The following is a 71,610-nucleotide window of genomic DNA, read 5'->3' as shown; positions in this document are numbered from 1 at the left end:
GGGTTGCCTTGATTTAATATAATCCCATCCCATCCCAGTCTCCTGATCCAGAAATGGATATTACATTCCCAACACAGTCTCATTCTCACCAAGTGGAGAGCCCTCACCTTGCCCCTTGGTTTTCTGGCCTCTCTTCTCCTGACTTTTAACAAGATAAAAAGAAAACACCCGGTTTTGCCGTCATTTTGGTGCCACGAGGCCTGTCCCAAATCTTTACCAAGAGCTGTAGGACTCCTTCCACTGATTTCACTGGACTGGGAACAAACAGTCTCAATTTTCCCAGCACTGCCACAAACCCAACAGCACTGCCAGCTGCACACAGAGCATGAAAAAAAATCCTCCCTGGATTTTGGTGTTTTCCCCTCCCTGGGCCAAAACCAGCAGTGTCACCCCACCACAACTCTGGTGACTCTCACCGCATTGCTTTCGAGCACAAGCACTTGGAGGAAAAAAAAAAAAACCAACAACAACAGTTTGTTTTCAATCCCTTTTTCCTCTGGCAGGTCCGGGTTTCCCTGGAGCTGTCCCACCCACGCCATTCCTCGGAGCCTCCCTTGTCAAGGAGTGCAGAGCAGAGAAGGAGCTGCAGAGCAGTTTCTCTGCGTGGGGGTGGCTGAGAAGGCCACCCCCAGTCGCAGAGCAGGAGAGGAAACACTTGGCAGAGGGTGTGTTGAGGCAAGCAATGGGATTTTCAGCCCCTGTGGTCACATGCGTGGGATTCCAGGACTTTACTCTTTTTTTTTTTTTTTTTTCCATCAACATCTTTATGTAAATCATGTCCAGAGATAGAAGCAGGTATTTTTCACTGGAAATGTGAATAATAGTGTGAGAAAATCAAGCTTTGCACTATTTCTGGAACTTTTCTCTCATGCTTGGGAATTTTTTCTCTCATGGCTGAAGAGCTTCTTGAATTAAACAGGGCTGCTCTGCTTGACCAGCAAAGTGAGAAAAGTGAATCTTGTCTTTCAACCTAACCAAAAATTGAAATTTTCCTTAAATATTTTCCAACTTGATCCTCTTATCTGTGTTAACCATGGGGCACATCCTCATCTGGGGCCACATGGAGCCTTTGCATGCTGTGCTCATCAGCTTTGCACCCAGAATATTTCCCCCAGGAAATGTGCAATGGGTGGCTGCCAAAAGTCTCCTTCCTGTAAAGTGTTCAAAGTGACCACAGGAAGGTTTGTGATGCACAAAAAACTTCTGATTCATGATTGCCCACCTCTCACATGTGCAGGATGGTGGGGAAAGAGAGTTGGTGGGAACTTGTGTGGAGATGTGATGCTGCCATGCAGCACCACAAAAAAGCCTCGAATGGCCTCCAAGCTGAGTGACCAGATTTGTTGGGATTTGTTGCAACACAAGGCTGTGACTAAGAGATCTTGAAAATCCTGGGCTTCCTTAGGAGCTTCCAGCTGGGAAAGAAGGGAGACAACCCCACAGAAGCAGAAAACCACAGTTTGTTCTCTTAGTCACAGTCAGAGAATGGCTTGGATTGGAAGGGGTCTTAAAAATTATCAAGTTCCACTGTCCCAGGTGCTCCCAGCCCTGTCCAGCCTGGCCTTGGGCACTGCCAGGGATCCAGGGGCAGCCCCAGCTGCTCTGGGCACCCTGTGCCAGGGCCTGCCCACCCTCACAGGGAACAATTCCTTCCTAATCTCCAATCTAGACCCACTCTCTTCCAGTTTGAACCCATTCCCCCTTGTCCTGGCACTCCAGGTTCTTGCAAATCTTCTCTCTCCATCTTTCCTGCCAGCCCCTCCAGGCCCTGCAAGGCCACACTGAGGTCCCCCCAAAGCTTCTCCTCTGCAGGTGAACAATCCCAGCTGTGCCAGCCTCTCCTCCCAGCAGAGCTGCTCCATCCCTCTGATCCCCCTGGAGCCTCCTCTGGCTCTCTGCAGCAGCTCCAGCTCCTCCCTGTGCTGGGCCAGGGCTGGGGCAGCTCTGCAGGTGGGCTCTCACCTGGGCACAGGGCACAGGGGCACAATCCCCCCTGCCCTGCTGCCCACGCTGGGCTCAGCCCAGGGCAGGGGCTCAGGGCTGGGGCAGCTCCAGCTCTCAGCACCCCCAGGTCCCTCTCCAGGGCTGCTCCAGCTGCTCATCCCAGCCTGGATGGGTCCCACAACCCCTGTGGGTCCAGCAGACACAGGGACAGCTCTGTGTGGCTCTGAGGGCACAGCTGGGCTCAGGGGTTTGTCCCCAGCTCCTCTGGCTGCTGGAGGAGCCTTCGTGCTCCTGTAGCTTGTCAAGGAGGGCTTGACACGGAACAGGGGAAGTATCAAAAGGTAAAACAATCCATCGACCCTGCTGGGTGAGATCTAACGTGTGCCAGGCCTAAGCCTGAGCTCAGACCCAAAGTTTGGTGTTTCTGCATTTAGTTACTCCCAGGCTCCCCCACAAAAAGTGAGGAAGGCCAGCTGAGAAGTGATGAGGATCGGAGGGTCCAGCGAGCTCCTTCTGGCAACCTCAAACATTTAGAATATGAGCTAATAATAGGAGCTGTGACAAACAGGGATTAAGATCCTTGGAGCAACAGCACAGCAGTGACTGTGCCGTTGGTTCATCCCACAAACACACTGCTGATTGCACCATTGCATCCTGAAACAGCTCAAAATCCTGCTTCTATTTTTTAGCACATCCTTTTTCCAAATGAACAAATAGATAAATAAAGACTCTGCGGAGGGAAAGATTGCAACAATTTTTTTCCGACAAGTGAAATCAGAATGAGGACAGCTCTGGACGTGTGGTTGTCTATATTCTGTGAAAATACTGTTTGTATCACTAAAAAATTGTACTTTTCTCACTGGAACTGTCTCACAGTGTGACAGCCACAGGTTTGATCTTGCCACTGCTAACCAGAGATGATACTTGAAATTTCCTTTCTCTGGGCTGTGTTCAGATGTTTCACTTTGTTTTTGTTCAGTACAGAATGAAAAGCTGAAAATCATTCCCTGAATATAATCCCTTGATTTGTCTAATATTTAACTGCAGCACAGTCATTATATGTGCTCTTTTAATTTTTACCAAAACAGAGAAAAGAGGGATTATTTTGAAATCAAGTGAAACTAATTTGAAACAGGACAATCAAATATCATTGAAATGAAAACTGTTGATGTTTGCTCTTGACAGCAACATTCCTCCAAGTTTTCATTTGATTCAAGCTAATTTTCTCTCCAGAGGAAAAATATTTTTATCAGAAAGATTCTGTTAACTCTGACATGGCTCAGTGGGAGGTGCCAAGGGATGGATGAACCTTGGGATTGAGGTTTTGCATCTCACCCTCTTTGCAAATTAAGTTCTGCTGCTCTCTTCTTCTCAGCCATTATTTTAAACAGCAGAACTTTTGTGTTATGCAATCTGGGAAGATTTTGAAAGTATTTTCATACTAGACCTGCCATCTTAAAGAGCAGAGACTGATCTAAACACTGATATTAAAGGTGAAACTATTATTAGCATTTAAGAAATATCTGCCATTGAAGAAATTTACTTAAGAACAATAACAATAATAACAATACCAGTAGTAATATTAGGAGTAGCAATATTAATGATAACAATTTCTGATTAAATCAAGTGCTTCACCAAGGTTGGGCTCAATGACCTTGGAAATCAATGGTTATGTGAAATGATAATGTGAAATAAGAAGCCCAGAATCCCAGCCTGCATTTTCCTATTGTAAATTCAAAGCCCAGAGAAGAAGAGCAACTGGCCAGTGCAGAACACACAATTCAAAGCCTTTTTTCAGGCACATTTTTAAGGTGATGATCAGTTCTGTATTCTTTTTGTCCTCTCAAAGACATTTCATGAAGTAAGTCTCAAAGAAGCCCTGCAATCATCTTTTAGCCAAGCACTTTGGGTGTTTGTGCCTTCCGCTGCTGCCTGCATTCCCCACGCCCTGAGTAATCCTCGCTGGGTTTTCCTGGGTTTCCTGCAATTGGACATGCTGCTACAGAGGCACCAGAGACAAACACACTTCTAACCTGAAAGGGGGGGAAATCAGCTTGCTTCAATATGCAGAAGGAATTGTTCCCTGTGAGGGTGGGCAGGCCCTGGCACAGGGTGCCCAGAGCAGCTGTGGCTGCCCCTGGATCCCTGGCAGTGCCCAAGGCCAGGCTGGAGCAGCCTGGGACAGTGGGAGGTGTCCCTGCCCACAGCAGGGGCAGTCTCCCATTCCTCTGGGAGAAGAGAAGGCTCTGGGGAGATCTTAGAGCACCTTCCAGTGCTTGACAGCACTTAGGAGAAGATTGGGAAGAGACTTTAATGAGGATGGGCAGTGATGAGACAAGGGGGACTGGCCTTAAGAGAAATGAGGGCAGGGGTAGATGGGGTACTGGGAATAAATCCTTCCCTGTGAGGGTGGGCAGGCCCTGGCACAGGGTGCCCAGAGCAGCTGGGGCTGCCCCTGGATCCCTGGCAGTGCCCAAGGCCAGGCTGGACAGGGCTGGGAGCAGCCTGGGACAGTGGGAGGTGTCCCTGGGATGGATTTAATGTCCCTTCCAACCCAAACCACTCTGGGATTCTGTGACAGCTCTTTATGTTGTTCATTACTGTCTCTGGCAGGGAATGTCAATAGAAATCCCTTGATGCCAAGCACAGCCCTGACACCCCCAGAGCTCTCCAGCCTTTCCCACAGACAAGGATCCCCTGAATGACCAGAGCCCAGCACAGAGGACACCAGGACACCCCCAGAGCACAGCCAGCACTGTCTGGCTGGGCACCCAGGGCCACCCCAGGCTGGCAGGGCAGTGTGGGCTCCAGCCTGGCTGCACAGCCACCCCCTGACACCGGAGCCAAAGGTGGCTGCTGGCACGGGCTGTGCGTGCCAGGCGTTGTGCAAGGGCTGCTGGTGATTTCCAGGTGACTTCCCTGCCAGGAGAGCAGCCACCACAGAGAGCTGCTCGCCCTGCTTGTGTTTGCTGCCTGCTGGCAGCTGCCAGGCACGGCTGCAGCCCTGGCCGAGGGGTGGCACCGCTGCCTTGGCACACAGGGAGGGCTCTGGCAGGGAGTGGAGGCAGAGCAGAGGTGCTGCAGCCTCCTGGGTCAGGCCCAGTTTGAGAAGGGTATGGGGAAAAATAAAAAATAATCTAGATCTAGATAAAACAGAAGCCTTTCTACCTGATTCCCTAGTTTTTCTCTTCCATTCCCTAGTTCTCTCCTCTCCTCTCTCCTCTCCTCTCCTCTCCTCTCCTCTCCTCTCCTCTCCTCTCCTCTCCTCTCCTCTCCTCTCCTCTCCTCTCCTCTCCTCTCCTCTCCTCTCCTCTCCTCTCCTCTCCTCTCCTCTCCTCTCCTCTCCCCTCTCCAGTCTCTTCCTTCTCTTCTCTTTTCTCTTCTTTCTTTTCATTCTGTACTGAAAGAAAACAAAGGGAAACATCTGAACATGGCCCAGAGAAAGGAAATTTCAAATATCTCTGGTTAGCTGTGGCAAGATCAAACCTGTGGCTGTCACACTGTGAGACAGTTCCAGTGAGAAAAGAACAATTTTTTAGTAATACAGTTCTCTTCCAGTCTTCTTGGAAGATTAAATTGTGCTTAATTAAATTGTGCTTAATTAAATTAAAATTAAATTGTGCTTAATTTCCACTAAACACAACGTTACTGATAGCACATGACCCCAAATGCCCTTCCATTACTCATTCCAAACAGCAGTCCTAGATGATTCAGTAAGGGAGATTTTCCCCATGAATGCCCAGGACTTGAGGAAGCACCCTCAAAATCCAGAGGGTTCAGTGGTGAGACATCCCACTGGGAATTTGGAATATTCATCGTTGTAAAAATGAGTTACTGGAATATGAATGACCCAGAGAACAAGAGGGGAGAGGAACTTGAGAAGAAGAGGGAAATTGTGTCTCAACAAATTGATGGAAAAACAAAACAGAGCAGTCTCTAAATTAATTAGGGAGGCAGGAACAGCTTTATGATTTGAGCTCCTTCTTTTCCTCCCATCAGGTGGGGAAGGTGCTCTGCTGAAGGCTCAGTGGAACAGGATAAAGGAAGCACAGGGGCATCTTTCATCCACTGTCTGCTCCAAATGAACACACACAGATGAATCATTTGTCTTTATTTATCAGGACTGCTTTGCTGAAAGCTGTAGAAGTCACTGTGATCATCCTCCTGTGGTTTTTCTACAGCTTCATTTTCTCAAGACCACTGCTTATTCAAGGAAATGAGATTATTTAGGATGCTTTCCCCTCTTGCCATTCCTCACAATTTCAGATAATAGGCAAAATTTCTGGGAATGGCATGACAGCCTCGGTGGCGTTTCTGCAAATGGCAGAGTTTTATTACACAGCGCAGACAGATGTTAAAGCTTTCCCCAATCACTCATCTTCCAGCAACGGGAGAGGAGAGTTTAATCAATACTAATTACAAAGAAACAGGCATTAGTCCTTCCGCTATAGCTGATACCATCTTGTACCTGACAAAGAGATGAGAACACAGGGCAGAATTATTCTGCAGATTTAGAAATCGTGCTGTTCTTGTTTGATCCACCTATGACAGCAGACAGGGTGTGCTTTGTGTCCCTGGGTGTGATTTGTGTCCCTTCTCTCATTGTTCAGTGACTCTTACACCACAGAGCCCTTCCCAGTACTCCAAATTGCCCCCCTAAGCTGTGTTGCTCAGACTCCCCAGGTGTTTCTGAACGTTCTGCTCCTCATTCTTCACCTTGGTGGTAATGACACTGAGAGACAGAAAAAAAGTGGATGAGGAAAAGAGGCTCAAAGCCTTCTGCATTTTGTTTCATTTACCATGGCAGCATTCCAGCACTTCCCTCCAACCTTCCCTGTCCCTGTCCCCTTCCCACCCGTGCAGCTGGGTGTGACAGGGAATGGGTTGTCGTGGGGAAGTCACTGAGTGCCTGGAGGAGCAGGACAGCTTTGGGGCTGGAGGGGCTCTGTAGGGCCACAGCACTGCCATAATCTTAGTTGGAAGTGTTGCTGTGTGAGCTACAGGACAGGTGTGTCTGGCGTGGGGGAATGAGGTAAGGAACATTCAGTATTTCTGTAGTGCTACTTCCCCAGAATATCCCCAGGATATTTGTTCTATTAGAGTTATTATCTCCCCCAGCCTACATTCTCACCTTCCTTCTGTTCTTAGACTACCAAGCCCAGATTTTTACTGATCAGTGTAAAACCAGAAGTGATTTGCATTAAATAATTGAATGGGGGAGAGTACAAGGGAACAACCTTTCTCCACAAGAGACCTCCAGTTATCCATGACATTTCTGCATTCTCTACTCTTAAATATTCAAAAAATATGAAGATTCTTCCAATTGTCAATGGCAGTGTGTTAATTTATAGGGTTCAAATCCCACCAGATCAGCTGCTAGAACATTCTGGAGGCAGAACATTTTGCCAAGCATTATGTCCTGACAGCTGTGTGTAAGTAACAATTAGTTTAGATGGCATTACAGAAACAAGCTGATGGTTAACCTGGGAAATGACAAGCACTTGCAGATAAAACCTGCAGGTGTAATTAGGTATAGGATTAGGTATAATTTTGTGATAAAGCACAGACTGAGCCATTAAGCTGAGCATCTGTTTCTCAGCATTTTCCCCATGTAACACCTTTTACTTCAAGCACTGTCCTTTTATAGTACCATACCAAAGAGGCTGCAAGTGGGAAAAAAATATAAAGCCTTTAGAGAATTTTGCTTTTCAATTAATTCTTTGATTCCAGTTAAAAAGAAAGAAAGAAAAAAGAAAGTTTTATTGCTTGATTTATCAATAGGTTAACTTATAACTTCTGTTCTGCCTACTACAGCCCAGAGTTCATCTCCACTAAAGTCATGCGCTTTAATTATCAGCATTCAGCCTTATCAGGCAGTCAAAACACATTTGGATGGAGGCAGAGTCACATCCTGTGTGAAGAGATCCTTCCACGAGCCACTGCTGTACTCTAGCAAGGCTCCATTATTTCACCCACCGGAAATCTCAGCCTCGATGCTTGGTACGGAACATTTCTGCTCTTCCCCAGAGTTCCCTGACTCACTGGCTTTGCCCAAACACCAGGGCTGGGAGCTGAGGGCTGTTACATCACACTTTTCCAGGCTTGTGGACATGGTGTCTCTGTTTCCTCGTTTGCATGTCCGTGCTGGCACGCCCCTGTCGTGTCCCGCGCTGTGGTCATGGGCTGGGTGAGGGCTCACCCACAAAGCCAGTGCGTAATGCTCAGGGCTGGCTCCTCACCCCACAGCTGACACCGTGCCAGGAGATCCCACGGGAGGAGATGAGGGAGCACAGCCCTGTTGAAAAGTTTCAGGAATTGACTAATTAACTTCCTCGGCGTGTGAGAAAGGCACAATTAAGAAGCGGCAAACTCCTGACCTCAGAAAGCAGCCAGGAAGAGGAGCCTGCACAGACTCCTACCCAGATCCTGCATCCCAGGCTGGGCTGTCCCAACAAGTCTCCTTCCTCCCCCACTCAGGATGTCACTGCCCCCATGGAGCTGACGGAGCAATAATGCCGGGCAGGATTGCCTCACAGCCACGCCCGCTCCTCTCAGCACCATCCTCACCCGGCTTCAAAGCTGCAAACCCATCCTCATTCCACCATGGCTTTTACCAAATCTTGGTGGTATCAGAGCAGGCTTCACCCAGGTGCATTCAAGCTGCTGCAAGCACTCTCCTTGGATGTCACAGTCCCATTTTCCCTCCTCAGCCCTTCCAAGTGTCAAACCAGTTCCAAACCTCCAGCAGATCCTTCTGCACAGGCTGACCATGATGTTTGGCCATCATTTCTTCCCCAGATCGGCTCTTGCCATGCTGCTCTCTCATCCTGCTGCCACATCCACCCCCAAAGCCAGATGTGTTCCTAGTTCAAGCCTGTCTCCTGCCTGTCATAGTTCAGACAATCACAATACAGAGCAGCACTCCATTTTCAGAAGGCTCCAAACTGTTTTTATTCTAGTCTGCATGCTTTTTATCCATTCTTATAAAACTCATCAGTTTGCACTTTACTCACTGGTCACAGAAACAAACAAAGGGCTCATAGGAACAGGCAGTTGCAGGTTTCTCTTATTTCTCCTTCTTTCTGTGTCAACGACCTTGGTAGGAAATTCTTCCAGGGGTGAATGTGGATCCTCTTATCAAACTTCTCTCTGGCTTTCAGAAGTCCCTGTAACTCTCCTTCCACACCTGCCCACCTTAGCCATGCTCCTCCAGGGATGGGAACCTCCCTGAGCAGCTGGGTCATGCAGCCCCTCTATACAACAACCCAGGGGTCAGGCACTTCCCTGCAGAGTCCCATCTTACTGCTGCTCATTTTGTGACCTGCACTGGTGTTTGCTGCAGTTATTTTCTCCCTGGTCAGTGTTTGGGGGGTGGACCTCTGCAAGTGCAGCTCTCTGTCATCCCAGGTCAGTAGTTAGGCAGAGTAAGATAAAGGCACATTCTTATATATTCACTTGATTAACCCTTCCACCCAATCCCAGCTCTTCAAACAGTTCCAATTATGAACCCCGAATCAAAATCAAATTACCAATTCCAAAGCAATTCCTTTGGAAGACATGAATGCAAACACATTTTGTCCTGGTTGGAGACCTCCTGCATCTCAAATGTCACCTCAAATAACCAGGAGGAGCTTCCCAGCTTTCCTCCTGTCCAAATGGTGCATCTCAGGAATGCACTGGTTTTTCCTTTGGGGAAGCTACAGTTTTCCTCAACTTCTTTTGGGCATCAGCTCAAGAAAAATAGGCCTGATCTGCCCAAGAAAAGCAGATGTCAGGAATTGTTCCTGTAATACCTGCATTTCACAGAACCATTGACTTTTTTGGGTTGGAAGGGACCTTGAAGCCCATCCAGCTCCACTCCCCTGCCATGGCAGGGACACCTTCCACCATCCCAGGCTGCTCCAAGCACATCCAACCTGGCCTTGGACACTTCCAGGGATCCAAGGGCAGCCACAACTTCTCTGGACAATAATTTCCCAGGTGTTGAGATAATTTTGAGCCAGCACTTCACAGGGAGAAGCCACACAAACAAAATAACTGCTGCCTAGAATTATTGAGATTCTTCTGAACTCCTGTAAAACCGAGAGGGTTCTGCACTTCTGTGCAGCTTCCACAGGTGTGAATCTGCTCAGTATTAAAAACCACAAAGCTTGAGGGAAGTGAAGGCTGGAATCTGTCCCTCTTCATTCACACTTATGTCACTTCTGCATTCAAAGGCACGACAACACACTGTGTGCAGGATGACAATAATTTCCTCTGCCCCTTTGTAATTTCCTTGCCCCCACCTCTCATGCCAGCATGCTGTGGTTTTCACAACCCAGGAGCTGTGGTTTTCTTTGCTCACCATGAGTAGAATTTGCCCACTCAACTCATGAGACCTCACAGAATGTTGACAGTGTCTCTTTTTTTAGTTTGAAGCACGGGCTGTGTTCTGGGCTGAAGCAGCCTCCCAAATCCCAGGGAACATAATCACACATTGACACACACATTGCAACTTCCAGGGACAAAACTCAAGGTCAGCACTTTGTGGATGGATGGATGGATGGATGGATGGATGGATGGATGGATGGATGGATGGATGGATGGATGGAAAAAGCCTAAATGCTGCCTAACAAAAGCTCTCAAGTCACACACCGGGTCATAGAGGCTCCATTTAAAGCTGGTTTGGCTAAAGGGAAGCATAATCCTTCATAATCTAAATATGTGGTAACAACCCTGCAAATACAAATGGACATACCAGCAAAAGGCTGGCCCTGAGAGGTCTCTGTCCCCCCAGAGCTGAGCATCTCCTGCAAGCCTGGTAACATTTCCAGTGGTTATCCACTGTTCTCCAGGAAAAACAGGGAGACACAGAAAGTCTTGAAGCACAAAGAAATTTATTGTGCTTTGTTGTTCACCCAACAGTCTGGTGTTTCCCATCTCTTCAAAGATTTGGGCTCCACTTCCAAGAAAGATTTGCTTTCATTATCAAATGAGGATACTTTGTACAGGAGGATGGCCAATAAACAATAAGCCATTATCCCACTGCAAGGTGAAATCTAGGAGCTCTACCCTGGCTGGGATTAGTGCCTGCTTCTTGTCAGGGTCAGAATAACAAACTGCAGTTGTTTATCTGTGCTTCACATTCCACAAAAAAGTACCTGTGGTGGGTTTATAATCTCAGTGTCAACAGAAGTAAAATCACCCTGAAATAATGAAAATAACCAAAATGACACTGCTTCATCCAGAGCCTCTGACAGAGACAGGCTGGAACAATAAGATCAGCCTGAGAAAAATTTCATGGACAAACCATATGCCTTTTCCAGCCTGCTTTGTTTCTGATATATAGATTTGCTTCAGAGATCTAGAAATTCCAGACTAGCCTTAGAGTACTTTCCTGTGACATTTCCACCTGGATCACTGAAATCCTCATGATACATCACATTTCTGAGAACAGCGGTTTGAAGCTCAGCTCCTGCAGAACTGTACAATCAGCAGGCTGACTCTCCAGCCTCTGCTAAGTGCATTTATTTCTTAATCCCTCATTTCAGTAAGAGTTTTGTGTGGGCAAGCAGCTTCTTCAGAACTGCAGCCAACAGAAAGGGCGTGTTGGAGGGAGGGGAAGGGCGATACAAGCGAGGAGTCTCCCACGCGGGCCACAGGACTGGGCCACAGCCCAGAGGGGATGCTCCGTCCCATCCCACTGGGAAACCCAAGGGATCAGGTTTCTGCAGAGGACATGAAGTGGGCTGAAAGGCTGCGAGCAGGAAATGTGTAATTATTACACAGAGAAGGGCCTGGAGGAGAAGCTGGTTCAGCTGGAGCAGAGTGAGGGCAGAGCTCCCCGGGGCTGCAGCTCCTCCCGAGGGGCAGCTCCCATCTCTGCTCTGGGACAGGGACAGGAGCCAGGGCAGCTCAGGCTGGAGCTCAGGGAAAGGTTCTTCCCCCAGAGGGTGCTGGCACTGCCCAGGCTGCCCAGGGAATGGGCACGGCCCCGAGGCTGCCAGAGCTCCAGGAGCCTTTGGACAGCGCTGCCAGGGATGCCCAGGGTGGGCTGGGTGGGGGTCTGGGCAGGGACAGGGGCTGCCCTGGGGGATCCCTTCAGTCCCTTCCAGCTCAGGATCTCCTGTGGACTCTGATTCTCTGAGTTTGTGCAGCACCAGTTGAGTTTCCCATCCCTTTTCAGATCCTGTCCCCCAGCAGGCAGTGATTTAATCCCAGGCTGTGTTCCTCCCTGGCAGAACGGGGGCACCAGGGTGGGGTTGTTGGGGTGTCTGTGCAGGGACAGGGGCTGGGCTGGGTGACCCTGGTTTCAGCTCAGGAAATTCCATGATTATCACTTAAAATCCTGATCAAGATGGCAGCAGGCTGAGTGTGGCCACCCCATCCTCTGCTGGGCACAGGCTGCCCCCACCCCACTCTGCAGCTCCAGCCTCCAGACCCAGCAGAGATTCCATCCATCTCCTCCCACTGGAGCCATGACAAGCAGCCAATATCAGGAAGTAATTTCCAGAAACGTCCCAGAACTGCCTGTTGTCTGCTACCTCCAGCTGGACACCTCCAACATTAATCCTGATATTAATTCAATCAATCCTGGCAATAATTTCATGTATTTAATGCATTATTTTTAGGAAGAAATTCTTTACTGTGAGAGTGATGAGGCACTGGTGATACATCAGGTTTGAGCTTTTCTATTTTTCACATTCTGTGCTGCTTTAGTGTGTGGATCTGGGCTCACATCAGGGCATGGTGAGCTCTGTGCACAGAGCAGGGAGACAAAACAATTCCTGCTCCAGCTGGGCACCAAGGACAAATGAGCCAAATCTCAGGCCAGGAGCACAAACCCCGTGGGCTGGAGAGAGAAAAACAAGCAGGGTGGGACTGCAGGGGCTGAAGCTGGGATGGGACAATGAACTGCAAGGTGCAAATGGAGCAGAGCTGATCCCAGGGAGAGACCCCGTGCCCGGCCGGGCATTTTGGGGCCATTTTGGTTCATCTTGGGTGCAGCCCTGGCTGGGCTCTGGTGCTGCCCAAGGTGGATCCATGGAGGAGATCCTTTGGATAAATCCCTGCTTTATTCTTTAGCTCTGTACAGCCTCTGCTCCAGGGCAGCCTGCACAGGGCATCACCAGAATGGGTTGCCCAGAGAAGTTGTGGATGTCCCATCTCAGGGAGTGTGGGATGGGGCTTGGAGCAATCTGAGATTGTGGAAGGTGTCCCTGGCCAGGGAAGGGGGTGGAATTTGATGATATTTAAGGCCCCTCAAACAAAATGAGTCGGGAATTCTTTGATTCGGTGAATTTAATTGGTTCAGGTGATGGTGGCCATAAACACCTGGCAGTGACGGCTGATGACAAAATTTCTGTGAGTTCCTCTGATGTTCACTCAGTGTGAACCAAGCTGCAACATCAGCTGTACAATCCTGGTCTGCTCAGGGCTGGGCATCCTGCCCAGAACCAGAGAGAGCAGGAGGGCACTGGGTTTCTTCCTGTACAGTTATTAATTACATTCAATTAATTGCAATTAACTGAATTATTAATTGCACTCTCCCCACTCAAACAAGGGCTTTCTTGGTACCACCACTCTCACAAACAACTTTGCAGACAGATCAGCACATCACAAGACACACAAGAGGTCAGGTCCTTCTCCTGGGTGAGCTGTTGGGAAGGAGAGCTCTGAAATCAATCCCAGTGGAGGCCACTGGCCCTGTCTTTGTTTATTTACCCCATGGGAAATGATCCATAAAGCTTCTGACAAAGCAAGCCATAAAGCCATTACAGAATGGCACAAAAAGGCAAATTACATGACACAGAAGTGTGGCAAGGGGTGGCTGAACGAGGAATAAACCCATGATATTGTTCATTTCAAGGGAAAACCACGGCCAGACCAGTGCCAGGAAATCATTGGCACATGGGAAGTCCTTAATTCCTCCCAGATGTGAAAACCAAAGTTGGCTGTCTGTTCACATGTACAGAAGGACAGCGAGGTCCTGACGAAAATTTGTGCTGATTTCTCTTTCCTGAGTCTGCCCTTGGCCAGGGAGCCTGGAGCAGTGTGATCAGTGACTGATGCAGTGGGAGCTCCTTCTCCCCACAGACAGTTACGTGTTCCCCAGAGCACAAGGATTAAGAGCCTGGATTTTACAGTCCCTCCACTTCGTCAGAGGGCTCTGCTTTAGCAGAGTCATTCCCTCTGTGCCTCCAGAGCCACCTCTGCTTCCTGAGCCAAGCCTGACGTGTCAACCTTTTCCTTTGTGAGTGGGTTTTTCAACCAACTGGACAAAGGCTGCAGCTAAATCAGAAATACAGTGGAAAAGGTTTGGATCTGACACAAACCTTCCATGATGAACTTGACAAAATCCATAAATCTCCATTTCATCACGCAAACAATCCTTTCTCATTGAGCTGGGAGGAACCATCTGGAGTTTGTTTCTGAATTTTGGCCTCCTGTGAGAAAGTTTCTGCAGGATTTGGTGATGCCCTGTGGTTTGGGGTGCAGGAACATGGGGATGGCACCCTGGATCAATGTCTGGTGGTTTTGGGGTGCAGGAGCACAGGAATGGCACCCTGGTTTGATGCCCTGTGGTTTTGAGGATGCAGGAACACGAGAATGGCACCCTGGATTGATGCCCTGTGGTTCTGGGGAGCAGGAGCATGAGAATGGCACCCTGGTGTGATGCCCTGTGGTTCTGGGGAACAGGAGCACAGGAATGGCACCCTGGATCAGTGCCCTGTGGTTTTGGGGATGCAGGAGCACAGGAATGGCACCCTGGTTTGATGCCCTGTGGTTCTGGGGATGCAGGAACACAAGACTGGCACCCTGGTTTGATGCCCTGTGGTTTTGGGGATGCAGGAACACGAGAATGGCACCCTGGTTTGATGCCCTGTGGTTTTGGGGATGCAGGAACATGAGAATGGCACCCTGGTTTGATGCCCTGTGGTTTTGGGGATGCAGGAACATGAGAATGGCACCTGGTTTGATGCCCTGTGGTTCTGGGGAGCAGAAGCATGAGAATGGCACCCTGGCTGTGCTCAGCTCTGGCTCCTTTGCCCAGCTGGCACATGGCTGTGCCACTTGGCACTCCAGCCACGCCTGGGGGTGTTTTGGCAGCTTTGGTGCCCTATGGGAGCATCAGGCTTTTTCTGGGGGAACATGGGGCATCCCTTCAGGAAAAGAACACAATTCCCACCCCCTGGGATTTTGCAGCATTCATTTCACATGGCAGCAGCAGCCTAAAACTTGAAGGCCTGTGCTAAAAGGGAAACAAAGCTTTGGCAGACTGAGCTCAAGAGCTGAAGTGTTTTAGAGCACTGCAGGCTGTGACCATGATCTCAGACTATGTCAGCACCGCTCTGCTCAGGAAATTTGGAGTCTGGAGCCAGCAGGCTGCAAGATCCCATTGCTCACTCGGGACAGCTCTGGGCTGCATCACTCCCAAGGAAGGGAAAGGGAAAGTCCAGCTGTGCCCAGCTGTGACGTGTGCAAGGAAGGCAGTGAACAAGTCATTCTTCCACGCCATACAATCCTTTCTAGGGAATCACCAGTCACTGCATTGTACAACCAGATCTCCTGCCCCTGCCTTTGTCACGTAGAACCACGTGTCCCTGATGCTGTTCTGTGTATCCTCAGCAACCCCTCGATGGCCACACACCAGCAGCCAGCTGTGGTTTGCTGTGATGGACACCAGGCACGTAGAGCAGGGAGGCTGGGGCAGAGTCAAGGCTCCACCTCCTCTGCTGGGGACAGCCAGGAGGGGAACAGAGCCCTGGCCATGGAGGGAGTGCTGGTATTCACATGTCCTCTGAACAGGGAGAAGCTGTGAGACAAGCAGAGAAGAAGGAAAACATAATTCTTATCTCGCTTGCTGTGCCTGTGTTGTGCTGAAGTAGAATGCAATATGGAGATTGTTTACCCACAGTGAGGATGTTTTGTTGCCTTGGTCTACAAGGGCCAATGAGTGTGTGTGTGTCAGACTGTCACGGGACAGTCAGGAGAGAATCAGAGCTGGGTGCAGCTCTGTGCAGTTGTGAGCAAGAGTGAGTGCAGGGCAGATTCAGTTTAGATGAAATGTACATAGTATAGCATAATAAAGTCATTAATTAGCCTTCTGATATCCATGCAGTCAGATGCATCATTCTCTCTCCCCTTCATCGGAGTCAGCTTTGATTTCCAATAGGGAGCACTTTACAGAGCCAGCTCCCTGGCATGAGCTGGAATGGATGGGGAAATGTCCAGCCAAGCCGTGCCCAACAGCACAAAACTCCCTGCAAAGCTCCAGCAAAAGCAGTGCCCAGTGCACCACTCCAAACATGGAATTCCAGGCTGAGAGGTGTCCAGTGCACCACTCCAAACATGGAATTCCAGGCTGAGAGGTGTCCAGTGCAGCACTCCAAACATGGAATTCCAGGCTGAGAGGTGTCCAGTGCACCACTCCAAACATGGAATTCCAGGCTGAGAGGTGTCCAGTGCACTGCTCCAAACATGGAATTCCAGGCTGAGAGGTGTCCAGTGCACCACTCTAAACATGGAATTCCAGATTGAGCAGTGCCCAGTGCACCACTCTAAACATGGAATTCCAGGCTGAGAGGTGTCCAGTGCACCACTCCAAACATGGAATTCCAGGCTGAGAGGTGTCCAGTGCAGCACTCCAAACATGGAATTCCAGGCTGAGCAGTGCCCAGTGCACTGCTCCAAACATGGAATTCCAGGCTGAGAGGTGTCCAGTGCACCACTCTAAACATGGAATTCCAGATTGAGCAGTGCCCAGTGCACCACTCTAAACATGGAATTCCAGGCTGAGCAGTGTCCAGTGCACTGCTCTAAACATGGAATTCCAGGCTGAGAGGTGTCCAGTGCACCACTCCAAACATGGAATTCCAGGCTGAGCAGTGTCCCAAGCACCACTCTAAACATGGAATTCCAGGCTGAGAGGTGTCCAGTGCAGCACTCTAAACATGGAATTCCAGGCTGAGCAGTTCCAGTGCACCACTCCAAACATGGAATTCCAGGCTGAGCAGTGCCCAGTGCACCACTCCAAACATGGAATTCCAGGCTGAGAGGTGTCCAGTGCACTGCTCTAAACATGGAATTCCAGACTGAGCAGTTCCAGTGCACCACTCCAAACATGGAATTCCAGGCTGAGCAGTGCCCAGTGCACCACTCCAAACATGGAATTCCAGACTGAGCAGTTCCAGTGCACCACTCCAAACATGGAATTCCAGGCTGAGCAGTGCCCAGTGCAACACTCCAAACATGGAATTCCAGGCTGACCATGTCATTCCCACAGCACAGGCGAGGGCACAGTCCAGGAGTGACCCCGCAAGGCTCTCCTGGACCCCTGGAATGGCTCAGCCCCTGCTCCTGCACACCACGGGCTGGAGCAGCATCCCTCTGGGCCATGACATTCCTGCCAGCTCCTCGGCAGCGCCCAGCCCTGCTCCCTCCGTGTGTGGGAGGGAAGAGCGGTGGCAGGAGGAGCTGTGCAGCTGCTGGGAGCTGGGAGGTCACGGGAGGGACACGGTGGGAGGTGGGAACCGTCCCGCACCTCCCGCTCCTTCCCGTCTTTTGTGTGGGAAAAATGTGGATTTTATGATTGGCGCTTCGCAGATGTTAAAGGGAGTGTTGTATGTGTTGTGTTAGGAAGTTATTAATAGTAATAAAATGGTTATAAAAATAGTAATATAATTAGAGTAATTATAATTTGGACAATTTGGATTAGGACAATAGGAGACAATAGAAACAAAGAGTTTTGGACAGTCTGGGTATCACCTTCCGGGCAACATAAGCCTGAGAAAGGATGTTAACAAACGATTAACCCTTAAAAACAACAGCCTGTTGCATATTCACACACCTCATACACGATGCATAAATTCCATTCAAACACAGGATTCTGTCTGGTCAGTGTCAGCTTCTTCCTGTTAGTCCTAACACCTCTTCAGGGCTGAGAGGCAGGAAGAAGTTCGTTTCCTCTGATAAGGGAGCAATAAATTCTTTTTCTCTGAAAGATTTAGGTGTCCTGTGGCTATCTGGTGTGATAAAAAAAATCTCACATACATGGTTTCTATTTTAACATGATGTTATAGCCTAAACTATATTTAACACACTACTTAAAAAAATTAATACAGCATAGCTTTCTAACATAACACATATAATATATATTATATATAACACATATAATATTCATTTTAACATTTGCAAAAAGCCAATCATAAAATACACATTTTTCACAAAAACTAATTCTAAGAGCAAAAGGGAAGGAAGAAGAGTTTGTTTTCAGACACTGCACTCACTCCTCCTCATTCCTGCTCCTGGACTGTGCTGTGGACGGACAGACAGACGGCAGGACAGAGCTCTCCCTTGCTTTCAGTTAGTTTTAGCTCACTGAGGAAGAGAAGTTCCCCGGACTGTGGTTTTCCTTTTCTTTAGACCTATTTAAACCTGCTCTGGACTGAACATCAGAGGAGCACCAGGAGGTCACACCGGTGGCCCACCGGGGCCCTGGCATTTCCAGAGCCAGAGGGACTGATAAGAGACTGATAAGAGACTGATAAGAGACTGAGTGAGCCGAGCCACAGCCCATGGAGGGGACTTTCTGAGTTTGTCATCTCTTTTGAAGTTGCAAGTTTTATTATTTAATATTGTTTGTTTTTTGTACTAGTAAATGCTTTACCTGTGAAATAAACAGGATGTTTTTCCACTTTTCTACAAAGACATCTTTTTCCCTAAGCAGTTAAGGGAAGGACTGCTTAAATTTGCCTTCTAAAAGAAACCCCTTTAAAGGTTTTCTCACAAATTTGCCCTAATCCAGGACAGAAGGAAATGATGAGATCAAGGGGAGCAAACTCACACTCTGATTTCCCCTCCCCTCCCAGCTGAGGGATCCCTTGTGCTTTGTCTTTCTGGGGCAGTGTCTCAGGATTCAGCAGAAATAGGGGTGTAAATAAAACATCAGGCATTGTCCACACAGTGAACAAAAATCACTTTGAAAACCCTTAGAAAATCTGTTAAATAGGCTTGGAATGCTCAGGTATTTTTTCTCCACGCTCAGTGCAAGCTTCAAAACGTAAAACACAGACATAGACTCATCCAACTATAAAACTTTTTAGCTTGGAGATCTCCAAGGTCATTGAGTCCAACCGTTCCCCAGCACTGCCAGGGCCAGCATGGGCCATGGTGCCACATCCACATGGCTTTTAAATCCCTCCAGAGGTGGGAAGTCTGTGCCACGACTTGATAATCTTTTCAGTGAAGAAATTCCTCCTAATATCCAATTTAAACCTGCCCTGGCCCAGCCTGAGCTGTTCCTTCTCCTCCTGTCCCTGTTCCCTGGAGCACAGCCTGGCCCCTGGGCTGTCCCCTCCTGTCAGGAGCTGTGCAGAGCCACAAGGGCCCCCCTGAGCCTCTTTTTTCTCCAGGCTCAGCTCCTTCCCAGCTCCCTCAGCCTCTCCAGCCCCTTCCCCAGCTCTGCTCTCTATGCTCCAGTGTCCTCATTGTCATAATGAGCCTAAAAACTGAGCACAGCCAGTACCTGATGTACACAGGGAACGAATAAAGATTCAATATAGGGAGAATTTTCCGTGCTAAAGACGGGAACAGCTGTCAGACCATCCCTGTGCACTTCTCTCTCCTCACTCTAGATGTGATCCAGCTTGTCTTCAGACAAAATGCCCTCAGACACATCAGGCACAAACACGCAGGGAGAACAGAAAGCACTTCAGGCAGCAGAGAGAGCTCAGCAGCGCAGCGGTGACAGGCCCCAGTGCCAAGCTGTTTTCTTTGCATCCCTAATTCCCTTCATACTTTTTTCAGCTCTTCCAAAACATCTCTGAGCCCCACAGTAACTCCCCAGCAGAACATCTGCCCCCTTTAAAGCTCCTTGAGCCGCAGCAGCAGTTGATAACCCCTGCAGATTTCTGTCATCAGTAGAAACTACTCAAGGATCCCAGGCTGGGACACGTCTGAACAAGAGCAGGAGAATTTGCACAACAGTCTGGGCTGAGAGAGGAGCTGGGGACAAACAGGGAGCAGCAGGAGACATGTGAAACGTGACATGATGTGGCATGATGTGACATGACTGACAGCGGAGCAGGGCCATCCCTGACTGCCCTGATCCTTCAAAGGATCCCTTCACAGGAAAGATGAGACCGTGGTGGTTCCCACGGCCCCGTTCCCTGGAGTGCAGCCAGGGATGGCTGGGGAATATCCCAGTGTATCCCAGTGTATCTCAGTGCATCCCAGTGCATCCCAGTACAGCCCAGTACCTCCCATTGTATCCCCGTGCATCCCAGTACATCCCAGTGCATCCCAGTACATCCCATTGTATCCCATTGTATCCCAGTACATCCCATTGTATCCCAGGGTATCCCATTGCATCCCAGTGCATCCCAGTACATCCCAGTACAGCCCAGTACATCCCATTGTATCCCAGTGCATCCCAGTACATCCCAGTACAGCCCAGTACATCCCATTGTATCCCAGTGCATCCCAGTACATCCCAGTACAGCCCAGTACATCCCATTGTATCCCAGTGCATCCCAGTACATCCCATTGTATCCCAGAGCATCCCAGTACATCCCAGTACAGCCCATTGCACCCCAGTACATCCCATTGTATCCCAGTACATCCCAGTACATCCCATTGTATCCCAGAGCATCCCTGTACATCCCAGTACAGCCCATTGTATCCCAGAGCATCCCAGTACATCCCATTGCATCCCAGAGCATCCCAGTACATCCCACTACAGCCCATTGCATCCCAGTACATCCCAGTGCATCCCAGTGCATCCTAGTACATCCCAGTACATCCCATTGTATCCCATTGTATCCCAGAGCATCCCAGTACATCCCATTGCATCCCAGTACATCCCAGAGCATCCCAGTACATCCCATTGTATCCCAGAGCATCCCTGTACATCCCAGTACAGCCCATTGTATCCCAGAGCATCCCAGTACATCCCATTGCATCCCAGAGCATCCCAGTACATCCCACTACAGCCCATTGCATCCCAGTACATCCCATTGTATCCCAGAGCATCCCAGTACATCCCAGTACATCCCATTGTATCCCAGAGCAACCCAGTACAGCCCATTGCATCCCATTGTATCCCAGAGCATCCCAGTACATCCCATTGCATCCCAGTACATCCCAGAGCATCCCAGTACATCCCAGCACATCCCAGTACATCCCAGAGCATCCCAGTACATCCCAGTGCATCCCAGTACATCCCACTACATCGCAGTCCATCCCAGTACATCCCAGTGTATCCCAGTACATCCAAGTGCATCCCAGAGCATCCCAGAGCATCCCAGTGCATCCCATTGCATCCCAGAGCCTCCCAGTGGATCCCAGTCCATCCCAGTGCATCCCAGTACATCTGAGAGCATCCCAGAGCATCCCATTGCATCTCAGAGCCTCCCAGTGGATCCCAGTCCATCCCAGAGCATCCCATTGCATCCCAGTGCATCCCAGTACATCTGAGAGCATCCCAGTGCATCCCATTGCATCCCAGTGGATCCCAGTCCATCCCAGAGCATCCCAGTGGATCCCAGTCCATCCCAGTGCCTCCCAGTGGATCCCAGTCCATCCCAGTGCATCCCAGAGCTGGGTTTCTCCTGGCAGCTCCAGAGAGAGTTTCATTTTGGAAAGGTGAGACAGGAGGCACCAAACCGAGCAGGTTTGTTTGGGCCTGGAATCCCTTCATGGTGCAGGGAGGTCCTGAGGTCCTGCTCTGAACATTGAACAGTGACTGTGCCACGGATGTGACAGCTCAGTGATCTCCCTTGGCCCTTTATTTCTGCATAATAATACCCATAAATATGGGTTCCAAAATACCCATGTGCAAAAATCCCAAAATACCAAAATACCCATATGCAAAAAGTCCCCCAGCCCAGTTTGGGGGGAAAAAATGGGAGTAAGTCTCTCCCAGTGCTCCTCTCTTTTTTCTTCCCCACCCCATAAATCCATATCTGGGAATGTTCTTTTTCTGTGTTCTTTTTCTTTCTTTTGCTGAGTCCCCTCCTGGCAAGTACCAGGCTCCTCTCTGCCAGGCACGCTTGTCTGCGCAGGAAAAATGAAATTCCTCCTCCCTCTCTTGGGATCTTTAAGAGCAAATTCTCAGCTCAGCCTCAGTGCCAGGGGCAGAGCATCAGCCTGTTCCCAGCTGATCTCAAGAGGCTCCAGCTGCTCATCCTCTTCCAGCCAAAGATTTGCAGGGCACTGCTGCAAGAAGGCTGAGGCCAATAAAAGTTCTTACAAGCTGTTGTAACTCAGAGCTGGCTCCCCTGGAAATCCTTGGCAAATAAAATAAAAATAAACTCCTGGCGTTCCCTGGAGATATCTGTGTCCGTCTGCTGGCAAGGCTCATGCCTTGAATATATTTTCAGCTTTTTGTAGCACTCACAGTGAAGAGAAAATTAACTGTGACACCCGTGGTCAAAATATTAGTTTTGGGTTTTTTTAGTATTTTGCCCTAGAGTATGCAACTGGGACTCCAGAGTGAAGAAAAAAAAAAGGTTAAAACAATCACTTGTCTACAGAGCAGTTCAGAGATACATGAGTTTTATTTGAGGATAAATGGGGCCACACCTACCTGAAATGAGATCTGGGCTCTGCAAAAGCAGAGAGGAGCCCTTGTCCCCAAGGCTTTACAGCCTAAATGAAAATCAACAGTGAATTAGGGAAGGAAACGGAGTCAGTCACCTGTGTAAGGTCTGACAGGAGCAGTGTGGTTCGGCTGGGATTGGAGCCTTTGGTGTTTTACAGAGCTCTGCTGGGTGAGGAGCCAGCCCTGAGCCCCTGCCCTGGGCTGAGCCCAGCGTGGGCAGCAGGGAGGGGGGATTGTGCCCCTGTGCCCTGTGCCCAGGTGAGAGCCCACCTGCAGAGCTGCCCCAGCCCTGGCCCAGCACAGGGAGGAGCTGGAGCTGCTGCAGAGAGCCAGAGGAGGCTCCAGGGGGATCAGAGGGATGGAGCAGCTCTGCTGGGAGGAGAGGCTGGCACAGCTGGGATTGTTCACCTGCAGAGGAGAAGCTTTGGGGGGACCTCAGTGTGGCCTTGCAGGGCCTGGAGGGGCTGGCAGGAAAGATGGAGACAGAAGATTTGCAAGAACCTGGAGTGCCAGGACAGGGGGGAATGGCTTCAAACTGAAAGAGAGTGGGTCTAGATTGGAGATTGGGAAGGAATTCCTGGCTGTGAGGGTGGGCAGGCCCTGGCACAGGGTGCCCAGAGCAGCTGTGGCTGCCCCTGGATCCCTGGCAGTGCCCAAGGCCAGGCTGGACAGGGCTGGGAGCAGCCTGGGACAGTGGGAGGTGTCCCTGCCATGGCTGGGGTGGAATTAGGGGACCTTTAAGATCTCTTCCAACCCAAACCATTCCAGGATTCTCCCTTATCTCCCTAAACCTCCTGCTTTTCACTATTTCTTGCTTACTCTTTCATACTTTCTCTTTCCCTGGTCTCTTCCCTCTCTGCTCTGCTGGCAAGGATCCTGTTCTTGCTGCTGGCAGCCTCAGCCTCGCTGACCAAACCACATATTCTGCTGAGAGCATGACTTGGGGCTCTCCAGAACATCAAGAGCTGCACCCAACTATTGCAATAGGAAGATTTTTCCATGTCATTGAAGTGAGAAGAGCTGGCTGAATTTTCATGAGGGAAAGGGATGTTACAGACAGCCTGGGACATGCGAAAATAATTTTCATTCTTGCATCTTATTTTTTGAAAAGCCCAAATCTGAAAAGCTTTCCATGGGGAGGTGAGGGGAACCAAATCTCTCTTACTAAATAAAAGTGTTGAAGTTTCCAGCCTGTTTCTCTACCCAGGGAAAAAGGAGAAGTTCCTGCACATCATTGTGTGTGCACACACACCTCAAAGAAAGTTTCTGTTTTAATGAGAACTTTCCTGGGGACAAAAAAAAAAAAAAAAAAAATCCAGTTTCAACAGTCTGGGCCAGTCTAAATGACAACATCTGCATGCCAAGCACTTCCTAAATGAGAGGATTTCCCTGGGGAGGGTGGGCTGCTGCAGAGTGGCAGGGAGCAAGGAAGGAATTTAGGAATTTTCCTGGGATACAGGAACCCCTTCCTGCTGGACATCAGCTGCCAGCAGAGCTTGTTCCTCCTGGTTGTGCTGCTGATCAGCGACACTGCTGGGTCAGGGGTGGAAAGAAAGACTCCAGTCTTTAGGTGGACCAGAAGGTAAAATAGAATAATTCTTTATTAGCAAGAATTCAGTTCTGGAAATGTGGAGTTACAGCAGAGCAAGAAGTTGTGAGTTTTATAGTCTCACTCACTGAGGTGGGACGTGATTGGGCTCAAAGTAGAAACATCTCACATTATTAGTGATTATGAACAACACACTGTGGAGAACCATGACTATAAACAATGGTTACAGAAAGATAAATAATAATTGGTTTAATTCTTTTCTTCTAAAATTCCCATGCTCAGCCTGAGAAAAATTCTCTCTGTTCTTTCTCCAGCTGAATTAAGAATATCCAAAGATCAGCTCCAGAGGATCTCCACAGGCTGCAGCCCCTCTCTGTCAGGGAGTGTAACACTGACATCATTTTTCCCCCAAGTACAGGAAAATCACACTTGTCCAAGTTGCAACAACAGACTCCTGTGACGGCACAACCTTTTGTTAAGGTTTTTATTAAGATGATTTGGGAGATGAGCCCCAGAGCAGACAAGCGTCTGATTTTGTGCCTAAGCCCCGACGGTTTGGGTGCAAAAGGTGAACATTGAGCAACGGGAAGCCTCTTGTGAATTCTGCTAAAATGGCGGGGGATGAAACAACACTTCAGAGAACCCTTCTTTGGGGTCACTTGCTTCCTGTCATCTCACCTTCCCCAAAAGCCTCTTCCCCTTTCTCTGGGAAAGAAGAAACTGCCGGGCTGCGCTCGCTTCTGCCTCTCGCTCTCCCCCTGCTTCTCACTTTCACTCCATCGGTTTCACGTTCCCTTTGCCAGGCGGAAAACCTCGCGGAGCTCCAGCCCGGCAGCAGCAGCAGCAGCAGCAGCAGCAGGAGGGTTGATCCTGGTCCCACCCACCGGGACTTTCCTGGCTTCCTCCAGCAGGGAGCGGGGGGAGCAGGAGCGCTCGGAGGCAGGAGCGGGCCGGGCGGCGCGGAGAGCGCTCCCGCGGCTCCTGCCGGGTTTCTACTGTAGGCGGTGCATTCCTCGGGAGGGAGGGAGGGAGTGCGTGCGCCCGGTGCCTTCCCACACTCCGCACAGCTCTTATTTAATGGGGGTCTCCATGCAGGGCAGGCGCCACAGGAGGTTTGGCGGTGCCCGGCTCCCTGGCAGGACGAGCCCGGCGCTGCTGCCATGGAGAGCGCGGTGGAGATGGGCGCGGAGGCTGCGGGCAGCGGGCGCGGCGCGGGGATGCAGCTCCGGCAGGACCTGCGCAGGATGCGCTGCGCGCTGCTGCTCTGCCTGCTGGCCGTGCTGCTGCTCATGCTGCCCATCGCTTACCTGCTGGTCGGGAACCTGCGAGCGCCCAGCTCCTGCGGCCAGGTAAGGCAGGGGTGCAAGAGCCTGAGCGAGGGATGCGGGACTCCAGGCGGCTCTTCAAAATGCAGTTTATTGTATCCGAGATGTTGCAGCAGTCCAGGGTCGTGGGTGACAGAGCTGTGCCGACCCTTGGTTTAGGTTACAATGCATTATATTTGTTTCTTTTGTTCACAATGCATTATAGACTTTTCTTTGCTGAGCATCTTAATACAGTAGAACCAATCTATCCCTTTTACCTATAGCCTGTCTTAATACAGTAGAACCAATCTATCCCTTTTACCTATAGCCTATCTTAATACAGTAGAACCAATCTATCCCTTTTACCTATAGCCTGTCATAACTGCTATCATTACCATATTCATGTTACTGTTCTCCAGTCACTAAAGTTAGTACATTACAGTTTAAAAGCTGGAAGTTGGTTTTCAGTTTTCTTGCAAGGGAAAATTTCTACTTGCGACATTTTTTACTTGCAACATTTGCTGACTTGCTTGTCTGTGCTATCCTTCTTCTTGGTAAAAAAAACATCTTCTTGTTTGGGGTCAGTTTATCCTTTTCTCTAAGCCATAAAAACCCCTTCTAACTAACACACCCTTTGCCTCCTTGGTTATCCAGTAATTCTTTTCTTCTATATCAAAACTTGCTTCCATCTCTATTCCTTCATCAGACTCTACATTTAAAAATCTTTCTGCCAAGCACACACATCTGTGAGACTTTCTTGTCAAACTTTCATCCTTCCCAGCACATGGGCACACCTGAGTGCCGTCTGCACCTCCCAACGGAGCCTCCCCGGAGCACTTTTAATGCTCTTTGTGAATTTCTCCTGTCCGAGGGCACGTGTGAGACTCGCTGTTGCATTCCTTCTTCCTCACCCCGAGGGTAAATCTGATTATTGCTCTTTTTTAGCTAACGGTTCCTTACTTTCACTGAGGTCACAAGTGGCTTTGAAACTTTTATTGCTGTGCTGCAGGGAGTGCTTAAATAATGACTGATTTCTGTCAGATTTTTGATGCTATGGGTCATTTTCCTCCCTTCTTTTGGGTTAAAGCAGCGGTTTCCCTTGGCAGTGTGATTTCAGGAGTACATGACTTTAAAATTTTTATTGCTGTGCCGCAGGGAATGCTTTGAAAAAAAATCACTGATTGATGGAAATCACTGTCTCTGCACTGATTTCTGCCAGATTTTTGACACTGGCTCATTTTCCTCCCTTCTTTTGGGTTAAATCTGTGGCTTCTCCTCACAGTGTCTGATTTCAGGAGTGCATGACTTTAAAACTTTTATTGCTGTGCCGCAGGGAATGCTTAAAAAAAAAAATCACTGATTTCTGCCAGATTTTTGATGCTATGGGTCATTTTCCTCCTTTCTTTTGGGTTAAATCTGTGGCTTCCCCTCACAGTGTCTGATTTCAGGAAGATCTGCTGATGTCAGTGGGTCAGTCACCCGTCATTGGGCTGACAACTACAGCTCTGGTGAATAATTAATTATTATTAATGTGAACTTCTGCAGAGATCTAAGAGACACTTAAGGGAGTCTGGCCCTGTTTTTACCTCTTAAAACTTTCTCTCAGTCCAGTCTTTGCAGCTCTTCTCCCTTGCCAGACTTTGCTCCCAGCCATCCAAACTTCTGCTCTGCTGCTCCATCCCTCCTGCAATTCCCTATTCCTGTGGGGAGCTGTGAGCTCAGCAGGAATGCCCCGTGCTGTAAATTGGTGAATTAAGCTTTGAATTTTAGCTTCAGGTCCGAAATTCCCCAGTTAACCAGCAGGGCCCCAGAAAGGGGGGTTGGTTTTGGGTGGCCTTGAAGGCAGGTTTGTCCCCTGGCTCACGTTCAGCCCGGGGATGCTGTGGGAGGGCAGAGCCACTGGCGGCTCCTGGGGCTGTGCTGGGACCCCAGGCTGCTCTGCCTGAGTGATGCTGAGCTCAGGGTGCAGCATCCTCTGCCTCACCTGGTTCTAACCTGGTGCAGCCCCTCGGGCTGGCACATCTGGCAGTTCCTTGAGTGATGCTGCCCTGACTGTATCACTGCTGTCGGTTCCAGCTGTAGAAACCCAGGCTGCCCTACCTGCAGGTGCCAGAACACAGCTTTCTTCAGGGGCTGGGCATGATCTGAGGGGATTTGGGAGCCTTCAGTTCTGGAAATGTGGAATTATAGCAGAGCAGAGACTGAACATGGAGGAGCTTGAAAAGCTGGGTGCTGCTCGAGGCAGGGGTGGTAAAATTCACCAGGTGCTTTGAGCACCTCTGCTGCTGCTCTGGGTTTGTTTGTGTCCCACCAGAGAAGAACAGTTCAGTCTTGAAACAATCTTGGAGCAGAAGAATAATCAAATGTTAACTTGTTTAATCAATCCAATGTGTTCCTGGATCGTGACCCTGCTAGCAGAAGAGTTTTTTATGAGTGGGTTTGGCTCCTTAAGAGGAAAAGCACAACGTAAATGGTTGGAATTGCAACTCTGGTGTGCATTCCCATGCACCTGCTCCCAATTAGCAACACGTAATGTTTCCACAATGATGTTACGAGGTGATAGAGGAGTTACAACCTCTGCCCGTCCCAGGGAGGAAGAGAAAAGTCATCGGGGCTGGCGGGGTGCCCGGGGTGCTGTGGGAGGAGCTGCACCTCTGCTGGGCCCTGCCTGTTCCTGATTTTCATTCATTCTGCTGCTCTCTGTGCTCACCATTCCCTCTGCTTCTCTCTGGTCTCATCATTCCCTCTGCTCCTATCTGTGCTGCTCTTTGTGCCCATCACTCACTCTGCTGCTCTCTGTGCTCACCATTCCCTCTGCTCCTCTCTGTGCTCCTCTCTGTGCCCATCATTCCCTCTGCACCTCTCTGTGCTCACCATTTCCTCTGCTGCTCTCTCTGCTCCCCTCTGTGCTCCTCTCTGTGCCCACCACTCACTCTGCTGCTCTCTGTGCCCATCATTCCCTCTGCTTCTCTCTGGTCTCACCATTCCCTCTGCTGCTCTCTGTGCTTCTCTGTGCCCATCATTCCCTCTGCTTCTCTCTGGTCTCACCATTCCCTCTGCTCCTCTCTGTGCCCATCATTCCCTCTGCTCCTCTCTGGTCTCACCATTCCCTCTGCTGCTCTCTCTGCTCCTCTCTGTGCTTCTCTCTGTGCCCATCACTCACTCTGCTGCTCTCTGTTCTCACCATTCCCTCTGCTCCTCTCTGTGCCCACCACTCACTCTGCTCCCCTCTGTGCTTCTCTCTGTGCCCATCATTCCCTCTGCTGTTCTCTGTGCCCATCATTCCCTCTTCTTCTCTCTGTTCTCACCATTCCCTCTGCTTCTCTCTGGTCTCACAATTCCCTCTGCTGCTCTCTGTGCTTCTCTCTGTGCCCACCACTCACTCTGCTGCTCTCTGTGCCCATCATTCCCTCTGCTGCTCTCTGTTCTCACCATTCCCTCTGCTTCTCTCTGGTCTCACTATTCTGTCTGCTGCTCTCTCTGCTCCTCTCTGTGCTGCTCTCTGTGCTCACCATTCCCTCTGCTCACCTCTGTGCTTCTCTCTGTGCTGCTCTCTGTGCCCATCATTCCCTCTGCTTCTCTCTGTTCTCACCATTCACTCTGCTGCTTTCTGTGCTTCTCTCTGTTCTCATCATTCCCTCTGCTCCCCTCTGTGCTGCTCTCTGTTCTCACCATTCCCTCTGCTCCTCTCTGTTCTCACCATTCCCTCTGCTCCTCTCTGTTCTCATCATTCCCTCTGCTCCTCTCTGTGCTGCTCTCTGTGCTCACCATTCCCTCTGCTCCTCTCTGTTCTCACCATTCCCTCTGCTTCTCTCTGTGCCCACCATTCCCTGTGCTTCTCTCTGTTCTCACCATTCCCTCTGCTGCTCTCTGTGCCCATCACTGTTGTCCAGCAGGACAGCACAGAGGGGTGGATGTCTCTGCCTGTGTGGCTGCCTCTGAATGCCCCAAGGAGCCATATCCCCCAGGAGCCTGCAGGTTCAGAGAGGTTCACTCCCTGGCAATATTTCTGGGCATGAAAGCTCTCAGGAAAATGCCTTGTTTCATGTCCTTCTGCATTCAGAGTTTGCTGAATGGCTCTGTCCTCATGTGCCCCACTGCCAGCTCAGATCAGGAGCTTTGGCACCAGCCATGTGAGGCAGAGGTTTGGGGTGTGGGTGCCCTGGGCACTGTGGGATGAGTGGGCAGCCCCGAGCTTGCTCCAGATGAGTCTTGGCCTCCTGACCCTTGCAGCCCACGGGAGGAGTCCTCTGCTTGCCCCACGGGGCTCTGCCCACACAGAATTGTCACCTCCCAGTGCTCTGGGGACAGTCCTGGGAGGAGGGAGGGACTCAGCAGGCCGGGAGCAGATGGAGTAAATTCCTGAGTGCTTCCTGGAGCAAGGAGGAGAAGGGAAGCCCAGGAAGGTTTGTGCAACAGGGGAGTGTCCCTGGGCAGGCTGCCTGCAGGGCGAGGCACCCTGGTCATCCCTCGGTGTCACCTGGTGCCTCTGAAGGGATGCAAACTCATCTCTTTCTCTGGAAATGTCCCTTTCAGGAAAAAGCAGGGCAAGTTATGTCATTACAGCAACATGTGTGGGCTCCCAGTGTTCTCTGTGTGTCATGGTGCAATGCATCTGGGATGAATAATTCCAGTCTGGTGATGGTTTTCCCTGGACACCTTCCAGGCTCCCTCCATGCTCCTTTGGGAAAGAGGAACCACTTTCTTTTGTGCTTCAATCCAGAGCAAGGAGAGGAAGAAGTGTTTTTCACACCAGAACATGTGGCTTGTGTTACTAGCAGGAAATCTATTTTAAGGCCATAGTGGTGCCCTGCTGGAGGAAGGGCAATCCTTCCTCAAAGGGAAGCCAAGTTTCGGGCTGAGTTCCCAAAACCATCCATGGAATGGCACAGGAGAGCGGCTCTGGCTGCCTCAGCATCCCACTCAGCAGAGCATCAAGTCCTGTGGCCTGGAGAAGTTGGTGTTTGGGTTTATTTTTTGTGGCATCCTTGGCACGTCAGGGAAGCAGAATAAACAGGAGTTCCAAACCCTGTCCCAAGGGTTGGACACGTACCTGTGTGCCAGCTCTGTGCCATGTCAGCTGGCAGAGGAGAAGGGACCTGCTGCAGAGCAGGAGGAACTGGAAAATCCCAGGGGCTCCACCTGGATCCTGCTGGAATGCTGGCAACAAACCCCAGCAGAGATCTGCCCTCATGGCCTGCCCATAAAGGAAGGAGAACCTCAAAAGCTTCCTGATCTTTGGGGAAGGAGAAATACCTGGGGAGGAGCAGCAGGCACACCTGGATGGGCCCAGGTGTTGGGATTCCCCTTCCAAAGCCAGCACCAGATCAATCCCTGCCTGGCCACTGCTGCTGGATGCAGATGTTCCTTGTGGGCACGTGCCTCGGGTACCGCCTTCCACTGGGCAGCAAAATGTTCTGATTGAAGCCAGTTTCTACTGGCACAGACCAATTCCTCCCAAAAACTCCCAGCCCAGGCCATGCAGCACCTCTGGAGTTGGAAAAACTTGGTTTTGTGTGCTGCACGTGGCCTGCAGAGCCTCTCCCAGCTGGAGTGCATGGAGGGGCTGGGGGAATTCATTCATTCAGAATGCTCATTCATTCTGCTCTTGCCATGCCACTGGATATCAGCCCCCCTGGTTGGGATTAGCAGTACCTGGAGACAAATGCACTGGGGCTTTTTGGTGGTTTGTGGTACCAGAAGTGTTCAGCAGCCAGCAATCCCCAGGGTCACTAAAGCTGCCTGTCCAAACCTCTGTGAGTCAGCTCGAGGTGGGGGTTTCAGCATCACTCAGTGGTTGGGCTCTCCACAGTAAGCAGAGGGAAAATTGAAGCTGTGAACTTTTCAGAACCACAGCTGAGCAAGAAAAGGGAAAAGAGAGAAAAGCACTGATTGTGTGAATGTTCTCTCCACTGCCTCATGATGCTCAGCTCTCCCTCCCCATCAATGCACAACATCTGTGCCTATTCAGGACAAGTATTTCTGGCACCTGGTCATTGTGCAGCGTTGTCTGCTGCTAAAACATCTTTTGTATTTATATTTACACCTTTATGAGATAGCACAATTAGGAAAAAAAAAAAAGAACAGCCATACCTTTGTCAAGCAACAGAATAATTCCACACCTTGCTGTGTCCCCCTGCTCTATCTGCTCTGTCCCTCAGCATCTCTGAATGCAGCTCCTGCACCTGGAGTTTCCAGTTGGATTTCTTGGGAAACAAGTAAATTTAGGTTTAAACAAAACCTTTTTGTTATCTTTTATAAAGAAGCAGAATTCTCCTTGCTCTCCTTCCCATTTTCCTGCCACCTCTGTTTGGATTGCAACATCCAAGTTTATACAAGGAATTTCAGCAGAAGTTAAGCTTCGAGTATGTAAACAGTTCCACAGAAGTTACATTCTTAAATATAGGTTTGGGATTGATTTTTTCCCTGGCTGCAGAATCCTTAGAGAATGGGATCACTAATGAGAATTAGTCACTTGGGAAATAGGTAGGAAATGCCACATGTAAATATACTTCTAGGTGAGTAGTTTAGGGCAGTGTGAGGGAAATCCTAAATTCTGACCTTGTGCTTCCCACCAGGGCAGGGACAAGGTCACCAGGCTGGGGCTGAGTCACATCAGCAGGGCACTCATGGTTAGTCACCACAGAGAGCAGGACTTTGAAACTCCTCACACAGAAGGAAAGGCTCAGGAATGTGCTGGACAGCACAGCACCACTTTCCCCTCAGCCCCACACTGGCAGTTCACACCAGTCTGTGCCAGGAGCCTCCTGGGGCTGGGCCACACATTTCTGTACAGGTGGGCAAGGGAATACAAAGAAAAGAATAAAAAAAAAAACAGAAAAAAGGAGAATTTTCCCTACTGTTTCCTTCTGCACTTTTTCCAGCATGCTGGAGCAGCTATTTCAGAAATGACTGTTTGCTGCTGCAGCACACGAATGTTTACTTCCAGTAAAACATTAAACTGTCTTTGGCTTTCCTGGAGCAGCCAGCAGCCCCCAACCCCAGGCAGGCTGCCTCTCCTGCCACAAACATTCCCCTTCCCCAGCCAATATAAATTCTCTATTTTCTCCTTCTCCTGCAGTGCTTGAAGCTGTGTGAGACACAGCCAGCAGGAGCCAGCTTCAGCATCTAGATATTAATATTGTTCCAGGTTTTACTGGGCAAAGTGCCTCAAATACTTTGCTATGAGCTGACTAGGGGTGGTTTATTCTGTTTATTCAATGTGGTTTTGGTGTCTGCCCATAAAACACACCATGTGTGTCCCTGAAGGATGTTCTGGGATGGGGGTTCCTGACAGCTCTGAGGGTCAATCCTGTGGGTCTGTCCCAAGGATCAGTCCTGAGGGTCAGCACAACCCAGGCTGCTCCAAGGGCTGCTCCTCACAGCCCCACAGAGCTGGATGTGAGGCAGCATCCCCCAGTATCCCCCAGCATCCCCAGAATCCTCCACCATCCCCTAGCATCCCCCAGCACCCCAAAGCATCCCCATCATTCCCCAGCATCCCCACTATCCCCAGAACCCCCAGTATCCCCAGCACCCCCCAGCATCCCCCGGTACCCACCACCATCCCCCAGCATCCCACATCACCCCACAGCATCCCCCATCATCCCACAACATCCCCCATCATCCCACAACATCCCCCAGCATCCCACAGCACTCCATAGCATCCCCCAACATTCTCCAGCATCCCAAAGCATCCCCATCATTCTCCAGCATCCCCACTATCCCCGGAACCCCCAGTATCCCCAGCACCCTGCAGCATCTCCCAGTACCCACCACCATCCCCCAGCATCCCCCAGCATCCCCCAGCATCCCCCAGTACCCACCACCATCCCCCAGCATCCTCCAGCATCCCGCAGCATCCCACAGCATCCCACAACATCCCCCAGCATCCCAAGCATCCCCCATCATCTCACACCTCCCCCAGCATTCCACAGCACTCCACAGCACTCCACAGCACTCCATGGCACCCCCCAACATTCTGCAGCGCCCCCACCATCCTTCAGCATCCCCAGCATCCCTGGCACCCCCCAGCATCCCCCAGTACCCAGCACCATTCCCCAGCATCCCCCAGCATCCCCCAGCATCCCACATCATCCCACATCATCCCACATCATCCCACATCACCCCACAGCATCCCACAACATCCCCCAGTATCCCAAGCATCCCACATCATCCCACACCCCCCCCAGCATCCCACAGCACTCCACAGCACCCCCCAACATTCTGCAGCACCCCCACCATCCTGCAGCATCCCCAGCATCCCTGGCACCCCCCAGCATCCCCCATCATTCCCAGCACCCCCTACCATCCCCCAGCACCCCCAGCACCGGGGCAGGGCTCGGGGCCATGTCCTGCCTGAGGGCAGTGGGAGGGCTCCAGGAGGGAATTGCAGAGGAGAGGGAGGATGAGCCTTCCCCCGTGCAGACCCCAGCAGCAGAGCTCACCCCGCAGCTGCTCCCTGGGTCTGCTCAGCTCCTGCCTCCCCTGGTCACCCAAAATTGCAGACAGACTGCAGGAACAGCCTTGGTCTGGAATGAACCAGGTGCAGGACAAAAGGCAGGTGGAGCTGATCCACCTCAGGCTCTCTGCTGCTGTTGTGGGGATCCTTTGCTGCTGTGAGGGCTCAGACCTGCCTGCCTCGAGGAGAATCTCAGAGCTGCCTCGAGGAGATTCTCGAGGAGAATCTCTCCCTTTGCTCTGCTGGATTGAGGGCAGCAGAGGGGCTGCAGCAGGGCTGGACAGCCACCAGGCATGGCTGGGTCACACTGGCCACTCTGCTGCTGCTGCTCCCCCAGCTGTGCCAAGGGCTTGCCCAGCTCAGAACCTACCAAACATCCCCCAGGTCCTGGAACCTGTCAGAGGTGAAGGCAGCAGAAATGTCCTGCAGTGAGCAAAGACTCGTCAGGGTTCACCTTTTAGCCAAAATGCTCCATCTGAATTCACTGCTGTTACACTGCAGCTGTTCCATGTTCTGGGACAATCCCACAACCCTGGGAGCTGACTGCTGTCACTGTCCCTGCAGGTCACAGAGGAGAGGGGCTCTCACTTCCTGAAGCAACGAGCAGTGGCTGCTGGTGAGTTTGCCCCCCTTTCCCCTCTGGTGTTGCAATCCCTGCACACCTCTGCCCTCAGCACCCCAGTCCCTGCCCAGACAAGCCAGCCAGGGCACACTGGGGGAGATCACTGTGGGCAGAGGGAAATGGGAGCAGTTCTAACCCCGGGCTGGCAAAGCTGGGCAGGCACAGGCTTCCCCCACAGCTCTGCAGGGGTGTGGTGGTGTGAGGATCCCCAGGACGAGGGGAGAGAGGAGGATTTGAGTCCAAGGTCTCAGAAGGCTGATTTATTATAACATGATATGTATGATATATGATATGACATGTATGATATGATATGATGATATGATATGATATGATATGATATTATATTATATTATATGATATTATATTATATTATATTATATTATATTATATTATATTATATTATATTATATTATATTATATTATATTATATTATATTATATTATATTATATTAAAATGCTATACTAAAACTATAGTAAAGAAAGAGGAAGGAGACATCAGAAGGCTGGAAAAGAATGAATAATAAAATCCTGTGACTGACCAGAGAGTCCAACACAGCTGGACTGGGATTGCTCATTAAATTAAAACAATCCACATGATGCTGGATAAACAATTCTCCAACTCACGTTCCAAAGCAGCAAAACAGGGAGAAGCTGAAGCTTCCCAGGAGAAGAGATCCTGGTGAAGGGATTTTTGATAAAATATCACAGTGACACTGCAGGGTCAGTGGGACTCCCTGAACAAGCACCAGCAGGGATTTGGGAGCCTGTGCTCCTCACCCTTGCCCTCTGTTTGCCTCCAGCAGTTCAGGACACACCACAATGGGCCCTGCTGGTGCTGCAGCAGCTCTGCCAAACTCCCCTGTCTGTATTTATCACCTCAGGGGGGTCAGTGAGAGATCACAGCAAATCAGGGGTCAGTCACCTCTCATATTTTGTTGACTTAGGGAAAGGTTCTTCCCCCAGAGGGTGCTGGCACTGCCCAGGCTGCCCAGGGAATGGGCACGGCCCCGAGGCTGCCAGAGCTCCAGGAGCCTTTGGACAGCGCTGCCAGGGATGCCCAGGGTGGGCTGGGTGGGGGTCTGGGCAGGGACAGGGGCTGCCCTGGGGGATCCTTGGTGTCCCTCCAGCTCAGGATATTCTGTAATTTTATTCTTGAACAGCAGCAAACATCCTCACACTATTTTTTTCCCTTTTCCCTCAGTTACAGACACACTTTCCAGTGCAAAGAAGCCACGAGCTCACCTGACAGGTAATTCTTGTTCACAACTAAAGCCTTTTTACAGCCAATGTTGTGGTTCAGTGACCTTGGTCCCTGTGGATCTGCTAGGAGCAGGTGTTGCAGGAGACATGGGGAGCAGAATAATCAGCTTTGCCAGGCTGAGTGCAGTGTGTCTGCAGGGAAGGGCCCATGAAGGGACAGCTGACAGAAATATCACTTTTCTGAGCTGTTTCTTCATTGAATGACCAGCTTTTGTAACTGAACTGAAACAGGTTCCAAATGTCTCAGTGATCTGCTGAATCCTCCAGAAAAGGCAGGGAAGGAGCTCATGTGAGCCCTCATGGAGCAGTGAACTGGCAAGAATTACAACTTTTGGAGGAAAATCAGGTCAAATCAGGCTGGTTTTATTTTATTTTCCTGCAAGGCCTGACTTGGACTACACACACCCCATATTCCCATTATTCCTCCCCCCTGTTTTCAGTGAGATAATCTCTGACACATTTCAGAGCAAGCAGGGAAAGGGTAATGCCAAGCTGAGCTCTCCAAGCTTTTATGTTGTGGTAGGAAGGTGCCATCACAAAGTCCTGTCACAGGGTGGGCTGCCAGGCCTTTCCAAGAGGCTTCCATGCCTTTCCAAAGGGTTTCCATGCCTTTCCAAAGGGTTATCAAGCTTTTCTAAGAAGTTTCCATGCCTTTCCAAAGGGTTATCATGCCTTTCCAAAGGGTTATCAAGCTTTTCTAAGAAGTTTCCATGCCTTTCCAAAGGGTTATTATGCCTTTCTAAGATGTTTCCATGCCTTCCCAATAGGTTTCCATCTCTTCTCTAGAGGTTTCCATGCCTTCCCAAGAGGTTTCCTTTCCTTTCCAATAGGTTTCCATGTCTTTCCAAAGGGTTATTATGCCTTTCCAAGAGGTTTCCATGCCTTCCCAAGAGGTTTCCATCCCTTTCCAAGAGGTTTCCATGCCTTTCCAAAGAGTTTCCATCCCTTTCCAAAGGGTTATCATGCCTTTCCAAGAGGTTTCCTTGCCTTTCCAAGAGGTTTCCTTCCCTTCCCAAGAGGTTTTCATCCCTTTCCAAGAGGTTTCCATGCCTTTACAAAGGGTTATCATGCCTTTCCAAGAGGGTTCCATCCCTTCCCAATAGGTTTCATCCCTTTCCAAAGGGTTATCATGCCTTTCCAAGAGGTTTCCTTGCCTTTCCAAGAGGTTTCCATGCCTTCCCAACAGGTTTCCATCCCTTTCCAAGAGGTTTCCATCCCTTTCCAAGAGGTTTCCATGCCTTTCCAAGAGGGTTCCATCCCTTCCCAATAGGTTTCATCCCTTTCCAAAGGGTTATCATCCCTTTCCAAAGGGTTATCATGCCTTTCCAAGAGGTTTCCATACTTTCCAAGAGGTTTCCATGCCTTTCCAAGAGGTTTCCATCCCTTTCCAAGAGGTTTCCATCCCTTCCCAAGAGGTTTCCATCCCTTTCCAAGAGGGTTCCATCCCTTTCCAAGGGGCTGCCAGCATCTCCAAGGTCCCCATGTCACCACCTCAGCCTTGAAGCTGTCACCACCCCAAGGATGTTTCCCTGAGACATCCCCCATCCTCTCCAGCTCCACCCAGGTGGAAAATTTAGGTATTCCCAGGGAAAAGTTCCTGCCTGGCTCCAGTGTGGATGGAGTGGGTGCCAGTGGGGTTTTCCAGCTGCCCTGGGGCCTTTTATCCCTCCCCAGAGCACAGCTCACTGCAGAGGCTTCCCCAGCAGCCAGGGCTGCCCCAGGGCGCACTTTGTAACCTGAGAAAGGCAGGAAGTGCTGGGATTCTTCTCTCTGGATTTCCTGCAGGGATCCAAATCCACCCCCAGGGCTCCATCACTCAGGGCTGGTGCATTCCCAGCAGAGTTCCCTTCCCTTGGTGCAGCAGCTCCTTCCTGATGCACACCCTTGGTGCCTCTCCCTTTGCCACGGGGGTTTCTGGAGCTCCAAACCCAGCCTGCCCCTGGAACAGCCACAGCTTTGCTCAAATTTTAAGGAGCAAGAGGCCCATGTCTGCTTCTGTAAGGTTTTGTTTTTTTAAATCCCCCCCTGGCAGAGAGACCCAGAGGCTCCAGTGACTCAGAGGAGCAGCCAAAGCTCTGCTCTGCTGCTGGGAACTTCCCTGGGTTGCACAAAAGCCCAGCTGCCACAGGGAAACACCCAGCAGTTTTCTCCACACTTCTCCAGCCCCCATATTTACAAAAAATTCCTTTGCCATCCTTCCCAGGCTGCCTCCCAGGGTCTGTGTCCATCCCCTCTGGCATTCCACTGAGGGCCAGTCACTGCTGGCTGTAGAAAGGAGCAAGAAAAGTGGAAACTTCAGGGAATTTTCTCTCTCCTTTCTGTGCTATGCTATGTAGTCATCAAGGAACCCAATATCTATGGATTATCTTTGACCTTTTCTTAGCCTGAACACATTCCTAGTGCTTCTCCCTGTGGCAATGAGTTTCCCAGCTTGACAGCACTTTGCAGGCAGAAAATATTTCCTGTTATTTTCAAGCCTGTGCATAATAATTTCTTGGGCTCCACCCTGGTGTTCTCTTCTCAGAAACAATGACTTGTACACAGAAAGTGTAAAAGGAATAATTATTCCCCTGATCTTTGTTACATTCCCCCACCTCAGGTGTTGTTTTCAAGGTGAAGGTGGCAGACTACAAATCCTAAACTGTAGGAAATCTCTTCCACACCTTTATTCTGTCTTTTTCTAGTTTTAGGCACATCTGTTGTGAAGGTGAGAGCAGAGGAGTGAGAGGAATGAGAATTGGATGGAGTTCTTTGGGAATGCACTGATTAATTGGCAGTAGCAGAACAGCTCCATGTTTTGGTGTCTGTTCCTTTCTGATAAATCTTCCAGCTGCTCTTGGCCTTTTTAACTCACACTGAGAATTTTTATTGACCCAGGCTGGAATCGAGATCTCCCCTCCCTGATGACTTTACCTCCTCAGATGTGCCAAAACCCAGCTCAGAGTTCCCTCCAAGCCCATTTTGGGGCTTCTCCTTGCCTTGCCATCATCCCCATCCCACTGGCTTGGTTGGGTTTGGGGTCAGGATTCAGGGCAGTGCCTGTTCCTTCTTGTCACCAGCCTGTGGCACAGGGGATGGCCAATGCTGCAGGGCCTGGCTCGTGCTCCTGGTGCTGCCATGGTCCCAAACCTGGCACCTGGCTCATGCCCCTCCTCATTTGATCCCAAACCTGGCACCTGGCTCATGCTCCTCCTCATTTGATCCCAAACCTGGCACCTGGCTCATGCCCCTCCTCATTTGGTCCCAAACCTGGCACCTGGCTCATGCCCCTCCTCATTTGGTCCCAAACCCACTCTAAATGTGGCCAGAGCCTCATTTCTGCCTCCAAATTCCCTTTGTTAAATCCTCAGGGCATGAACTGGAGCAGCAGAGGACACAGGACCTCGCACCACGAGGGCTTCACCACAGGCTCCAGACTCTAGCTCAGACTCAGAGTTCAGGTTTAGGCTCTCCCATTGCTGCTGAGAACTGCAGAAAGCCCACAAATTCAGCACAAAATAGATCCCAAATCTGACAGGCAACAGGGATTCTCCAGCAAGGGACTGAACCAAAAGGGAGCTGGGGACAGGAGAATTCAGGGATGCCAGAAATTTATAGTGTGTGAGAAAATAGAAGGATCTGTGGCAATGAATCTCTTATTAAAAGCAGGTTTTAATTCCTTTAAGAATTAGCATCATAGGTATAGTTGCAGGAAGTAGAGCTTCAGAATTTAGGAAATAAATAAATAAATAAGTACAAAGTACAGCTGCTGCTAGGAAAGGAGCTGTGCTGTATTAAAAAGCACTTGAACATTCATTTTATTCTCCTGTTACTGAAAGCATGGGAAAAAGTAATTAACTTGAAAATAGAGGGGTATCAATAGAGGGAGAATCATCCTAAAAGGGAGGTTAAAGCTGTGAAACCTGACTAATTCTAGAAGTCAGGAAGTCATGTAGTTCATTTGAGATCTTATCATATTTATAACGAATAAAATCTATTTTATAACTAATATAAAAATTCATTGTGGAATTGAGTGTCATTGACATTTTAAATGCATCATTCTACAAGAAAAGAATATTTCACAGGCAGCTTCTCTTCAAATTCCCCCAAAATTCCAGAGATGGACTAGAGCCCAGGACATTTTCTGGAAGTATTCTGGTCTTTCCTCACCCTTCCCAGCTCAAACAAGATTTCCTCTGCTCTCTGAGATGAATTGCTCCGAGCTCTTGCAAAGCTCAGAGTGACCCAAAGCTAGCTGAGCTTTCCCCAGGATTCAGAAAGTCCCTGAACTGAGGGATGATGCATTGAGGTGGATGCAGATGAAGGCAGACCAGGAGCACTTTCACTTTCTTTTATTCCCCTCTCAGTGTCAAAGCTCCATGTCTCTAAGCTTTATAATCTTTCTATAATTTACCTTTCCTTGCTGCCACAATCCCTGTCTGTCTTCCCCTTCCCTGAAATACTTTCCCCATCCACTTTGACCCCTGGGAAAAGATCAGGGTTTGATACTTCAGCAGCTCTAAAAAAAAAAAAAAAAAAGGCCATTATTTTGTTGTGCCACTCAGAGAATATAAAAGGAATTGCACTCCTAACAGCTTCCTGTCTCCTCATGGATTATTTACTGTTGGAAAAGAGGGAAACAGACACCACTGGGACATGAGCAATTCCTTTTTCTGAGTCTCATTTCAGGATGGAGCTAAGGGTTATTGCCAAGGGAATTCCAAAGCCTTCCCTCACCTGCATTCCATTTGCCTTCCCATGCACACACCCCTTCCCCAAATACTGAATAAAAATCAACTTTAAGCCTTAACACAAGCTCGTTAAAAAGGTCTCAGTTTCTGAAACTCTGGTTTCCCTCATTCATTCTCCAGGTTCATTTTAATACCTGAGATAATCTCCATGGTTTTTATCCTCTTCTTCCCACTGCTGCTTTTTTAGCACAACAATTCCATGTGGCAGGCAGTAAAGAGCAGAGACAACTCTTGCTTACCTGCAGAAAAACATGCAAGGGCTGAGGTTTTTTTATCCTCTCTGTTGTGTTTGAGAAATCAAAGTAGGGAAGGCAATAGGGCAGCAATTCCCTAATTTTTCCCCTGCAGGCTGGGAAGCATCCTCAGCTTGGATCAGACTGATGCTGGGGTCAGGACTGGAGCTCAGTCTGCTCACAACAAGATTGGGAACAAAAAGCCTGGAGGAATGTTGAGGCTGACTCCAAATGTAGTATTTTGTTCCAGAAAAGCATTAAAGAAAAAAAAGGGGAAGAGAGGGATAAAAATGGTTTAAAATAGAATGTGTTGCTTTGGAATTGGAGCTCTTGAAGCACAGTGGGGTCTTTGGGGTTTTTTGCTAAAATCCAGTGACCTTGGTAAACCAAAAGCAATTCTACAAAAGATGTCCTTGAGAGCACAGAGGAGGAAGGGCTGAGGAGCCCCAATCCCCTTAAGAAGAAGCAGGAAGAGAAGTCCAAGGGGTGACACATGGTGGTGACCAGTGGGGACATTCTGCAAGCTCAGCAGTGTCTTTCTAAGAAACAGAATTGCAATCCACCCCTCCTGAAGGAAAAGATGGTTTAGAATTTCCTCTTCCTGACCCCAGCCCTTAGGTACGAGCATGGTACAAGTGTCCCACTGCTGGTGTCACCTGAGGACAAGGTTTTCACACTGGAGATGGGTGAGAGGGGAAGGTAAAGCCATCTCCATTGCTTCCCAGGGCTGGAATTGTTGTGCTAAAAAAGCAGCAGTGGGAAGAAGAGGATAAAAACCATGGAGATTATCTCAGGTATTAAAATGAACCTGGAGAATGAATGAGGCTGCAGGGCTGTGGGGGATGGATTTGTGGAGAGTTCTTAGGGTTTGATAGAAGGAAACCCTAAAAACTCTCTGTGAGTCCATTTCCCACACGGGACAGCTGCCCAGGGGTGCTCTCCAGGCTGCCCACAGCGTGTCCAGGTCTGAAAGCCAGGATAGTTCTGCATGCTCTAGGAAGGTCTTGGCAGTGTAAGCTGTGCCTATGGGCAGCCTGGAGAACACCACTGGGCAGCTGTCCCATGTGGGAAATGGACTCGTAGAGAGTTTTTAGGGTTTCCTTCTATCAAACCCTAAGAACTCTCCACAAATCCATTCCCCACAGCCCTGCAGCCCATTCAGCTCCCTCATCAAGCCACAAAACAAGAACATTTCTGCCCCAGCTTTTTGCTCACCCCGTTCAAATCCCTCCCCATCCGGAGCAGCGATTCCACCTTCCCCCCACCCTGCACCAACCTCACCCACCCTCCTCTCCCTCTCTCTCCCCGCTGCAGTGAAGAGGCAGGACCTGGCCAGTGCCGTGGGGAGCCACATGCCCATCCTGCAGTGGGAAGACAAGCGAGGCCTGGCCTTCACCAAGAACAACCTGAGCTACTCCAGCAACGCCCTGGTGATCCCCGTCTCCGGAGATTACTACGTGTACGCCCAGGTCACCTTCCGAGGGCCCGTGGAGAGCAGCCACAAGGCCAGCTCTGTCACTGAGATCATCACCAAGGTCACTGACAGCTACCCCGAGCCCACCCAGCTGCTGATGGGCACCAAGACCCTCAGTGAGAACGGCAATGGTTGGTTCCAGCCCATCTACCTGGGCGCCGTGGTCTCCTTGGAGGTGGGAGACAAGCTGATGGTCAACGTGAGTGACATCAAGCTGGTGGATTACACCAAGGAGCACAAAACTTTCTTTGGGGCCTTTCTGCTGTAGGGCTCTGCTGGCCTGCAGCAGATGGTGGTGGGGGATCCCTCCAGGGTCATCGAGGGGATTTTGTTGGATTTTGGCTTGGTGGGTGCGTGTTGGGGTGAGATCTCTGCTGTTTGCCGCCTTCTTTTTGTTCTTCTCCTTCTTCTTCTTCTTCTTCTTCTTCTTCTTCTCCTTCTTCTTCTCCTTCTTCTTCTTCTTCTTCTCCTTCTTCTTCTCCTTCTTCTTCTTCTTCTTCGGTGCCATCACTCCCCTGCAGCTCACTAGTTAATTTAATGGGTAGGGAAAGGTGAAGATGCAGGTTGGAGTGAAATAGCCCCCCAAAAAAACACAACAAAAACCAACCAAATACTAACTCAAAAAAAGGCCAAAAAAAAACCCAAACAAAAAACAAACAAACAAAAAACCCCCAAAAAACCCGAAAAAAAAATCGCCCCAAAACAACAGCAATAAGCCCCATAACAAACAAACAAGAAACAACAAAAAACCAAAAAACAACACTCAAAAAACCCCAAAACAAACGAAAAAAGCAAAGCCAAAAGAGAAAAATGAAACTCATATTGGAGGGGGAAAGCATGTATTTTTGAAAGCAAAAGTTGAAAGTTCTTCAAAACTTTGTAAGCTAAGGAGGAACATTTGATACCTGTGGGTAGGAAGTTTCTTCTTGAATATTGAGCTAGGCTATGTCCCAAATTCCACCTTCACTGTACAATTTCCTCAACTCCAAAAAAAAAAAGGGTTTTTGAGCTTTCTCTACCACTTCCAGTATAGTTTTGCATGACCCTTCTTCAGATTCTCCTTTCTAAAAGGTAATTATTTCTCATCATTTCCTTATGAATACATTTACTCAGTACTTTGCGCTAACATAAAGCTCAGGTTAATTATTAACTGCTTAATTAATCCCTTCCAACTTCCCTGTAAAGTAGATTAAAATTATATCTTGTGCTTTGCAGCAGCTACTTGAGATTTTTGGTTTTTCCAAAAAAAATTATTTACAGTTCTCTAAGTCCATATACAGCCTCAAAATGTTCTGGAAAAGATCTAGGGAACACACAAAACACTTTCTGTTTCGGCATGAAAGTGGAATGTCCCCTCCAGGTCCTAACTTTAGGATAATAGGGGAAAAAAAAATTAAAAAAAAAAAATCAAGGTAGATAGTCACAGAGCAAAATTTTGCACACTTTTAAATCAGCCACTGAAATTTTAGGAGAAAACCTCTGCAATGTTTTGCTTTCTATTATATTTAACGCAAGGCAAATGCAGCTGAAGAAATCACTGCTTGGGCTCCAACCCCAGCTGACGGTGGCCCCTGGCCCCAAGGGACTCCCAGCCTTGCCCTGGCTGAGGGTTGGCCACCAGCTGTCCCCACACGAGGTGAAAAGATCCAAAGACACCACCCAGGTGGAGCTCAGGGCTGTTTAACTTCCCACCTTGCACTGCCTCATTTCCACAAACCTTTCTGCCTCTCAGGGAAATTCCCATTTTCCCCTCCCCTCCTGCAGCAAGCACATCTCCAGCAGGACCCTCCTGGGCTGGACTTGGCCCCCTGCCCAGAAATGGCAGCAAGGCTTTGTCCCTGAGCTGATGTTTGCGCCCAAAGCGCTGCTGGAGCCCCAGGTTGGGGTGGGATGTGCAGCCCTGGGGCTTTGGGGCTGTGTCTGCAGGGCTGAGCTGGGCTAGGGACAAGCCATGGGAGATGCTGCAGCTCTGTCCATGGCCAAGCCCTTCCCACCAGGAGACCTTTGATAGCTCTGGGAAGATCTGCCCAAGCTGAAAAAGAAGTCAGTGGAGCAGCTGGAGCAGGGAGGAGGCCAGGGAGATGGGGAAGGGAGGAGAGGAGCAGGGCAGGAGGAGGGCAGGTCCAGGCAGCACCAGATCTCTTCATGTCTTGGTGCGAGGACCTTCCTGCTGACATGAAAACTGGCAGGTCTTTTGTGGTAAATCATCTCAAAATGGTGAATTTTTGCCCATTCTTCCCTATCCTGCAATTCCTGGATCCCACAGTCTGTCCTTCCCTGTTTTAGGCCCATCACAACAGCCGGGACTTTGCCACCCTGCCCTGCCCTCTTTTCCTGCTTCCACCTTTTCCTTGAGTCTCATTCCTGAGTGTTGGCTCCTGGCACAACTCTGCCCATTGGGGAGCTTGACAAATTCTCTGCATCAAAACCTCATCCCAGTTTGGCTTCTCATCCTTTCTTGGACTCATCCTTTACCTTCCCCACATCTCAGCTGTCCTCTTGCTCCCTCCTGCCTTCCTGGCCCTGCCCACTAGGTGCAAGGACACTTCTTTGTCCCAATGCCATTTTTTACACTCAATTTCTCCAGCCCACAAAGAAAAGTGACATCTCAAAATAGGTTTGGATTGGAGAAAGTAAATTTAATTGATGGAAACACTCGGAGTCAAGGGAACCTCTTATGTCTTTATGATCCAGATCACTTCCATCTTTGAGCCCTTATTCCTATTTTATCTCCACCTGCCCAGAATGGTTTTTTAAGCTGTGTCTGGAGCAGTAATTCCCCAATTATCCCTTCAGTGCTTAGCACACATGACCTCAGCCTTGTTCTGGGGATCCAGCTCCTTTTCAGGGCTCTTCCTCCTGCTCAGAGACCACCCCCCATCCACCAGGGTAAAACCTGGTGAAATCCCCCACTCTTGGCTCTTCTAGACAAAATTACTCCCAGTGAGACCCTGAGACTTTCCACAGCTCCAGTTTTGTGAAGTGTTCCCCCAACACCTCACGTTGAGCCTTTGATCACTTGGTTGTGTGCCCAAAGCAGAATCTGACCTCATGAAAACACAAAATCCACAGGTTTTGGAACATGTGGAGCACTTTGGGTGACCAGCACACAAAACAACTTGGTCAGTCTCATAAAGGAAGATTTGAAATCATCTTTCCAAGACAGGTGATTCCCAGCAAACAGGCAGGAGAGCTCCTGCAAAGGACAAAATAGTGTGAAATTGGTTTATCCTTGGAGGAAATTGGAAGGGAAATTCTCTCTATTCTGGGATAATGACAGTAATTCAGAAAGCTTCTCTTCTCTACGGATGAGCTGATCATTCTGAGGGCACAAGGCAATCCTGACAGGCTGGGACAGCAGATTTCCAGGGAAGCTGTATCCCAAGGCATCATCACTCAACCCTGGTGTGCTGAACGATGGGAATTGTGAGGGCTGGGGCAGAGGAGTGGGGAATGCAACATCTGGCACTCAAAGAGCCAGAATGTGGGATATGCACACACCTTTTTCTTTTTTTTTTTTTTTGTGGATATTCCATAGAAGTCCCCAGCAGTTCATTGGCAAAAATGAGCCTTTTCTAGCACAGAATTTGTGCCCACTGCACACTAAAGATGAATTTCAGCAGCAAAATGTTCCCTGCTGCAGCTCCATTCCAGGTGTGATTCTCCATAATCCATAGAAATATTTATTTTAGTCCAGTTAGAGCTTTTGCACCCCATTACCCACACCAGCTTTGAGCACATTTAGCTCCCATTTTATAGGACATAAAACAATATATGTGGCATTACTTGTTTTAAAGTGGTGCAGGCATATTGATCCCCACATGCATCCTCATGGAAATTCTCTATATTCCCTTTTTTCCCCCTTTTCAGTGCTAATAATGTTACTGTAACAGTGACCAGCACACAAAATAAGTGTTCAGGGGCTGATTCTGTCCCTGTTTTATATTAGATATTCCTCCACAGAAGTCAAAGCCACTTTAGTGAGACCAAAGTCAAGCTTAGAGGGAAATATCTCCAAGAGACTGAACCTAAACTGTGGATTCTCAGATTTTTATTCTTTTTAAAGGTAAATAAGTACACAGGCATTCTCAGAAACATGTTTTTGTTGAGCTAGAAAATGTAAAGTGTTTCTGGAGATGTGAAAATGCCCAGGCATCAGCATTTTCAATTAAATGAGAAGCTGGTGAGATATGGTCATTGGAAGTAGTGACCTTAAAGTCTGTGGTCAAGCTGAACATGTGCTTTGTTTTGGGAGGGGCTGTGAAACTAAAACTATTATCAGGAAAAAAAAAAAATGGAATCTGGGGAAAAAAATGCGAAATAGGCAGCTTGGGCTAAATGAGGTTAAACATATGATTTTAGGTTCTGACCCTTCCATTTCTTAGGAAAAAGAACTCGAAAGCACTTTTCAGAGCAAAACCACTGAAAGAAGAAGTATCAAATTATTATTATTATTTAACAACTGCTCAAAATATTCTAGATCTTAGGAGTTGGCTTCTTCCCTAATCCTTTTCATCCCCCAAAAAACTAACACTAAGCACAAACCAAATTCATCAGAGTTCCTACCACTTCCTTTCCCCTTAAAAGCTGAACATTGATAAAGAAGCATTAACTTTCTTTCCATGCACACACAAAAATAAATGTAGTCAATTTTAATCAAGGTATAAAGAAAACATTTATTTGTGCTGAGCATAGCCCTGAGCATGTGGCTCAAGGGGATCATGGTAAAAACCAGCTCCTGTTTGGTGGATGGGAGGAGTAAAACCTGCATGCCTCAAATTAAAAAGTCATAGAGAGTTTTAATGGTGTTTATCCTCAGCTCCATCATGGTTTGGAGCAATCTTCCAAATCAAGGAGTGACTGCAGGGACTGTCCAGCACAGGGGTTTTGGCAGGATCAGAGTCCAAACATCACCCAAAAAGATGCTGCTGAGATGATTTTTGGCAGGGGATGTGATGAGCAAACCTCTCCACAAAAGGGGTCCCAAACCAAGCCCAACAGATTTAGGAATTCACTTGAAAATTTCCACCCAATATTCCAGAATTTTGAAGGAATCTTGGTTTTTCACCCCTCTATGGCACAACTGACCACCCTGTCCTTTGCTTTATTTGTCTTGTGAGTGGCCCATCATTTCAGGTGAGAAATGAGGAGAGAATTCGTTCTTTAGAAGAATCAGAAAATGTCAAGGATCTTTGCCCCGATGTGGGTGTTACACACCAGTAATAGCATTTTGCTATTGTAAGGGATTTTCTAGAAGGGATTGTCTTTTGTCTTGTGCCTCAGCACTGAGATGTATCTTTACCATAAGAACTGACTTAACTTCTTTATATTTTCCCAAGTTTTATGATAATAAAAATGCAACTTAACAAATGTGACCACTTTTGATCCCAGTCCCTTCCCAAAACACTAATCACAATTAAGAGTGACCAGCTAATGCTGATGTATAAGAAACCAGTTTGATTGTGTGTAAATGTGTGAATAATCATCATTTTATGCAGTTAGAGTTCCTTCAGCAGGGTGAAATCAGGGTGAAATCAGGTCCAGAATTTCCCCTGGGAATTTAGAGACACTTGCACTTCATAAGGCAAAAACCATGCCCAAAAACACCTCAGCACTTTGGGAACTCTGTGTTCCCAACTGCTCAGCTCCTGGCTGACAGGCACAACCCAACCAGGAAATTCTGGCCAAATGAGAGTCCAAGTGAAGGCAGCAGAGCCCTGGGCACCCCCAACCCTGTTCCAGCTCCAGCCTGGCTGTCCTCACCCTCCCAGCAGAGCAGCAGCATCCCCTGGGTTCTCATTCCTCATCCTGGCTGCTGTTTTCTGCAATTCCTCTGTTGCCAAGAATGCAAATTCCTTTCCTTCCGCCAGCAGGACTGAGACACATTCTCCCATTTGCCATATTATTTCTTATTCTCAAAATTTGTTTTGTTTTCCTGGCTTGAACTCAAAGCATCACATCTAAATTGCCTCAGAAGAGGTTTCTGGGGAAGGGCTCTGTGCTCTGCTTCCTGGAAGGTTTTCACTGGAATACTCTGGTGGAGGACATTTGTTTCCCCTGCTTTCCACCCACTTGCAGATCCCTGAGAGGTTTTGTTAACAGCCTCTGTAGATCAGCCAGGAGTTGATTAGACAGTGGGAATCAGGCTGCTTTCCCCTGTGGCACCAAAAAGATGTTACTTGCTGTTATGCTGGGTGTTTTTTTCTTTTTAATCCAATAACTACCTCACATTTAGCAAAAGCAAAACAGAATTTTATTATTATTATTTTCTATTTTAACTTGAGCAGAGCAGAATTCAATTTCACTGCCATTCTACTCCGTGCTTTGCACATTTAGGGTAATAACTTGAGATTCTTTGTGGTCTAAACACACTGAGTGTGAGCATTGTGCTGCATTTTGGCTTCCTTTAATCATACCAAAGGTGTCTGCTCTCAATAAATCCAGGCTCCATCTCGAGAGTGGAGGGGGAGAGAGGCACATCCTCCCCCTAGGCTGCATGTCCTGGGGAAGGTGGGGATCACTGAGATGCTTCTCTCCCAGGCTGGAGAGGGATTTTTGTGGTGTTTTTCTGGGTAAAGACGACCCAAGCAGCTGGTGAAAGGGAAAACCCCACTGCTCTCACTGTGGGCTGGGGGGGATAAATCTTTGTGGGGAGGGTTTAATGTTAAACACAGAGCTGGACACCAGCCCCGAGGGGAGGGTGACTTTTCTCATGCTGGAAAGTCACTGCAGGAAATCCATGCTGCAGACAGACCCTGCCCACAGGAGCTGGACAGTGCCAGCCCTCCCTGCTGGCTGGGATCCAGCCACAGCTGGATTGATCCCTCTCACCCTGTCCCCCTTCTCCCAGCTGGGGACAGATCCCAGGGAGCACATCCATGCTGGGGTTTCCTCTGGCAAGGCTTTATCCCCACAAACTGGAAGGGATTTTCCCTCCCAGGAAGGTCCAGCCCTATAAAAACCCCAACTGGAGGGCAGGGATGTGTTCCCCATCCCCCTCAGCATCCAGACAGGCTCCCAAAGGAAACGAGAGCTCCACTTTCATTTCTTGGTGAGCCCTGGTGCCAGCACTGGCTGCAATTCTAGAGTGTGACACTTGCAAATTCCCATTTCCTGATTGTTAAATCCCTTGGAACAACATGAAAATCATTGCCTGGGAGATCGTAACCCAGTTTATTAAGCAACATAAGTCAGCAGTGTTCGGGTTTGTTGCTGAATTATGAACTGAAATAGCTTCCCAGCTGCTCTCATTCTTGCACAAATCTCCTTATGTTCAGCCATTGATTGTAGAGTTTTATATTAAAACGTCAAAAAAAAGGCACTGAAAAGGTTTGCTGCATATTTATTGGTACTGTACATAGAGATGTCTTAATTTTATGGAAGAGAAATTGTAATATTCACGGTTTAAAGTTTAGATCTATTATACTTGATGCTATTTCTTTGGGGAATTAAGTTTATAGATGGTTCTTTAAAATGTTCTTTATGTCTTAAAGCAAAAAAAAAATAAAATTAATTGGATTCATATTTATTCCAGAGTGTTATTTTATTCTAATAAGCACCCACCAAGTGCTCTATTCACAGACATTTCCCCATGTCAAAGTTTATGGTGTGTTATAAATGTATAGGGTTGGGGTTTTTATATAAACTATTAATTGCATTCAGAATACACCCAGAAAATGAGTAATGCTGGCATTTCCAGAGCAGGGAAATTAAACCCTATTCAAGCAAGGACAAGGTTCAGACATTTCCCTGAGCCTTTAAGGGCTTTAGAGAATTTCGTTCCAGTCTCATCTGAGTAATTTTCAATTCCACAAGTTCCTTTTTTAGTTTCTAGACACAACTGAATCTCACCTACATTTCTAAGGGTGCCCAAAGTCTCACTTCAAAGAATAGCCCCTCAAAAAAGCAAAACACACCCCAAAGATAAGTACCCTGCTTTTGAATGAAGAACTCCCATTTACTCAACAATAAGGAGATTATTTAGTAAAACCTTGCTGCGTTTTGGGATTTCTTTAGAATTTCAGAACACTGGAACAGAACAGGATTTATGATTCACAAAAGAGGCCTTTATGGGGATTAACCACATTGCTAATTCTCACAATTGGCTCCATTGGACTGAGACCATCAATTGCTATTTCTGTAAACAGAAACACAAAAAAAAAAAAAACCAAAAAAAAAAACAACCAAGAGAAAAATGAATTCTGTTTTCTGCAGTAGCAGGTTTGGCTGATGGGTGCCAGCTAAAGGAGCAGGGCTGGCTGCAAGCTGCAGTCTGGAATTTGGGTGTCAGCACAGCTTCTCCCAGAGCCTGCCAGTGCTGGGCTGACTCTGCCAGGACCATCTCCCTTCCTCAGGTGCTTGCAGCGGTCTCAGAGGCAGGAATCACACCCTGGCCCTCATTCCTGAGCTGAACCAGGAGCTGGGGAGGGAAGATGTTTGCAGCATTTCCCAGAAGCAGAGCCTGAGCTTGGCTCCTGCACCAGCCCTCAGGGCTGTCCCCTTTCAACAGCTGGCACAAAACTCTCCTCCTCCTCCTCCTCCCCATTTGATGAGAATAAACTCATTAATTCAGAGCTGGAGCACTGCCAGGAGGGGAAGGGGTTCAGCACCATCTCACAGGGCTGGGTTCATCCTGCAGACAGGATGGGGAGGCACATTCCTGCCTGCCTGGAAGGGATCCAGCACCTCTGCCAGGTGGGGAATCACACACTGCAGAGCTTCTTCCCGTGTCCCAGCAGTGAAATCCTCCCAGAGGGGCACTGCTCCTGGCCCTTCAGCAAGATGACTTCACCGGGTGAAGAAAAGGAAGTGGGGCATCTGTATGGTAATCAGGGGAATCTCTAGAGCAAAAACAAGGAGATGTGAAACAGCTTTTTGTTCTAGAAGCAGGGCAGTTCCTGTCTGCTGCCAGATTATGTGGTGAGAAAATAGAAAAGGTGTCACAGCGTGGGCAAAACTCCAGCATCTGTGTGCAGACCTGGAACCACCGTCCCTGGAGCTCCCACTGCCTCACACATGGGGGCAGCTCACTGGGTTCCCTTCAGAATGTTTCCTTTTATAACTCTTTGATAGAGGAGATGAGCTAAGGAGGATGAAAAAGGATCTTTTCTTCACCCATTGGCTGCAGCCAATTCTCACACGAGTCAAAAGCTTTGAAGCCATCCCTGTGTCCCACTTGGTCAATCCTCTCCTGGCCTGTGTCAAGAGCAGAGTGGCCAGCAGGACCAGCAGAGTCATTGTCCCCTCCCTGGGCACTGCTGGGGCACCTCAGGTGCTGTGTCCAGCCCTGGGACCTCCTGGCAAGGGCAGGGAATGGAGCTGGGGAAGGGCTGGAGCCCCAGGAGGGGCTGAGGGAGCTGGGAAGGGGCTCAGCCTGGAGCAAAGGAGGCTCAGGGGGGCCCTTGTGGCTCTGCACAGCTCCTGACAGGAGGGGACAGCCCAGGGGTCGGGCTGTGCTCCAGGGAACAGGGACAGGGGGAGAGGGAACGGCCCCAGGCTGGGCACCAGCAGGAATTTCTTGATGGAAAGGGTGGTCAGGAATAGGAAAGGGCTGCCCAGGGAGATTTGGAGTCTCCTTCCCTGGAGGTGTCCAAGGAATTCCTGAACATGGCACTCAGAGCTGGTGACAAGGTGGGGATTGGTCACAGCTTGGACTCGATGATCTTGGAGGTCTTTTCCAACATGAACAATTCTGTGATTACTGACCCTCCATGGCCATACACCACATTCAATATCCATTCACCAGGCAGGTTCTGTTGAGCAAATCTGTTACTCCTTACCCAGTTTCTAAATCCCAATCCCAGTTTCCAGAAGACATTTACACACCCACCCAAAGCCACGTGTGCAACCACAAACCATTTGTTTGGCAAGCACAGCTTACCCTGGGATGATTTTCCTGCCTCAGTGGGATCAGGCTGTTGGGCTGGAACTGTAGCAATGACATCACAGGTTTTCAAAGAGGTCTGAATTTATTTGTGCCTCTGGCAGGTCCCCAAGATGTAGCTGAGCAAAGCCATGATATTTTGAGGAAAACTGCTGGGTAAAGAAGAGCTGCTCTCACCCTTGCAACAGGGAATTTCCACATCCTTCCTTCCCAGAGAGGTCTGACAGCATCACTGGGTGGATCTCCTGAGGCATGAGGCAGACTGTCCTGCCACACCAGCTCCTGCCCTGCTCATCCTGGAAAATCCCAGAGGAAGGCTCCAGGCTGAGCCTGGCCATGGCAGCAGGGCCACCAGGGACTGCTCCAGCTGCTCCCCTTGCTCCCCTCCCATAGCCCAGGGCACACACTGCTCACCCACAGCCAAGGGAAGTGTTGGGGAAGATGAAACAGGAAAGTTTTATAAATATGATTGCCTGGCAAAAGATTTTGGGAATATAGAAACTATAAGTGAGATTGAAATGAAAGCAAGCTTTGAGATACCTCAGTTACTGAACAACTGGAAAACAGTGGCATGGCCAGCTGAAGGCAATCCCCCTCTGCTTGCAGGCAGCTCCAAGGGTCAGAGCAGACCCTGCCAGCTTGGCAGAAGGGGCCCAAAGAGGAGTTTTTAGGGTTTAAAATGTAATTCAGTATGGTAATGCAATGATTCCTATAGGCTGTATGTAAATGCTGTAGGATTTGTATCTTGTACTAGATTGGTTAGTGAGAAATAGAATATTCAGCACAAAAGAAGATTTAGGGTATTTTAACAAGGACTTTACTCTCTTACCCTCTTACTCTCTCATCCTCTTTACCCTCTCTTCTCTCAGGCCTGCTCTGAGCTGTGGCTGGTTGTAGCCATGATATTTCATGAAAAATCCTTTCCTTAGGATTTTTCCTCCTGAGAAGCTGAGAGGCCTCAGGAACAAAATGCAAACAATGATTGTCTGCTGCTGTGGGATGCCACAGGTGGATCTGGGATTGGTCTCATGTGGTTATTTCTAATTAATGGCCAATCCCAGTCCAGCTGTCCTGACTGTTTCGGTCAGTCTGAGCCTTGTTATTCATTCCTTTTCTATTCTCTGACAGGATACATCCAATAATTCCTGTGTGTGGGCTGTGGCTGCTCAAGATAATCTCTGCTCAGTTCTCCCTCTGCTATCCCTACAGGAGGAACTGCATCCCCAGGTGTCCCTCTGCTCCCACACAGGACACCTTTCCTTTGCAGTAGAAGATAAAAATTACATTATTTTACCTTCATCTTATGTTGGGGCCTGTCTGATGTCAGAGTTGGTGGAAACTAATCAAGGCTCATTCATTTAGGTTGATTTTGACATAGCTTGGAAATCAGGAGAGGATGAACAACTTCAGCTGAAGCTTCACTAACATACCCAGTCCTCTCTTCCCGGATGTCGCCGAGCTTTGCGACCCCGAGATGTGCTCAAAGTCTCTGTTTCAGCCCGCATGTTCAAAGGATGAGTTAAAGCTCTTTAGTTTTTGGTATTGGAGTTGTTTATTAAATCTTGTCTATAAGATTTTTTCTCCTGCCCTGCTGAGGTCCGCTCAGGAGGACAGTTCCAGGCACTCTGCCTGCCCCCAGGGCAGTGTTATCTTTATATATTAAAAACAACATATAACATGCTTACAATTATTTTCCAATACCTATCACCTGTGTTAGACAGTGAGCTTCTACTCTAAACCAATCTAAAAGTGCCAACATCACCCCTGAGGATGGAGGTAAAGAAGAAGAAGAAAGGCTGGGCACACCCAAATCCCTCCATCTTGTCCCCATTACCCTTACACTAAAAATCCCAAAACCTACTTTTACACGCTGTGATAACTTTATTATTGCACTATTTAAGTTGCTGCAGCTTTTAGATATTCATGCAAAGCTGGCAATTTGCTCCACGTCTATAATTGAACCCACTGGTGTTCTGGGCTGTGTGCCAGGGTCTCTGAGTCCCCTGGCAGGGGTCCCAGCAACTCCAGACTCCCAAAGGGATGTCCTGGGTTCCATCACTCTCTGAGAGCCCTCACCAGCCTCAGGAATCACCACCCAGCATCTGGGAATATTCCACTTCCAGTGGCTTCTCCCAGTTTGGGAGCAAGCAACTTTCTGCCACTCAGAGCCAAAAAAACCTCCAGGAATATTTTACTCTCCCACAAGAGCAGTGCTGGCAGTGGGCAGCACACTTGTCAGAACCCAGGACATTCCTCAGGCTGCCCTGCAGGACTCGAGACCCTGGCAGGGGGCTCAGAGCCAAAAACACCTGTGCCTTTGATTTTAGCCCATGGAAACAATCACCAACTTTGTGTGAAGAGTTACAAGCCACAAGGGTTTGAGTAGAATGACAGTGAATTTGTCACAGGGTGAAAATGCAGAATTTGGGGGTTTTTAGAATGGGGGTTCAAGAGGCAAGGTGGGGGAATCTGGGTGTGTCCTGTCCTTCTCCTTCTTGTCCTCCATCTTCTGCTGTGATGGTGACACTGTTTGATTGGTTTAGAGTAGAGACAGACTGTCTGACAGAGGTGATGGGCATTGGAAAATTATTGTAAATAAAGCACATGTAGTTCTTAGTATAAAAAGCCAGCACCACCCCGAGGGCAGGGACTGTGCCACAACCCGACCTGCTGGACAGACCTCAGCAGATCAGAGGAGGAATGGAATAGATAAGAGAAAATAAACAACCTTGAAAAGCAGAACCAAGGAATCTCGACTTCTTCCTCAAGCACAGGGCTGGGAAAAAAGAGATTTTCTTATACCTGGGGAGCCATTTCAGCAACAACAAACCCAAGACATACTCAGCTCAGGGTTCTTCTCCAAAGAAACCACCTGGGCAAAACCACAGGTTGGTGTGAGGAGAGAGCAGATTTCATGGACAAATCTTTCCTGGGACATGTATTCCTGCCCAAAGCCAAGGTTTGTTTTCAGCATCCCTGAGAGAAGGATCCCACAGAGCTGATTGCTGTGGCACAAGGGTCCCTGGGTGCCCTTTGCCAGGCAGCCCTGACATTCCCTGCTGGGACTGACACAAGCCAGAGTGCCAGCTGAGCATTCCCCAGGGAACCAGGGCTGGAGACCCTCACAGACATGGGGAACATCCTAAAAGACCAGGCCAGGACAGCTTGGAGGCCAGGACTTGATCAGCAGCGGTGGCAGATGCTGTTTTAGGAGCACAGGAGGGGCTGAGGACTGCTTGCCTCCTTTCCCTCCTGCCCCAGCAATGATTCCAGGGTGCATCCACACCTATCCCCCAGTATTCAACTCAAACTAACAGCCTCAGCACTTTCTGACCCAGCTGGCATTGTTTGTTCCCCCAGCTTCCTGTAACAGATTCCTCAGATTCTTTGCCCCCTGCATCAGAACACTCTCACCTGTTCCAGCCTGAAGATGGGAAGAGCCCTGGAGCTGCAGCCCTCACCTGGAGCTCTTGGGATCAGTCTGGGACAGGTTCTCCCTCTTGGCTGGAGCTCTGGAACACCAAGCTGAGTGCCAGCACCCGTGTTCCCAGCTGCTCATCACTCAGCAGCCTGGGCCACACGAAAGAAACTTCAGCAGAGCCACGAGGAATCTTCTCTGCCTCCCATGCACACACAGGGGCCACCAGAGCCATGCTGGGGCCATGGGAATCAACCAGAAACCCTCAGACCTGGCTCCCTGCACTGCCTGAGCAGCCCTGGGCCAAAGGAACACCCTTAGACATGGGGATGAGTAAGGGACAGCACAGCCAGCTCCAGACTCTGAGAAATGACACTGAATGAGATATTTCCTCTCACCCTGCCACCCCCCATTGCAATATCATTGATCTGTGCTCTGGGAGAAAAGAGAGAGCAGCCAGGACATTGCTGCCCTGTCACTCTTTTCCCCTTTGGTGGCTTCCCCAGCTGGCTCTGCAGCAAAAATCAATGTTCCTTACTTGATTTCCCTTTCCCCATTCACAGAGCCAGGAGCCCACCCAGTTTTTGGGGAGCCAGCTCCAAGGATTAGGGAGGAGCATGGCAGGAGCTGCTCCCATTCCAGCTTCCCACAGCAGGGATTTACAAGGAACTCCAGCAGTGCCAGCAGCTGGCTCAAAGAACAGAGCCCCAACTCCTCAGCCAGTGATATCTAACTGGAAAGGGACCAGGGAAAGGCTTTGTATGCACAGCAAAGCCCTCAGTCCATTCAGAGGCACAGGAGACAGGAAATATCCCAGTCAGGAGCCTGAACTGTTGTGTGGCTGGATGGGTTTTGTCTGGGTATTGAAGGAGCCAGAATTAACTGAGCTGTTAAAAAAAAATTAGAAATAGATGACCATAAGGAGTCAGTGTCCCCCAGCTTCCCTCACAACCAAATAGGACATTAACACACATTGGCTTGGGTTGGATGGGATTTTAAATCCCATCCCATTCCACCCCCCGCCCTGTGGGATATTCCCAATATCCCATCCATCCCTGCCCTCTGGCAGTGGGAGCCATTCCCTGTGTCCTGTCCCTCCATGCCTTGTCCCCAGTCCCTCTCCAGCTCTCCTGGAGCCCCTTCAGGCCCTGGCAGGGGCTCTGAGCTCTGCCTGGAGCTTCTCCTCTCCAGGTGAGCACCCCCAGCTCTCCCAGACTGAGGTGTTCTGCCTCAGTTTCCCTCTGTACCTTCAAGGTTCAGCACACCCACAGCCACCCTCCACCCCAAAACACCTCCTGGGCTGCAACACCCCAACCCACTCACTGTCCCCTTCTTATCCCTCTCCATTGCACCTGCAGGAGCAGGGCAAGGCCAATGGGCTCAATTAGCTCTCATTAATGGGGTCAATTAGCTCTCATCAGCTCTCACCTTCTTGACCAGGGCAGCTGTCACCCCCTATCAGCCTCCTGGGGCGTGTCCCTGCCTGGGCAGGACTTCCCCAAATCTCTGCTCTGCATCCTCCTCTTCAGGAAAATCCAGCAATGGCAAACCCCCAGGGAAAGGCTCAGACACAGCCTTGGCCTTTCTGTGTCTGCTGAGCACCCAGGGTCACTCTGTCCCACCTGGGGCTCCTTCCAGGCCACATCAGGCAGCTCCTGTCCCTTTGATGCCTTGTGCAGGCTGGCCTGGAGCAGAGGCTGGGCAGAGTTCCAGAATAAAGCAGGGATTTATCCAAAGGATCTCCTCCATGGATCCACCTTGGGCAGCACCAGAGCCCAGCCAGGGCTGCACCCAAGATGAACCAAAATGGCCCCAAAATGCCTGGCCGGGCACGGGGTCTCTCCCTGGGATCAGCTCTGCTCCATTTGCACCTTGCAGTTCATTGTCCCATCCCAGCTTCAGCCCCTGCAGTCCCACCCTGCTTGTTTTTCTCTCTCCAGCCCACGGGGTTTGTGCTCCTGGCCTGAGATTGGGATCATTTGTCCTTGGTGCCCAGCTGGAGCAGGAATTGTTTTGTCTCCCTGCTCTGTGCACAGAGCTCACCATCCCCTGATGTGAGCCCAGACCCACACACTAAAGCAGCACAGAATGTGAAAAATTGAAAAGCTCAAACCTGAGGCATCACCTTATTGCTTTTCTGCCCCCAGCCTGGCTCTGCCTTGGGTGAGGTGAAGAAGGGGGAGAGACCTCTGCTATTGCCAGGAGACCTCTGCCCCTCCTTGGGAGCGCCGCCCTGATCCCATCCACGGATGGCAGACAGCTCTCTCTGCTCCAGTGACCTCACCAGGAATATTTCCTGCTTACATTGAGAACATTTTGGACTTTACTCCTCATTTTCTCTGCCTTTCCAGCCTTCCCTTTAGCTATTCAAGGACCTAGAGCAGCAGCCTTTACTCCAAGGTCTCGCCCATGACAAATGGAATTATTTATCAAGAACAACTTCCAAACATCCCTGTGTGCTTTGATGCAGCCACACAAGATACTCCTGTATCTTGTTTTCATAGAAATAACAGATTTGTTCCTGGTTTGCATAGAAATAACAGATGTGTTCCCATAAAATCAGGACCTTTCCTGTCTGTTTGCTCTGGGGAGGTCCTGATTGAACCAGCCTCAGGCAGGCTACATCAAAAGAGTGCTCAAGGCTCCTCGGTGTATTTATCCCTGTAACATTCCAGGGAGAGTGGGAAAGTCCACTTCTGCAAATGGGGAACCTTGGAGACATTAAATGACTGGCTGGACTCGCACAGGAAACTTGTGGTGGCCAAAGAAAAGGGAACCAGAGAGGTCTTCCAAGGTCCCCCCTCGTCCCCTGGCCTGTCTCCCATCCCCTGCTGTGGGTTGTGGGTCAGGGCACAATGAGGGCCCCCTCTGTGGAATTCCTCTGTGGAACTCCCCCTCCTCCAGAGGGTCAGGACACTGCTGTCACTGCTGTCACTGCTGTCAGCCTGCCCCTGCTGCCCATCCACCTCCTCTGGCCACCAACAGCATCCCCTGAGCAGCACACAGAGCAGGAGGGGAAGGAGCAACCCCAGTCTCCTCTGTCCCCAAGGCTGTCCCTTGGGGTCCCTCCCAGCCATCAGGATATGGAACATTTCCCCAGGACAGGGAAATCTCCAGCCCAGCTCCCAGGCACCAGGATGGGGCTGGGACCAGCTGGCTCTGCAGCATGCACAGCCCCTAGGCCAAAAATCCTGGAATTGTCTGGTGTCCATGGAAAAGGCTCTGCTGGGAGAATGCTCTGTGCTCAGGAAAGCTGGCCTGCCTCTCCCCACTCTCCTGCCTGTTCTGTTCCAAGGTTGGCAATGTTCCTCCTTGGGGGAAGAAATCCCCTCTCCTGCTGCACCTCCTGATTTAGAGCAAGGATGGGGCAAAAAGAAAACAAATGAGTTTTCAAAACCATTTTGTTTCTAACCACTAAATTCTCAGTCTGGAGGGTTTTACTTTGAATTAATAGGGGCTGTCCGTGTCCTAGGATTAAAGTTATTGATCCAGCCCTTGATTACTGTTATCTGTCTTTGCTCTTGGACTTGTTATCATCCACGCAGGGTGAAAGTCTCTAATTTATGCTCTTACTCCAGAGAGCCATCAGGAAGAAGCCATCAGATGCCAGCTGGCAGTGGCAGGGAACAGCAGCACTTGGGAGGCTGCAGGTGGAGGGACCTGTGGAGCCAGACAGCTCCCAGAGCCTTCCCTAGAAGGAAATGCTTCCCCAGCATTTCCCCAGAGGCTCCTTTAACCCATGGAGTCGGTGGTTAGTGGTTACTCAGCCAATAAATCCCACTTGCAGTTTCTTAGTAATTAATACCTGTCCCAGGGGTGACTCTGCTGGTGATGGGAGGGAGTTTTAGGAAGTGTTTATTGTCTAGCAAATTGGCATGGATTTGCTTTTGGGAATCTACATCCTCTCCTGGTTATCCAGGGTTGGCCACAGGGGTGACCTGGGAGCAGAGTCAGGAATTCCCAGAATTCACAGAATCTCTGGGTTGGAAGAGACCTCCAAGACCATCGAGTTCAACCCAGCCCCAACAGCTCAACTCACCCCTGGCACCCAGTGCCACATCCAGGCTTTGTTAAACACACCCAGGGATGGGGACTCCACACCTCCCTGGGCAGCCATTCCAGAACTTTACCACTCTTTCTGTGAAAACCTTTTTCCTGCTATCCACCCTGAATTTCCCTTGGCGCAGCAGGAGACACCAGGCCAGGCTGCTGTGCCATGGCAGGGCCTCCAAGGAGAAAGTCCCTGGTGGGAACCACCTCCAGCCCCTTGTAACAAGCAGGAGAGATGGGTGCCAGGGGATGAACACTGGGGACTGTTCAAGAAAGCCAAGTGAAGTCCCCTAAATGGCATTCCCATGAGAATTCCGAGTTCCACCCTCACCCAGAGCACTGTCAGAGCCCACGGGTGGTGCAGAGAAACCCAAATTGGTTTGTGTGTCCCCACTGGTGTCCCCCACAGTGATGACATCCCACTTTTCCCCTGGCCTGGCAGACACAAGCCCCAGTGGTGCTGCTGTTTGCCTGTGTCCCCATGGGAAGGGCTTGACTCTTAGCAGGAGTTAATCCAAGGTTTATTTCAGAGCTCTGGAGAGCCCCACACCCAAGGTTACACTTAAAGGGAGGTGGAAACCTAAAGTAGATAACATTTTATTAACCAAGAAGAAAAATTAAGGGATGGATGCTGGGAAATGGACATTTAGGACAGCAAATGGGGTAACACTTGGGGGGCTGACTCCTGGCCTCTGGCTAATCACTGGTCCTGGGCAGAAAGTTCTAGATGGTGGGGATGGGATGCTGAGTGACTGACAGAGAGCCAGGGTGGGGATTTGGGGATGATATCAGCAAAGGAGAGGGATTACACAGGTAGAGGGAGGGGATGCAATCTGGGGTAAACCATTTGGGGAAAATAAAGGGATACAAAGACAAAACCATTATAAAACATAAAAACACACCACAACACCTGTCACTACAGGACATGAAAGAACACGAGCACACACACTGCTGCTCTCAAGGTGAAGAGAAAAAAAGTTTATTTTCTGACTCCAACATTTATATTTTTCCAAAACTGACAGTGGGTTGGAGGGTGACAGTGCCACCTCTCCAATGGCACTGGACAAACCAATAGTCCATCACATTTCTCCTCCTCCATAAAAGAATGCAAAACAGTAAGTTAGTTACAGGAAGTGTGTGAGAAAGTTCGTTTCGAGAATGCAAACATCCAAAGGCTCAGAAAATCTTAAAAAATCAGGGAGACACAATGCCCATGGAGGGAAGCATGGTGCTGCTGATCAGACCCAAGGAGTGTTTATTCCTGGCTGGACTCAGCTGGGGATGATCTCAAGGAGTGACTCGGTTACACCCTCGGACCCATTAATTAGATGAAGCTGATGGGACAGGAAATGTCGTCATGTGGCAAAAGGTCAGCTCCTGTGAGGCAAGGGAAGGTTTGGCAAGCTGTGCACTCAAGGAGAGGAGCTGACTGAGCACCCCAGACCCTGCAGCCTGCCAAACCAAGCAGGAAAATCCGTGTTGGCTGGTTCTGCTCACAAAGAGGGCTTGGAGTGAGGTCATTTGAAGGCCCCTTCCAAGCCAAACCATTCCATGATTCTGTAATAAACTCTGCCAGGAGAGCAGCCCCTGCAGCCACTCTGCTGCTGATTCACCATGGCCAGGAGGAGAATTTGCCTTCTCCAAGCACCATCAGGAGCAGGAGAGGGAAAATCACTGCAGAGAGCCTGACTTCAGGGCTGGGCTTATGGAGGACAGACTCATATCCTGTCTCCTGGGAGTTTTATACAGACTGTGCTCTGAATTTCCAAGCGATTTATTTTTTCCAAGTGATTTATAGGAATCTCCAGGATTAAGTGTCTGAAGAATTTTTTTGGCTGATTTTCCTTTATTTGCCCAACCTCCCTTAAAACAGAAACCTGAACATGACCTGGCAAAGCCATAAATCCTGCAGGTATTCAGCATGGTGTTAAGGCTTTTGGGAGCTTGGGATGTTGGGCTGAAGCTCTGTATTGGCCAAGATTTGTGTCAGGGTTCAGACAGTCACAATACAAAGCAACACACTCTGTGGTGTTGTGAGGATCCCCAGGACGAGGTGAGAGATGAGAATTGACTCCAAGTTCTCAGAAGGCTGATATGATATGATATGATATGATATGGAATTATATACTAAAACTATACTAAAGAAAGAGAAAGGAGACATCAGAAAGCTGGAAAAGAATGAATAATAAAAACCCTTGACCGACCGGAGTCCCGACACAGCTGGACTGGGGTTGGTCATTACATTAAAACAATTCACATGCTGGGTAAACAATTCTCCAACTCACATTCCAAAGCAGCAAAACAGGGAGAAGCTGAAGCTTCCCAGCTTCCCAGGAGAAGAAATCCTGGTGAAGGGATTTTTCAGAAAATATCACAGTGACACACACTCCATTTTCAGCAGGCTCCAAACTGTTTTTATTCTAGCCTGCATGCTTTTTATACATTCTTACAAACTCATCAGTTTGCACTTTACTCATTGGTCAGGAAAGACAATCAAAGTGCTCATTGGAACAGGCACTTGCAGGTTTCTCTTATTCCTCCTTCTTTCTTTCTTGGTTTCTGTTTCAACAACTTGGTAGAAAATTCTTTCAGGGGTGAGCATAGATCCTCTTATCAAACTTCTCTCTGGCTCTCAGAAGTAAAGCCTGTTGTTAAACCTCTTGCCCAGATTTCCACAGGCCAGACTGTGGTTGGTGAGCAGGGAGTGAAGCCTGGATGGCTGCAGGAGGGCTGGGAGGGAGGGGACAGCACAGCTGGTGGCCCTGGGCCATCCAAAAAAACACCCTGCACAGCAGCATCTGCCCTGATGCTGGGGGAGATGGAAAATGGACCAACAGAGAAGGTCCATCCAGTGAATATTGCTCTAAAGAGAGCATTGCTGAGCCTCCAGAGTAAAAATTGATGTGCCAAAGCTGCCAGGTGATGGACTGGCTCAGCAGGGCACTGCTGGTGCAGTAGGAGAGGTGAGGATGTGGGGAGGATTCCTGCTTTCCTCCTGGATTTAGTCTGAGCTCCCCAAGAGTTCACCCACAGGAGGTGACAGAATATGGAATTATTTGGGTTGGAAGGGATTTTTTAAGTCATCCTCATCCCAGCCCTGCCCTGGCAGGGACACCTCCCACTGTCCCAGGCTGCTCCCAGCCCTGCCCAGCCTGGCCTTGGGCACTGCCAGGGATCCAGGGGCAGCCACAGCTGCTCTGGGCACCCTGTGCCAGGGCCTGCCCATCCTCATTATTAAAAAAACCCTTATATCTAATCTAAATTGTTCCTATTTTAGTTTAAAAGCTAAAACCCATCACCCCTTGTCCTCTCAAAGTCTGTCCCCCTCTTTCTTACAAATCCCCTTTTAAAGACAAAAAAATATCCCCTTGAAGCCTCCTCCTGTTAGATAAGATCCCTTCTTGAGCAGCTCCTTCCTCTCAGTTTTGTCCTCAAATGTGTTTTTTTAAGGGATAAAACATCTCCAGGCATTCATCCCTAGGATGTTTGACTTTTAACTCAGCCACTAAATAAACAAATTGTCTTGAGGACGCTCCAAACAGCAAAGGACATGAAAACTCTGAGGCTGTGCCTGTCCAGACAGACAGACAGACAGACAGACAGAGAGATTCCCTGCAGTTATTCCAAGGACTGAACACTCCAGATGTCACCAGAACCTCTCCCCCAGGACATCAATGTGTCCTTTTGAACACTGCCCCTTCCCTAGAGCAAAATTAAGGGGTTGTTGGTGAAATTTGAGGTCACAACAAGCAAAGGAGGAGGAGAGAGAGGACGAGCCCAGCACAGAAACGTGGAAATGGGAGGAAAAGCAGAACTGAGGCAGGACCTGGGAGCTGGAGATTGAAACTCCTTCTGCTCCACAAAACAAACACAAAGCAAAACCAAAAGTTGAATCCGAGTTCAGGCTTCTCCTTCCAGACCAGTGTCCTTGAGCAAGCTGTGACTATTTTGGGGTTTGTTGGGGATTTTCTTTTGGTTCTTCGAGATGAGCAACTTCACCCAGCTCCAAACACGTGGTGAGAATTACATCAGAGCAATCCCATCCCCAAAGGCAGCAGCCACCTGTGACACTGCTCAGGTCCCTGAGCTGCTGGAAATCCCAAACCCTGAGGTTTCTTATCAGCCAAAGCCTCTGGAAATGTGTGTGGGGGCAGATTTTGGGATCCTGAGTCCCCACCTGAGCAGGGCAGGTGTGGCTGGTCCTGGATTCCATCCCTGGAGGCACAAACAGCTGGAGCCTGGTCAGTGCTGCAGCCAGAGCTCCAGAAGAGATTTTTCTCCCAGGAAGTCACCTCTGAATATCCCTGTCATGCTCAGAGCTGCTTCTGGGGTGGTTTTAGTCCAAACCTGACGTCTCAGATGTTGAGGATTGGGAAAATGGGCTTTTCATGAACAGAGTGAAAATGTGACCATGCTGAGTTCAGGAATCCCACATCCTTCCCCACCTCTAAAAGTTCTGTACAATCTCCACCTGGAGCTCCCAGAGTTTGCTGCTCCTCTTCCAAACCCAACTCTGAAAAATACAAAAACTACCAAAAAAAAATCCCCCAAAAAACAAACCAAAAAACCCCAATCCGCCCCACCAAAACCCCAAAAAAAACCAACAACAACAACAAAAAAAAACCCCAAAAAACCAAAAACAAACAAAACCACCAAAACAAAAACAAACAAACAAAAACCCCAAACCAAAACCAAAACAAAATTAACCCAATTTTTCTGTATTTACTCCTCGGGTAAAAATCTTTGGAACATTTAACCTTGGAACACGCAAAGCTCTTTAAGCAGGGAGGGAATGAAAAGTTGATTTCTCACAAAGTTGAAGGATTTTCCCTAAGCAAGTTTGATGATGGGAACATGGAGAGATTTGTGGCTTTAAAGTCCTGATCTATCGCAGCCGAAAACAGAACTTGCACCCCGGGGCAATTTCTGACATTTGGATTGGGTTTTCTTTACCTTAAAGTGAGATAAAAACCAGAAATACAGAAATTTGCTGCATAAAGACATCCAAGATTTTTTTTGTTTCTGGGGAAAAAGGTGAAACAAAAACTTCTGTAATTTCTAAAGAAATGTATTTCCTCTCCAATGCCTGAAAATGCCTCCCCTGCTAATATTTCCCTGTCTCTAAATGAGGTTTTCCTCTATAAAATAAAGCTCCCATTAAAAATATCCAATTCCCATGAAAAATACCCAATTCCCATGAAAAATACCCAATTCAGTCCATCTTCCATTGAATGATTAAGTAAAAAGGTTTTATCCAACCTCCAGTTCAACAGCAGATCCTGAACCCTAATTAATGGCTTTCTTTTAATAAACATTTTCAAACCTCTGCACAGAAGCACCTAACACAAAACAGGAGAAGAAAATCTAGAATTAGGATTATTTTGATCCCCTGAAAATGTTTTTATTTTGGTGCCACAGTGAAAGGACAAGGAATGAGCACTACAACCCTCGAAGGCAAAGGAATTGCATCGTGCAGGAAATATTTGTGAGCTTTGCACATACTTTTGCCACTGACAAGAAGCCAAAAAAATGACTCAGAGAATTTGTCAGAGGAGAAAATTTGCAGCTGAGAGCCTTGAACACATGAAATATGAAATGAGACAATGAGAGAGAATTGGGAAACGTAGCAGCAAGCAAAGAAATAAATTTAAAACTCAGAAAACTCTCCAAATTTTACAAGGTGGTTTTCCCCCAGAATATCTTTTAGGTCATCAAAAAGGTCCAAAAAAAAGGCAGAAAAAAACTTTGGAAAGGTGAATGGGCAGAAGGGAAAGTCATCCACCAAATTCTTTGTTTTGTCTTTCTGCTTGATTTGCATGAAGCAACATCACAACTCACAGCTGTAAACATTCCACAGGGTGAAATTTGGGGTTAAAAAACGAGGCAAACCAAGCCAAGACTTGCACATGGTGACAGCTGGATTGATTCCAAGCACAGCAAATTATTGACACTGCCTTTAAAGTCGGGAGCTTTTCCTCCGACTTTTTGAACAGCAAAATTAATGTTTACTTTGACCTTTACCAGAAAACCTCTCCAGCAGCCTCCTAACCTGCAGGGACCACCCAGTGCCACCAGCAAATTTATTTTCTTCCTTTTTTGGGGGTTCTTTTGGAGGCTGTAAGGCAGAGCTGCTCCCTGGATTGAAGCCCTGACAGGAGCATAAATAACTCCCTGTCTCACGTTGCATTTTCCACCCCTAATTGCCTTTGGCTCACAGAGCACACCATGCTCATGCCATGACTCCTGGCTGAGGGGTTTTTCCTTCCATCAGATGTTTCTGTGGAAAGATTGCTGGAGGTGACAGGACCCGAGGGAAAAGCTGGGAAATTTGGGGGTTTCCTGCTATTTACTCTTCTCCTCCTCTTATCTCACCGACGAGCTGGAGCAGGAGGTGCAGTCGTGGTGCTTTTAGGAGTGGAGACAAGAGCACATCCCTGAGATGATGGTTCCATCAGGGGACAGGGAGCCTGGCAGAGCCCTCGGTGTCACACCCTGCCACAGCACACCAGGGAAGTCCTGCAGCAACAGCCAAATTTTGGGGCGTGCTGAAATGCAGAAGTTTCAGGGAAAAAAATCCCATGAGGTTACAAATTTGGGTCACAGGAGAGACATGGAGCTACCACTATTATTATTATTATTATTATTATTATTATTATTATTATTATTATTATCATTATCATTATCATTATCATTATCATTATCATTATCATTAATGTTTATTGATTTTTTAATTATTTTATTATATTTATATTATTGGGACGTTATTATTATGTTTATGTTTATGAGTTGTATTATGTTTATTCTTATTCTAATTAAATTGTATTGTTATTATTGGGATGATATTATTATTATTATTTTTAAATTATTTTATTACTATTACTATTATTTATGTTTATTGATTTTTATTATTTTATTATTTTATTTATATTATTGAGACATTATTATTATTACATTTATGTTTATCAGTTGTATTATGTTTATTCTTATTCTTATTAAATTGTATTGTTATTATTGGGATATTATTATTATTATTATTATTATTATTATTATTATTATTATTATTATTATTATTATTATTATTATTATTATTATATTACTATTACTATTACTATTGTTTATGTTTATTATTACTATTATTTTATTATTTATATTATTGGGACTTTATGTTTATGTGTTGTATTATATTTATTCTTATTCTTATTAAATTGTAATGTTATTATTGGGATTATATTATTATTGTTGTTATTACTATTATTGTTGTTATTATTATTATTATAAAATATTTTATTACTATTATTTATGTCTATTATTACTATTATTTTATTATTTATATTATTGGGACAACATTATTATGTTTATGTGTTGTATTATGTTTATTCTTATTCTTATTAAATTGTATTGTTATTATTGGGATTATACTATTATTATTGATATTATTATTGTTATTATTATTAAAATATTTTATTACTATTATTAATGTTTATTAATTTTTATTATTTCATTATTATATTTATATTATTGGGATATCATTATTATATTTATGTTAATGAGTTGTATTATGTTTATTCTTATTATTAAATTTTATTGTCATTATTGGGATAATAATAATAATAATAATAATAATAATAATAATAATAATAATAATGTTCTTCCTACTATCATTATTATTACTATTACAATTATTTTATCTTTTTCTCCTCTGTCCATGACAGCAAAGATTGAGGCCCTCAGGACCTGAGTCCTCCCAAGGACAAGTGTCCCCGCCCTGCTGTCCCCTCAGGGAGCAGGATGGAGCTCTGGCACAGAGACACCCTGGGCACACCCTCGGTTTGGCTTTGGCACCTTCAGGCAGGGACAGGGAGCTCCAGTGACACCAGAGGCAGGGACAATGTTCATGAATGGAGAGTGAAAATCTCACAGTGCTGAGCTCAGCTGATGCCTGAAGGAGCTGGATCAGAGACTAGAGGCAGTTAAGGGGAATAAAAAGGAAATTTATTGAAGGGCCTTCAAAGGCCACAGCCTGGCAGCACCCAGATGGCTCCAGGATGGAAGCAAGAGCTTGGTCCTGCATTTTGGGGCCATTTTGGTTCATCTTGGGTGCAGCCCTGGCTGGGCTCTGGTGCTGCCCAAGGTGGATCCATGGAGGAGATCCTTTGAATAAATCCCTGCTTTATTCTTTAGCTCTGCCCAGCCTCTGCTCTAGGGCAGCCTGCACAGGGCATCAGCAGTGAGAGCTCTTGATTTGCAGGTTCAATTTCCAGAGCCACTTTCCAGTTCTTCACTTTTTAAAATATCCCTTTTTTTTTTTTTAATATCCCTTTCTAGAATACCCCTTTTTCCTGCCTTTCTGCAGCTGGTCCTGAACCCCCCTTTCCCAGCAGCAAGGATGAACTTCCTGAAGCTGATGCCATGAAGAAACAGCAAAAAGCTCCCAGGAAGACTTGACAGAGACAGGGGAGGATGAGGAGTTTTGAGCAGCTTCAGGAATGTTGCAGAATGTGACTAACTTTGGCCTGGAGCATGGAATCAGGGAATAAGGAAACCAGACATGGAAATATGAGAACACACAAAAGCACCGGCTGTCCCTCAGCAGGGGAGGAAGCAAACAAATGTTTTATTTCCTAGGAGAGGCCAAAGCAGCTCTCCAGCAGCCCTTCCAGAGGAGTTTGTAACCCTGTGATGCAAATGAGTGAACAAAGAGAGGGTTCCCTCCCTGCTGCCTCTTCTGGATGCCAATTTTGAGTGGGGAAACCTTCTCAGAACAAAGCTGAGTCACGAAATAGCATCACTGAGCCTGGGAGCTGAGTCATGGAACAACATCCCTGAGCAGGGCTGCTGCAGGACAGCAGTGCCAGAACCTCCCTCTGTCCTGTGCCCTGGAGAGCCCCTGGCTGCCCTGGGGACAGCCCCAAGGGTGTGGGGGAATGACACTGAGAGGAAAACAGCACCAGGAAAAAGAACAAGGGCTGCAAAGAACTGGGTACTTGCTCAGTGCCACCCAACTCAAGGATTGAGTTGAATTTTCTGCCTGGGGTGTTCAGTTTGTGAGGGAACAACACCAAAGAGCTGGGATTGCCTGTGGCACAGGGAGAAAACCCTTCTTGGACAGAAAACAGCCCTTCATGGCTTATAGAATGGCCTTCCATGGCTCACAGGTGTTACCAGGGATCAGCAGGGTTGTTCTCCTCTCACAGATGTTACCAAGATCAGCAGGGTTGTTCTCCTCTCACAGATGTTACCAAGGATCAGCAGGGTTGTTCTCCTCTCACAGATGGGATCAGCAGGGTTGTTCTCCTCTCTCAGATGGGATCAGCAGGGTTGTTCTCCTCTCACAGATGTTACCAAGGATCAGCAGGGTTGTTCTCCTCTCACAGATGTTACCAAGATCAGCAGGGTTGTTCTCCTCTCACAGATGTTACCAGCAGGATTGTTCTCCTCTCACAGATGTTACCAGCAGGGTTGTTCTCCGCTCAGGTGGGTGATGCCCAGCTCTCCTCCCCCATTCCAGGAACAGACTGGGTTTCTCTCGAGTGCTCCTCTTAGTGCTGGGTGGGAGCAGGTGACCCAGTGTTGTAATAATTAAGAAATCTGATTTCATTTCCAGTTTAAATGCCAGGGAAATCTGTGGATTTTCCTTTTGATTCAAAGGTCTCACCCAACTCCAAAATGCCACTGCCAGGTGCTGAGTTCACAGGAGGAGAGGGAACAGCCTCAGCCAGGCCAGGACAGGCTCAGGTTGGACATCAGCAGGGATTTCCCCATGGAAAGTGTGCTCAGGGATTGGAAGGGGCTGTCCAGGGAGGTTTGGAGCCCCCATCCCTGGAGGTGTCCCAGGAACACCTGGATGTGGCACTCAGTGCTCCAGGGTGGTGATAAGAAGGTGAGGATTGCTCACAGCTTGGACTCGATGACCCTGGAGGTCTTTTCCAACCTCAGTGATTCCATGACTCTGTTCCTCTGGAGAGCCAACTTCCATGACTTCACAAGCAGGAATTTCATCATTCTTTATGAATTATTTCCATGGCCCCTCTCTAAAACCTGAGGTGTGGGGAGCCCCAAGCACACCTTGCCCCGGGGGCCCTCCTGTTTCCTCAACAGTTCAAACGATTCCAGGGCAATTACACCCAGAAACCTTGAAACGAGACATTTCCCCATCCCAGGGCACAACATCTGCACTCCAAAGGCTCCCCAGCCCCTCCCTTCCTGTGCAAACAGCATCCCACATAGGCATTAATCATCCCTCAGGAATAGCACCGCTGATTTTGGAGTGCTTGGCACCTCTCCCATCTCCTCCAGAGCAGGGAACTCGACCCTGCCTGAGTCACCTTCCCAGGAGCTCTCTTCAAGCCTGAACTCATCACCTCCCAGGTGAGCAGACTGTTGATTGTCAGCTCCCAGCACTTTCACTTCTCCACTCTGGGCCAAATCACATCTCCTGAAGAGGAGGAGCACAGCTGGCACTGCCTGAGTGCACAGCTCACCCCAGCCCGAGCAGGACAGCTGATCAGGGCACAGCTCAACTAATTCATTAGCTCCCTTTTGCTGGGATAGCAAATTTGATTTGTTCTCCCATTCTCTGGAATTTGGCAATATTCTTCAGCATTTAAGAGTAAGAATGCGATAAATAAAACCGGGAAGAAAAAAAAATCACAACAAAATCAGATAACTGGTGGAACTCAGATTCACTTTTTAGCACCAAGTCTCCTTTCTGAGAACTCCCCTATTAAATAAGATATTTTTCTGACCTCTCTCTGTCCATTTTGGATATGAGTTTGCAAGGAGGGAAGTGGCAAAACAGCTCTGAAGCAGCAGCACTGCCTTTGCCTGGGAGCTGCACTTGGAGCTTCTCAGGTGCAGAGCAGGTCAGGCCAAAAACTGTTTCAAAAATGCCACATTAACAATGAAAAGGGTGTAAATTCACCACCTATTTTCTTTCCTTCTGATGCAAACTGGGGTTTTACTTGCATCCTAGCAAGGTGCAGAAAAAGAAGGAACTGCAATCCAGCAAAAGGGAGGATTAATGACACAGGGGTCCAGCAGCTCATGGAGCCACCTGATGTCCAACACAATATCAACCAAAAAAATCCACTTTTCAGTGCAGAATCAAACCAGGAACTGAGATCTAGGCCATGTTGTTCTGTTAAAGTAATCAAGGTGCTTGTGCAGATGAACATATTTGTCCCTCACTGATTTTTCCCTCAGCCTCACACAAGCTGGATGTTCCCAACATTTTGGAGCCAGTTAAATTCCCATAAAAGCCTCCAAATTGATGGCACTGGAAGAAAACACCTGGGGCTTTTCCTTCAGGGTCAGGTGACAAAAACTGCACAGCTGCAATCAGAGCCAGAGCAGCTGTGACCAAAAATTAATGGTGAGAAAGAAATTTGAGTGCTGTTCTCAGTGAAACTCCACCAATGATTCACCCATGACACAGAATCACAGGTACCAAGACACAAACAGGGGTTCAGCTCAGACACCCAAAGTTCTGCTCCCATCCATACCCTAAATCAGGATCTACCATGATAATAATTCTTTCTGGTGGCACTTTTAATTTCCCAGAGTGGTGGGACATTTTAAAGCTGCCTTGTACAAGCAAGAATTTCTCCAAGTAAGTTTGTGTCTGCTCATCCCCAGCATTAAGTGAATAAAATGAGAATTTTCCCTTGCCTTGGCCTGGCTCTGGCATTGCTGCAATTATTCATGAGGCAACAGCTTGAATCACTTCCAACTGAAATTATATAAAGCTGTGGATAATGAAACCTCTATCAGCTCTGAAGCAAAGGATTTAGTCTTTATTATACCTGCAGGGACTTGAAGTTCTGTACTGAAACTTAGAGAGGGAGATGGGCTAAAGAAACTCTTGATGAACTTGAATATGTTTCCAAGGAGTGTGGAAAATTCCTCGTGTCCTTCCCTAGAACACCCCAAAGGAAGTTCATTTGGAAGTGAAGACTTCTCTTGAAGAGTATCAGGCTCTGAAAGCAATTTCAGCAGCACTGATGGGAGCTGATCAGGATTTCCATCCGTTCCTGACTGCACAAGGTCCTGCCAGCAGCTCAGCTCAGGGATTCCAGCAGAGCCCTGCAGTACTGCGGGAAGGA

General features: G+C 48.4%; 1 protein-coding gene across 1 annotated transcript; it reads left to right on the top strand.

The window, feature by feature from the left end:
* Positions 1 to 25,234: 25,234 nt before the first annotated feature.
* TNFSF15 (TNF superfamily member 15) lies at positions 25,235 to 44,127 on the top strand (the record flags this gene model as incomplete). The annotated part of the gene is made up of 4 exons (XM_084219513.1): positions 25,235 to 25,423; positions 34,404 to 34,455; positions 35,663 to 35,710; positions 41,999 to 44,127. The coding sequence occupies 4 exons, from the start codon at positions 25,235 to 25,237 to the stop codon at positions 42,424 to 42,426; spliced, it is 717 nt and encodes a 238-aa protein (XP_084075639.1). The 3' UTR covers positions 42,427 to 44,127.
* Positions 44,128 to 71,610: the final 27,483 nt, after the last annotated feature.

Source organism: Fringilla coelebs, assembly GCF_963513975.1.
Source record: "Fringilla coelebs genome assembly, chromosome: 21".
In the NCBI taxonomy this organism is placed as follows: Eukaryota; Metazoa; Chordata; class Aves; order Passeriformes; family Fringillidae; genus Fringilla; species Fringilla coelebs.
This window is presented reverse-complemented; position numbering and strand designations above follow the sequence as displayed.